The sequence below is a fragment of the Anomalospiza imberbis genome, chromosome 1 (assembly GCF_031753505.1).
Source record: "Anomalospiza imberbis isolate Cuckoo-Finch-1a 21T00152 chromosome 1, ASM3175350v1, whole genome shotgun sequence".
Classification (NCBI taxonomy): domain Eukaryota; kingdom Metazoa; phylum Chordata; class Aves; order Passeriformes; family Viduidae; genus Anomalospiza; species Anomalospiza imberbis.
Genome location: NC_089681.1, coordinates 62,838,693 through 62,910,781, shown reverse-complemented (window position 1 = coordinate 62,910,781; position 72,089 = coordinate 62,838,693).

The following is a 72,089-nucleotide window of genomic DNA, read 5'->3' as shown; positions in this document are numbered from 1 at the left end:
GACACAACTGACTAGAAACCCTTGTTGCACTTTAAATCCCATCTTCTGGAGCACTTAGTGTATCTTGTGCACAGAAGTAATGTCTAATGTTTTAGATTTGTAAATTAATTTTTCTTTTACTTTGTTGTAATGATTCATTCTCTCCCCTTTCCTGCCTACATGTGTTATCTCTAGGTTCCTGCACTGTAAACCAAGGAAAATCAAATATTCCAGGTTCAGAAGCTCCAGGGATAGGAATGATCAGCTGGGAATGGGGACAGAGACAGATAGACTTTCTTCACTCAGTTATGCTGCCAAAACCAATGGCTCAAGGCATTGTGTCTCATGGCATTGTACCTCAGGTATCCCTGGGTGCCTCAATGCACATTGCTCTTTCCAGCAAGGTTACAGTTGTTCCCCTGAACTTTTAGAATAATTTTATAATATCTAGTAGTTCCGTTTTATTTGACAACACTACTGCAGAGAAGCCACGGAAGACATAAAGCATTGAAATTAATTTTTTACAAAGTAGTTTAGTTTTGTTTTCTTTTCCAATGAAAACTCACAGGAACAGGTAAAAAGAGATAAAAAAGACAAGCATGTTTGAGCTTAGAAGATTCTGTGAAGTCCACAAGGAATCCACTAGGTAATTTCACTTGGGGAGTGTAACAATAAGTGAAGATGAACACTATTCAAATTGTAAAATAGATTTTAGCCTGAGATACTATAGACTTAATTGGCAGAGACATGAGTGAGGACTGGCAGAAGGAGGCAGTGGGTCATCAGTATCGCAGGGTTTAACTTTCAGGTGCTTCTTCACAAAGTTCCAAGTGTCTTTTATTAAACCCCAAAGTAATCTATACTGTCCAAAGGAAAATATGGTTAAAACATCCAGCATGAAATCCACAGCTACACAAAAGTTCAGTTTCGAGGAAGGGAATTTTTCTAAGTGCTGGTTATTTATCCAGGAATTTGGACAGTTTTACTCAAATTATACTCAGGGTAACTGTTCAGAGGATTTGGATTTTGATGATCCTTGTGGCCACCTTCCAACTCTGGATATTCTATGATTCTATGAAAATTATGAAGAGAACAATAGGAACAAGCGGCTGGAAATCAATAATTCTTATTTTAAATAACACTCTGAGGAACGCTTAAGATAAAAAGTGTCTTCAATACACACCCAAATGTCTCTCAATCTTGCTTGAAAAAGAGCAAAGTGGACCCGGCCTTTCCCTGTCCCTGAGGATTTAAGTGAGCTCCTGAGGAGTTGGCATTAGCAGTATATGGAAATATATTGGGAACAATAAAGTGAGACAAGAACAGCTAATCAGTGGTATACAGTACTGTACAAATCACCATCTTATAAGTGAGGCTGAAGGGCTCTCCCAGAGTAGATGATGGCTTATACAGCATGTTTCTTTAAAGTGTTTATATTGCCATAGTGAAGAGGTATATCTTTACTCTGGCAGACTGTACTGAAAGTCCATCAAAAGCGCTGGAGGGTTCATTGAGACTAAGTTGGAGGCTTGATGTTTTTAAAGGACTTAGACAATGGGGATACTGGAGCATACAGTCACCCCAGGACACCTTTGTAGCTCTAGTATATGTTTCTTTAGTCTTTGAAGCTCCTACTTCTTTGCAAAGCAGACTATAAGTCTTCCCCATAGTCAGAGAAAGAAGAGTTAGTAGAATCTTCAAGTGTTGTTCATTTGGGTCAGCTCCTAGCCAAAGCAATCCCAAAAGGCTTGGAGGAGTGACTGATAAAGAAAGAATTTTCTCTTTGTGTGAACACAAGCTTCCTGACCCTTCAAGATGCCTAATAAGAATTGCTGGATTAAATGTCTACCAGGAGATGGTGGCACAAGCAATTTGCTATGACAGAAAAGTTTCATCCAAAGCTCAGGATATAAAGATGCACAGAATTAGAGCAGTTTCTGAAAGATCACATTTGAAATGGACCATATTATGACTTAACTATCAAGAAAAGTAGTATCAAGAAAAATAATAAGGGCTTTTATGTTAGGCTATAAGTACCTCCAAATTTGCTGGAAGAACTTGGCTTCTTGCCTCATTCATTATGTCACAGAGAGTACAATAAGCACCAAAGGCACCGAAGTGTTCTAGGTTGGGTTGGTTTTGTCAGGGATTTTATTAATGTTAGTTAGACGTGTTCCTTGTACCCCTATTTTCCCTCACAGTGGTTTGATCCAGGTTGTTTACTCCAAGATTTCCCGCCACACAGATCCACAGTTACCTGTCAATCTTCTCACTCCTCCCAGAGTTTCTCCTTACATGGTTCTGTCAATTAGGGGTTGTTCACTCCTTGTGGGGTGTCAATCTTGTATCCACTCCCTGCTTCTTCACAGAAAGTTCTGTGCCAATCACCCCACCTTTGCATTTCTATTTGTCCCAAAATGCTGTACCCAGCTCTGTTATGTCACCATTGGTTGTGAAACCCTATCTCGGTTTAACCCCATAGGGCGAGGCAGGTTTCCACCCTGTCCGCCCACCCCCTATTTAATCTGATGCAATCTTTTGTTCGTGGCCATTTTGCTTTACAATGATCTGAGAGCCATTCACCCAGACCATGCATAGGGGAATAAAAGTTCTCAGTTTCACAGGCAGTGTCCTTCTCTCTTCCCTTCGCTTCCTCTCAGCATGAAGCTACCAAAGCTGCTTACCCACACCAGGACACTCCGCAACCCTGGAGTGCCCGTAAACGTAGCGGCTATGGCCTCACAAAGAAGTGAGAGCCAGCGCTTTAGCTGTGTGAGGTCGTAATGAGCAAACACTGCACCTCTGTGTGTCACAGTCTCTTTTACATGGCAAGAGGATTTCTAGGAAAGTTTTCTTAAAGCCTTCTTGTAGTCAACATTACAATGCAATTTTTCTCTATGTACTAATATTTTAAATAAAAAATAGTTATATTAAAAAAAAAATCCCAATACTACATTTCAAACAGATCAAGCTCCGATCTAGTCAATCTAATGGATTTTTGAAATTTTTTGATCAGTTTAATTCTTGGAATCTAACCTAGATCAGCAAGTATTTGCAGCTGGTTGTAAAGCAGCTATCAACTAGCTGCTATCAAACATAGCACTGTGGAGCAAGACAAAGAACAGTAAGTTTGAAACTATGCATCATGGCTGCTCAACGCACAGAACAATATTCACTTTGCTTTTCACTGCATGCCTATGCACTGCACAGAAAAGAAGAACATACAGATGGTCGTTCACACTTACATTCACTTCCCCATATGTAGCACATACAGTATAGTCTTCAGAAAGTTTCTGAACTTATTTAACATGTTGTTAGGCTTTTCCTGTGTGAATGTGTATTGATGAATGTAATAAATTCTGATAAGATACTGTTGTGCTATTAAACCATTAAGCCTTTGTCAGACTTAAATCTTTTCCAGACAGCAATTAGGCACACTTCAGAAGACTGAATAATTCAGAAAATGTTATCAAGAGTCAATATGGATTTTGCTACTCGGCTTTTTTAAGATTATGAGACTTCAACCATATGGATATGAGCTGTTCTGTGTCACACACTCCTGAGGATCAGAAGACAGACACCCAACCATTTTATTTACAAGCACAGACACAGCCCTTTGGGACAGTGTTAAATATAGAAAACAAAATATCATCCACTTCTAAAGTGGGTAGTCTGATTCCTCTTCATTTTACTCATTGGCAAGTGGCTGTTTCAGAATTCCTTTACTACCAGTGAGGAAGTGACTGAGAAGCTGCCTAGTGGTCAGCATGTAAGCCTCGTGTGCTTGCCTGCTTGTCCATGCAATTCTCACTCTGTAAAATCACTTTTCTGGTCTATCACAGACTGAAGAAAAGGACAAATCCTAACTTGGCTTTTAAGGAGAGATAGGCTCTTACCTGAGGTCTTGATTAATTTGTTAGAGGATGCTCTATTTTTATGTCAGGGATGCTCCAGAAAGTGATCCATGCAACATAATTCTATTGGTCAATAAAATGTAGAACACAAAGTTGTATGTGGCTATTGCTTGCTTAATTAAATATATAAGATACTGCATTATTTTGTCATTGGAACAGTGATCTAAGGTGAAATTCTACTCAATTACATGCTCTAATAAAATAAAGTAGCAACAATAAAAGAGAGCTTCTACTTAGATATACCAAACCAAAATCATGCAGAGTGGGAATAAAACAATGTTGATACCAGACTGGTAGATACTTAAATTTTGAACCACAGAAGTCACAGTTTTTTTCCCTGAATTCATTTAAATATTCTGAATGTCATAAACATAAGTCCACAGGACTTCAATAAAAAAAAAAAAAATAAAAAAAAAAAAATATATATATTCATATGAATTGTTTTCAGAAAGCAGTTGAAATGTTTTATAGGTACCACATAATATTACATTACTGGAAGACTATGTGTCTTTTGTAGCACTTATTTTTGGAACATAATATAATTTTATTAAAAACAATTACTTGCATGCATTCCATTCTTTGAAAAAAAAGAGTATTAATATTTTTAAAATCAGCATCTCAGGGTCATTGGATTTTGCTTTTGTTTTGAAGGCTGTTACAGTTTTATTGAAAGACTAAGTAATCGGCTCCAAATAATGTATCATCATATCAATCTTTCAGGGCACAAAAATACAGTTCTTACTGAAACTGCTCAAACTACAAAACTGAGTCTCTTGAACATGACAAAGGTGGAAAAGAGAATTTTAAGCATCTGTGTTTCCAATAGTAATTCTCAAGGAAAAAGTAGCACTCTGACTTGGAGAGTCTTAAAAACATTTTCATTAAGATAGGTGAATCCCTCCCTCCTGTTTGCCAAAGAATAGTACAGATAAAGCTCTGGGCATGCAAAAGGTATACCTGGAGGTATATAAAATAACTCAATCTTTTTTTTTACTTCTCACTTCTCATTTAATGATGATTTTTTTACATATATAAAGAAAAAACAATATGATATATGAAATACTACTCTATAGAAAAAATATATTTCTCAAAATAGAGGAGTTGTTTTTAAACAATTGATATGTGTAGCCATTATGATTCCTCAGATCTTTTCTTTCCTAAATTCCTAGTATATTTTGGGTCTGATTTTATTGGAAACAGTGTGGGGACATTTTGCATGACAAATTTTATTAAACTCCACGCTTTGAAAATGTTAGCATTTCTTGAAGTTTGGGAAAAAATATTCTCCTTCTCATAACTCTACAGAAAGTCGTCCATAATGATTATCTGAATGATTAAACAACGTATATTCAGGGAGTATGGATTTTGAAATATTATTCTCTATTATATTGGCAGCATTCTGTGATTTCAGTCACACAAGACAATAGCATGACTTGAAATTTGCCCAGGCTGTCTATATATTATGTTACTGTGAATAGATTTATATTTTAGGAAAGTATATACTCCTACTTACATTTAAAACAGAGACAAAACTCATATTGATTTCCATGAGAAACAAACTTGGATCAATGACTAAGATTTTCAATACCTGAATTTAAGTTCCTAAAACCAATATTCAGTCATATAAAGACATGGCCTGATTTTCAGAACTACAGAGTTCCAAAAGCCACTTGCTGAGATTTAAGGTTTTGTGAGATCAATTTTTTTTTTAATAAAACAGGTCATTTATTTGTGTATTTAGGGGTAGACTTTAAGAATGTAAATTTAGGCTCCTATTTTAAAAATTCTCGGCCTAAAAGTTTTGGAGATGTTTTGCTTCACACATTATTGACATAGTGGTTCAGGAGGTGAGATGAATATGGTAGCCTACATTGCAGCCCTAGTTCTCTACAATCTTTTTTTCAATTGTGTCTGCCAAATATATTTACTTGTGGTTGATTTTAGTGCAAGTTATTCGAATCATAATTCTACAATAAATTAGTAAAAATGATGGTGCATTTCCATATTAAAAAAAATATATTTCAATACTACCACTTCACCTATATCAGCTTTTATCCCTGCACATGCTCTGAAGAGTTTTGCTCCTCTAGTGTTCCCATAAATGTATATCATTGCTCACAGATTACATTCTTAACACATACACCTCATTCTTTATATTTAAATTAATATTAAAATTGAAAACCATATTGGTATTGATACATACAAAAAAAATTATAAGAATTTTATGGAAAATGTTTATCATTAATATATAACATTATATTCTGTAAAAGGTGTTCCTTCCTCTCTTTCAGATGGAAAATCTTAAAGAATCAAAAAGAAGTAGAACTGTATACAAATATAGACCAGAAACAGCTTAAAAATATAAAATTATGGGATAGTCTAGTGAAAGTGTGTGCATGTTTGGACAAATCACAGCATCACAGAATGAGCTGAGTTGGCAGGGATTCACAAGGATTGTCGAGTCCAACTCCTGGCCCTGCACAGGACACCCCACGTGTAACACCATGTGCCCTAGAGCACTGTCCAAATGGTTCTTGAACCCTGTCAGGCTGGTGCTGTGACTACTTCCCCGGGGAGCCTGTTCCAGTGCCCAACCACCCCCTGAGTGAAGAGCCTTTCCTGATATCCAACCTAAACCTCCCAGGCCTAACTTCAGGCCATTCCCTCGGGTCCTGTCACTCACTGGTCCTGTCACAGAGAAGAGATCAGTGCCTTCTGCTCCTCTTCCCCTCACAGGGAAGTTATAACTGCAAGAGTTATAGTCTCTCAGTCTCCTCCATGCTGGACAGACCAAGTGACCTCAGCTGTTCCTCATTTGGCTTCCCCTCAAGGCCCTTCACCATCTTCATTGCCTCATTTGGACACTCTATAATAGTTTAATAAGTCTAATAGTTCAGTAGTAATATCTTTCTTATATTGTGGTCCCCAAAACTGCCCCCAGCACTTGAGAAAAGGCTGTACTAGTGCAAAACTGGAGCAGGACAATCCCTTCCCTTGACTAGCTGGTGCCTCAGAAAACACTGCTGACTCATATTCAACTTTTGGTCAACCAAGATCCCTGGGTTCCTTTCAGCAGCATGGCTGTTATTATTAAATATAGAAATCTGCAATTTTAAATACTCAAATAAATGTGTTCCAGTTGCTGTCCTCAGTTTTTTAAATCTTTGCCTTCTGACTAGAAAATTTTCAAGCCAAATTTCTATGTAGTGATGAGTTCAGCCATCTTTAAATATGAGGAAGTGATGAGGGCAAGAATAAGTACCTGAGAACCTAAGAACCTGTGTCCTGAGACACAATATTTTGGAAAAAAAAAAAAAAAAAACAAAAAAAAAAAAAAAGGCTTTATTGTGAAAAACTGAGAAATGTGTAAATTAGCACAGAATTTTATACTTCATGATCCCTCACTTTTCATATTTTATTTGTAATAGCATTTTTAATGATGAGTTCTTTTTTGCAGAGAAAGAGTTTGCATGTGTAGTAAACTGGCTCTATTAATAAGAATGCACTGAATATTTGCAGCAAATACACAATTTTAATATGTATTATGATGTGTGATTTCTTAATAGCAAATGGAGAATGTGTATATGTATATTCATATAATGTATATTGAAGAGAAAAATGTGGACTTCCTTAGCTGAGAGATATTTCATACTTCAACTATCTGTATCCCATATTCAAGTTGAATTTCAACAATATTTCATATATGTCTTTTCATAGTCAGGTGGTAACTTTGCAGTTCTCTTATGACAGGAGGATTGCGGAAGTTTCTTTTCAGCAGAACTATTTAAAATCAGTGAAGAAGTGGGCTCTTCTGATTGCTCCATAAAATTGAAGTACAAATGTTTAAATGTAGAACAAGTCTATCAGCAGCACTTGGGTCTGAAAATACTTTTTGATTAAAAAAAAGTTCTTTAGAAAAATTTAATTCATGAAAAAAATTCATTATTAATTTATTTTTGGTTTCAGCTGCTGAAAATGTGAATTCAATCTTATAGGTTGGACTGGTGTGTTACTGATGGGACTATGGAGCCTCCATTCACAGAATCTGCCTGGACACAGCCCTGAGCCACCTGCTCCACGTTGACCCTTACGCCTCCAGAGGTCCTTTGCAATCTAAATTTTTCTGTGATTCTGCAACTAGTCTTTCTCTCTTCAATGCAAAAATGTAATTTACAACTAATTATAGAGAAATTTGCAAAGTTTATGTATTTTCTGAATATGCTGTAGATTATGGATCCAGCTATTTCTTTGATGCCTTTGCTCCATACAACCAGAAAAGAAATATCATCTCTGGTAATGCTTTGAAGGTTTTTCTCTTCTGAAGAGAAACTGCTTTATGAGACTCTCTGGACAAGCTTCTCTGAGGAGAGCAGAGACTAAATGAACAGCCTAAAGCGGCAATCAACTAAATCAACAAACTAATGGTAGCAATCAGTTCCCACAAGGACATTTCTTCTATAGCACAAAGGATACTTAGATATGTAAAGATAATGAAAAGGAAGACTCATCATTTAGCACAGACTCCTGAGTAATATTTTCACTGAAAAACAGCAGAGTCATTGCCATATGAGAATGGATTACACTGACTAAATATATTTACAATCCCTAAACTGATAGGCGTACTTAATATTCCGTTTCCTGTTTTCTACATCTCTGAAGCAAGACAAGATTTCTAGAGAGCTGGAAGTGCAGTTGCTCAAATATTATGCCATACTTTGGGCTCCAGCACAAAGTTACATTAACACAACTTAGCCAAACTTATGTATGACAGCTGACCTTTGGAAACCCTGTGTGTATTCCTAGACCACCAAAAATGTGAGATCTAACAATTTCATGTGGGTTTCTTTCAACAATTTTTAGCTAATAGGTTGCATCTCATATTTGCCACAGGTTGGTTGGGTATCTTGACAATTACAGTTATTATATATCTCTTAATTAAACTCATAGATATGTCTAAATTCTTAGAGTAGAGAACAAACAAAGACTAGGACTCAAGCAGGAGCCAGCCATAACCTTGAGCTCAATGTTTTGCAAAAATCACTTTGTTCCTACTTTATTTGTGTAACTTGAAATTGTGGCTAGTAGGACATCTTTTTTCCTGCCATTGGTGAATTTCAAAAGATGGTGCATTCCCTCACTTTTTAAACTGTCTGGAAGTTGTGTTTGTTTATGGCTACCTTCTTACAATTTGACTAGAGTAGCATTTCCTGCTTCAGATTTAAGGAGTGTTTGCTTCATCCACTTTCATGTGTGTCTCCCTATACAGAAAATGCTTCCATCCTGGTAGAGAGAATTTCCAAACATTCATGTTTGAAAAAAGAAAAAAACAAATGGAACCTATGCTAATGTTACAGAAGCATTTTCATATGTAGTCTAACCAACTCAATTGCTTTTCAGTCAATGAGTAAGTAAATCACTAGATGTATCACTAGGCTTCCAGGTATTGATTTGCTTGCTAACTTAACTCACAGTAAATGAAGGTTGGCCTTGAGCTGGAGATCAGGGACTATTTTTTTCTGTAAATCTCTAGAGTCAAGATCCATTCCTCAGCCATTAAAATATAAGTGTGAAATAAGCTAGTAACTAGTAAGAAAGTATAAAATAAACAAATACATACATGTAATGGAAGCATATGAAGAATAACATTGAGTCAACCCAAAATTTGTAACCCTGTAGGAGGCTTTGGATACTTGCATTCTTTTTGTGCCTCATATTGCAGTTTTTGCTGATGGAAAACTACCATCAACATTAGATCAAGCCTTATAATGGCACCACATTCAAAGTACTTAATTTGAGAGTCCTCTGGAGTCCCAATTCAGAGGTCACCCCTGCCATTTCAAAGGAGAATGCTCCAGGGAGGTCAAACAGAGACTCCGTTCCCAGCAACAAATATTTAATGCATTCTACTAGTTCGTATTTAATGCATAGCTCCAGCCTACAGAATTTTAAAATAAAACAAAACCATGCATTACACTTTTGGAAACAGAAAGTTATTCATGGTCTTTTCCCTGTAATTTTTCTGGTCTTCAGATGCTGGCAGCTGAGAAACATATACTGTTCCTTTCAGCTGCATAACTGTCCTTCTAGCGATTAATTACTTAGATACTTTGATATAAATAGGATGTAAAGAAATACCTAACAAAAGCCTAATGTATTTCCAGTGATGGAACCCTGTGCTATGCCTGAGATGAATATCCTTTTCAATTTTTTTTTGAAAGACAAGCAGATTATTCAAAATTATGGCAATCAGATACAGGCAGTGAAGAAAAATAGCGATATGCTGAACAGAAACCACTTAAATGCTGCAAGTCTTGATAATATAATATTTCCACAACTGTTTCTGTTTAAAACTAATAAAAATAAACATAAAACATTCCCTTCTCCTCCTATCAAATTCATTACTTTGAGCGACAAAATGACAAAATGATTAGCTGTTAATAAGGCCCTGGTTTAAAAGATTGACTGACATTGCATTACTCATTTAATTTCCGCTTCTCCTAGGTTTTTTTTTTTCCTTCCTCCAAGCACAGAGGGAATTAATATTATCACATCAAAGGACTTCCTCTAAATGGGGGAGAAAAATCATTTAAAAGGACAGAGGCTGTGATTATTCAAACTAGGTTATTTGCACCTTGTATATATAACGATATCATGGTACAACTTCATTTTGTTCAAATTGCTGTCAGTCACTAATAGAAGAAATTTGCTTCCGTTTTATCAGTGCTATTGTGTTCAGTCAGATTTGTGGGTGTAGGATGGGGAGTTCAGGCTGGGCATTAAACATGAAATCTGATAAGAAGGATATGAGGAATGGGGAGTAAGGAAGGTACAGAGGAAAGAAAGACTGATTGTGAATCCAACATTCACAATGCAAATGCCTCCCCACCCCACCTTCCTTCATGATTTTCTTCCCTCTCTCTGCATGTTGTTTTTATTTAAAGACACAGATACAACCACACACAAAAGTGCAAGCATGAGCCTCTGTGGAATATGAGATTTAGCAATACAACTCTGTGCTCTGGTGATTTTATTTCCTTTCACTTTGATTCCTGACAGACAAATTATTCTAGGGATGATTTAACACCTAAAGATGTATGTCATATTCCATAAAATAGTTGTATCAGTGGGAAAAATTATGAGTGGCACAACCCCTGGCCTAGCAACATCCAATGATCTATCAGCATTTAACTCTTGGCAGATTGAATTATTCCCCTCCCTAACTGTAACTGTGTTAGGGCTTGCATGACAAACAGTTCACTTGTCAAATATTTATCCTTTCTTCTAAAAAAAAAGAAAAAGAAAAAAAGAAAGGGGCGGGGAGGGGGCAGTGGGGCAGAGGGAGAGGGAAAATAAGAAAAAAAAAAGATTGACTAGGATAAGGAGGGGAATATAAGTGGTAAAGGACCAACCACAGCATGAAATATGAAACATAAATCACTGGGGTCAGGGAGAGCAGGGGAACTTGGTTACTAAGGCTCCAGATGGATTAAATAATGCACGTCCTGAGGGAGGGTGGGAAGGCAAGCACTAAAATAATAACAGAACAGAATGCTCCTGTGTCGAAAGGTTTGAAGACAAGCCCTGTTAATTCAGAAAACAGCAGAGTTAAATTAGCCCAGGTCCCTGTGAAAAGTAGTGTTACATATTGTGCAGAGAGATAAATTTTCACCCACTCTCTCCAATAAACTGGCCACTGACAGGTGACTGCTGTGCGTAGTTCATTAAAATGTCCAATTCATGAGAGAATTTCAAAATTTATAATGCTTCCTATAGACAACAGGGTCAAGTTCAATGAGAAAGGAAGAGAGCAAAGTAACTAAAGGAATTATTCACTAATTACTTTTTAAACACATTTGCAATTTTTTTTCAACAAGTATTAACTTGCTTTTAATGCCTCTGGGTTTATGGCTTTAAATCAGAGAGAGAGATCAGAGAGTTCAGCTCACATCTCTGTTTTCATTGTCCTCCTAATGGAAGATTTTTGAACATGTAAGACCATGTGCTAAAGCCCTCAGAGTAAATGATTTTAGAAGATATAGGATCAGACATTTAGCAGGGAATAGAAGAGTGATGACAATTTTAATTAGCTTTCATTTACCTGTAAACCAAGAATATACACTGAAGTTCAGTAATTATGAGTGGGGTGGATAATACTGTATATTACAAAAAATTACTGGACACCTATGAAGAAGACATAGCATATAAATAACTTTATTGTATTATCAGGGATGAAATATCTTTCCCTAATGGGATAAGTAAAGTTGAAATTCTTTGGAAAATTTCAACCGTAACCATTATCCTATTCCAGAAGTATTCTAAAATTTGAATGTGTTTTAGACAAGAAAATGCATATCCTATAAGACTTGGAGAAATGACAACAGTTGGAAAACAGTGCATGGCATTTGTTTCCTTTTGAAAATCTTCCTTGAAAATCACCAGGCCAAAGATTTATCTTTAGCCTGGTGAAAAATACACATTTCCACGGTAATCTGGGCATGCTCATCTACGCCAATGGATGATTAGGACTCTTCCTGAAATTGTAACTTTTGGCTGCTGCCGACAGGGTCAGGTTTGTTATCTGCAAAGCCTTCTAGCATAGACTTTAGTCTTGGTCTTAGTCCACACATAGGTGACAATTATCGCTCCCTGTTTCCCCATTAGCTCATCCTTGAATCCTGAGAAGACATAAAACCCAGAAAGCTTTTATTTCTGATTGTCACTACAAGAGGAATATAGTCTGGGACAATTTTGACTATGTCTGTCTTTGGACTGTCTTCTGAAGGAAAGTAGTGGTGGATTGTTAGAACACAAGGACTGATAGGGTGGCATGAGGAAGGGGACAACTGATTGATTCAAGTGGGTAGAAGAGTTCTTTTAGACAAAAGAACAGGGAAATGTTATTAATTGAAAATTATGAGGAATAACAGAGAAGCATGAATGACTCAACAGAAGGTTGGAGAAGGATCCCAGAGGAAAACTAAAAGGCATTCGCAGAAAATCTAAGAAAGACAAAGACAAAATATGCCTAAATTTAGATAAGGACAAAGGGGTTAAATGGGAACTGCTTCTAGCATCAAGGAAAAGATTTCCAGGCATTTCCAGGGAAAAGTGAGCATCATCAGCAGTCGTTATGTTTTATAATCACCTGAGCTTTGTTAATCAATTTGAAAATATAAAATAGACTGATGTGGCATTCAGAGTCATGGTTTTGTTGATGGGGAGGTGTTAGGTCATAGGTTAGACTAGATGATCTTAAAGGTCCTTTTCAACCTAGTTCATTCTGTGATTCTGTGATTCTGTAATATCATGTTCAGAAATCTACCTTAGGGACAGAAAAGCATCTTTCATTGTAGAAGTTGGAAGATATGTAGCAAAAGTGAAGGAAGGGAAGTTAAGGGAAGAAAGAATCAGAACAATCTCATGGTTAGGACTATGCAAAAAAATTGAAATGGATTTCAATTTGCAGATTAAGACAGATAAACGTAGGTGTCTACATGTGAACTAGGTACTGCAGCTCCCCTTGTACTCAGCTAAATGTAATATACTGAAGGGCTACACAGCTGAGCATACATGGGTATTACCTTCAGGGCGAACTGATTAACATAAAATTCTATTGAATCACACAGGCTGACCCTGTCAGGATTCAAATCCTGGTTTCAGAGACTGTGACTATAGAGGTTCTATATTTTCCTGGGCAATAAAAGAATTTTTCATGAGATCGCTATCTGTGTGTTCTTCTGGTTCTTGTTTGGATGATTAGAGGCCCAAGAACTTGTTTCATAAACAATGAGAATTCACAGCTACAAATGCAGCAAATAAAAATAATCTTTCCACCCACAAAATGCTATCTAATTAAAGTCTCTTTGGAAAAAAAAATTGTAATTCAGACAACAGGCCTCTCAAATTCAGAATCTAATTTGGAAGTACCATTATCATGAACTTCATTCCAATCCAGTTATTTTTGCAGGGCATAAATTCCCTTGTTTGTTAAGTATAAGTGAATGATCAGAACTATAGATAACCCATGAAGGATGTTCATTATTGCATCTCCAGAAGAGGCTCGAATAAATGCATATGTCCCAGACACTAAAAACTGAATGATGATGGGAAAAGAGTATAGTAAAAAGTTATTAGTAAGAAAATATTATCCATTTATGATGCAAATTTCCTGTAGAAAAAAAAAAAAGAAAAATGAATGTGATCATATTATTGATATCTTTATAATAATGTATACACTGACAGAGTAAATTAAGGTTGTATGAGCTGTTTTAATTCTGGGGTTTTCAAATTTCTGAATGCTTGACTTTGCAACCTTAATAGCTTCTCTTAATATATTTTATGTGCAATTATATAAAGTGCAGTGCTTTTTGATTTATTGCAAATGAATATTCTTTGTTTGCTAGTGTCATGTACATCATTAGTTCAAGTGGAAGAGCAGCTTTTAGATTATATGTCTTTAGAGTGTCATGCTATGACTTTCTAAGGTATATCTGATCATGCTAAAAGCTCATGAAAACTCAGGATGAGCAGAAAAGGATGGATGTGATTCAAATGACTAACTTTCTGGATATATTTGTAAATTTGTTCAAAACTCTTCAGGACTTTTTTTTTAGATATTAATTGCCATAAAAATACCATTAATTTTTATTTGATTAAAAGTTTTCAACATATTTTAAACCAGTTTCTGGAGGGCTTATTTTTCTTCTAGGAACATTAGAAAAACATCAGAAAAAATTGCCTGGTATAGTGTCCCAAAAGTTACCTAAATAATATATATATAGTCTCATTAGCCCCATATGAAACAAAGTTAAAAATATTATTGTCTTAAATGAAACAAGACCTTTTGATAATTGCTTAAAAATAACATTTTTGAGATGAATCCCTGTATAAAATCCCCCAGACCTTTTCATATGTAGATTCCCAGAGAGCAAGAAAAGAAACAAATTCTTAATTTTTCAGTAGTTTAATTTATCCCTTCGTTTACTGAATGTTACTGAAACTTTCTTATGTCTTTTTACATAATTACTTCACTCAGGCATGGTATTGTTCCTTGTGAGATTTACATCATGTTATTGTCATCACGCTCAATGGCATCCATCCTCATGGGGAAATTTTGCTTCAGAGAGTGCTTAGCCATGGCACTAGTCCTCATTGGCATGTCCTCTTCTTTTCTTATCAAGGGAATTTTTGTGCTATCATGGACAGATTCTCAGGAAAGGGAACACAGCCTCAAACTCTGCCATTGTTTGTTCTGTGTGTCCCAAATGAAGACAGAGGTGATGAATACCACCCCCATGACTATTCCAGTCCACCCTTTCTAAGGCATGGTTTTATGCTCTGAAAGGCAGTCTTTTATACAGCTAATGAAAATAATTCCATCTAGAAAAGGGCAGGGACTTGGGGACAGGACAATTTTTTATTCATCCTCCATAGCTACTTCACTTCAGCAAGAGGACTTTGCACGAATAGAATGAGGGAGGATTTTACCTGAGAAGAGATGACATTTACCTGGATGTACAAAAGTAAAAACCCTTTTTTTACAGATTTTATGTTATTTTAGGACTTAGATTACTTGCAACATTTTGAGGGACTTCATTCCAAATGGAACAAAAATGTGATATTACAAAAATTTTTCCATAATTAAAATTATCTCAAAAGTGTAATTGACAACATTGAAATATTTACTTTGATAAAGTTTTCTTTTTCATTTGAATAGTAAACATATAGACTAAATGTGCATATAAAATATACAGAGATAAATATCAGTACATACATTTTATAATATTAAAATAAATATAATAATCTATTTCTGTGAAATAGAGCAAAAAGCTTTAAATAGTGCTCACTTTATCTCATTGAACATCAAGAGAGAAAAATAATATTATTTATTTTCTATGTAAAAGCTGTGAAATTGACATATTTCCATAAATTATTTCACTTTAATGAATCTTCCTATTTTGCTAATAATCTGCTCAAACAGTATGCTGGCTCCAGTAATCCGTTCCTCAGAGAGACTATAACCTGTTTTCATGTTGATGTGGTTTTCAGAGATTCTGTAAAAGGGAGTTTCTCTTTTAAATGAGAGAAATTGAGAGACACTAAGAAAGCAAGTAGGGTCTGAGAAGAACTTACACAGGGAAGTCAAGAGACGATGTGCTGATTTCATGCTTCTTCAGGTAAGCAGCACTACACATAGTTTTCACACCTCTTTAGCTAAAGTACAGGAAACACTGTTAAGACCCATTATTAAGCATGACATAACTTTGGTTGCTGCCTACAGAAAGAGAGAAATTATTACTCATGGTTCTTTATTTTGCTGATTCATTTCTAATATATGGATAATGTTTTATCTATGGATAATATGTATAGAAACACATTTTTTGAAACTAAGAGTTTTCTGATTTTTCTCTAGCTATCTCAGTGTAGTGTGGTTTTTGCAGTGTGGTGCCAAGCAGTCTCAAAAGCGCTCAAAGATGAATACATATATATTTACTTTTGGTTGAATGCCATTTATTTATTATCACACCAATTTTAAGACCAATCAATTTTTTTCATAAGTAAACAAAACTCTCTAGGTTCACACATGTGTTTCTTGTGTACATCTGGAAACATTTCTATCTGTAGTGGGAATAAAAGTACTTTTGACAGTTCAAAAGTAGTCAAAATGAGAAAAAGATCCCAGCAGATCATATGATGGTGTTAACATCACTAAAGTTATTGCTTTGAATTATACTACTTTTCTATTAAGTAAAATAAAAGTAATAAAAAACTTCTTGAGGTTTTACTTTACTTTGTTGTTGATGATAAAATATCTGCAGCAGCAAATATCAAAATAACAGAAAGTAATAGAAAAGAGACAAAAGATTGCTACCACTTATTCATGCTCTTCAGTGATGCCATTCTGGTCACTTCATAAATCAGGGAAGAGAGATATAAAGAATTCATATTGTTACAGTTTTTTAAATTGTACAATGACAGTGCTATCATTCATATGTTTTGTTCTGAAACCACACAGAAAGGCTCTGATATTTGTGATGTTCACTTGACAGGTGGCGTCCCTCCACATCTTACACATCCAGCAGTGTCTTGTATGGCTGTGGAACTTTTCAGTGTTGCAAGCAGTAAATTGTCACAGGCAAAGGAGGTGGATAGTGTCAAATAAATCAAGCTTTGTGTTTCATGGAGATAAAGTTCTGGAGCCTTCTTGGTACTTCTCTTAAAAGAGTCACTTTTGGCATCCCTTGAATGGGCTCACCTCATCTCACTGCTCACCTGTCTCCTGATTCCACTCCTTGGAATTGCCAGGTTTGCTCAGAGTTAGTGCTAGATAGAGTGGGAACAGGTTGTTTTGGTTTTTTTTTGCAGGCCCTCTTTTCCACTTTAAGCATCTCTCTGATCACAGTGTGATGTACTAATGAAAGTAGAAGTGAGGTGAGTGATCAGTCTTGTCTGCCACAGGTTGCTACTCATCAAAGAAAACTATTTTCTTGAATGTTTTTCCATAGAAAGATAATACAGTTTCTGGAATTTCTTCCATCCTTCCAGCCACTGCACAAAAGGAGGAATTTTGTCAGTAATGTAAAAATGGTGAAAGACCCCTCATAGCTTTTCTCTTCCATAAATGCATGTCAGAGAAAGAAATGAAAGACAATTATTGTGTTTCACAGTAAGAGCTCAGATTCTATCACATCTTTTGAAGTCTGTAGTTTGCTGATGAAGCATGATCCATTTTAGAAGAATGCAGTTCTGTTGGACAGTCCAAGTTATTGGAAGAGTTGCACACTCTGATGAATTCAGAATTCTCTTGTCCTGTTTTCTATATAATTAACATAAATTTATATCAATCCTTGTTTGTCTGAGCTTTATTGAGTAATAACAGATTGCAGCTCTTTACATCTGCCTTGAAAGTACTCTAATCAGAAATTCACTGGAACACAACCTGCAGCAACTTTGGTTAAAATTACATATTTAGAAAAGAAAGGTTACTACACAGATAATTTTATGCACACTTGAACTGGTGAAACAAATGCTTATCCCAGGCATTTTCTTTTCAAATATAATTTCACAAATCTAATTTTTTTAAAAATACATGAAAATTCCTCAACAAATAATATCTACACTGGAAATAATATCTACACAGAACAATTAATTTGCAGTTTAAGCAATCCAGTTTCCTTAATTCTTTTATTTTAAATAATTGAAATCAGCAGTTTCTTCTGCCCATGAAACTAACAAATAGCTGGTTTATATATGGCTTTTTCTTCTGTAATAAAAAATGCATGTATTTCTATTATGAAAATAAGAAATAGGGATTTTTATGCAAAAAGATAATTAATAAAAGGAATTACATTTGTATAAATATGGTGTTTAGTTTGGTGCATCCTCAGTCAACTCCTCAATATCTTTCATCCAACATTATAAAACCACTTATGTTCAATACCGATAAATGTTCTACTTTGTAAAGCTACAGCTGAAATAACGTTTCAAAGCTGCACTTGGCAAAACAATAATAAATGCATTTTGATAAAATCTCAATTCTATTTTTTGAGGATTTATTTCTAAACTATTGGTACACTCTCCACCTTAGAAAAAAATTAAATGTGTTCTGGTAGGATCGTCATCTGAACAGCAGCTTGAAGGGTGTTTGATGTACCGCTGCTGTGTCTGAAAGACTCTGATCAGGACCTTGTTTGTCAGACTGCATGTTTGTCAACATTGATGTATCAAAGAGGTCAGGACAACAGCACTTCAGTATAAAGTGAGCAGGACAGGGTCAAATGGAATGCCTGAGCCCTGTACCCAGATCAGATGGGAAAAATGTGAAGTACATTTGAAAGGAGGCAATTGTTTCTCTCTCTTCACTGAATGCAGGTGTATGTTTGTTGACCTGGATGGTGCTTTTCTAGATTAAGAAAATAAGGTAACTCTAAGCAGTATTAAAACAGGAAAACATTTGGAGCAGAAGCAGAACATTTCAAAGTTTCAAAATCCTCTTTAGATCTTAAAACCTCATAAGAGAATGTGCAAATTGAGTGAGATTGGAAGGAACAGGAGCAGAGGCCAAAATCACACTCCTTCGCGCACAAAATATACCCAGCCTAGATAGTGTCCCCAAACACACTCATGAGCAAGCCTAGGATGTTGTAACCATCCCTCATTCAGGCATTAGCACTGCTGATTCTTCACCTCGCTGTCTCTAAGTGTCTTTTCAAATTTCGTCCTCCTTTTAGGCTGAGATTACACACACCAGTCAGAGATGGTGCCTTTGATCAGTTATCATCTGCTTTTACAGATGGAGGCAATGTGATTTGACAAAGGCTGCAGAGCAAATCAGAAGCAGAGTCAGAAACAAAATCTAGATCTAGATTTAAAATAGATCTGCTACCAGTAGACCAGCCGAGCAATAGACTTTGCATATTTATGCCATTTCAGCCAAACACTGAAAACAGTATTTGATTTTCCAGCCCGAGAAATGTAATTACAACAATATGTTATTGATTTGCAGGGTGCATTTTGATGTTGATACTAAACACTTTAGTAGAGAATGGATAATATGACTGGGTAGATGGACAGCTGCCATAAACCAAAAGGATGTGATGACATTTCTGCAAGAAAAACATCCCAGTGGATCAGAATTGATGTGCAGCAGTTTTAGCAGAAAGTAAAATGTTAGGACACTGAATTTGAAAGCACCCACCTAGTACACTGTCACTCTGCCATCTGTCAGAGCAAGTGGGGCATGTTGGATCAAAACAAAACATCTACAGCTAATCTCTACTGAAATTTTTAAAAATTATTCCAAGCAGTCATTCAGCTGCAATCCAAGGACAGATCTTCACTACTACCAAATTAAGAGACATTTTACCAGTGAGATTGAGATGGCTTTAGTTGGCTTGGCTGCAAAAGGACTCCTCAGAGCACTATAATCTATGCTGGTTCTCTGAGTGAAAAACAAAGTGAATGAAAGCCAGAGAAAGAATTTCTTTTAAAAACAGACGTGTATGCTTGCTGGGGACTGACACACTTTTATCACCATTAAGAGAGCTGTCCTCACATCAGCATTACTTGGTCAGGAAAAGAAATCTGACAATATAGTCAGTGTAGTACGTATCTGTTTATATTTAGCATCCCTTAGCAGAAAGTTGACAAGGTCTGCCCCAGAGGTTTATGATCTTGTGCTTACTGCCCCCACCTTTTTTTCCCCCCTTCTCTCTCTCCATAAGGAACATTCTTTCTGTTTTGCAATATAAAATGGCAAGACAGGGGCTTGGTTGCTTTTTTCCCTTCCCCTTAGGTTTTTCTGTTGAGGTCAACATTGCTTCAGAGTCCACCTATCACTTCTAATCCAGTTGTTTCAGTATTCATTATATCAATTCTTAGCACAAAAAATATCACCTTCCTTGACTCTATTTGTGAGTTCTACTGCTCATCATGAAGAAATTCAGAGCTGTTGAATGATGATAGGTTAGAATGAATAAAAAAGCGCCTGCAACAACAACAAAATAATAAAAAAGGGGAAAAAAAAGTGGAGAAGAAGGTTTCTGAAGAATGTGGGAAAGATAAATAGGACTGATACTTTGTTTCATTGTCAGTAGCACTCTGGGGTTATTTGAAGCACTTATTTATGCACTGTAAGCAGAACAATACTGAAGAAGAAATGATTAAATACCAGCTCTCTGAGCAATAGACATCTCATTGTGGCAGGCCTAGACTCACCACTGGGTGGTTTTGATAAAGGCAATATGAGTTGATAACTGATACAGTTTGCCAGGGAGTCATCTGGGGATGCTGACAGCTACTATGCTTTAATAAAATCATTAGAATGTAAATGTTTTTATTGCAAAATAAAGAGCCTCCAGCAAAGTTGACACTATCGCTGCTCCCTCCACTGAATGAAAGCACCGATTAGCATTCAAATGATATAATGATAGTCTGGTTATCTTTATTAAAATTTTTCAAATCGAGTCTTCATTTTGCATGATTGAGTTTTAAACAAATGCAATATTCAGTAGGCTGGTGAGACAGTCTGAACACTCTTGAAATAATTAAAGTGTGCCTTTTATTTTTTTAAACATGTGTTTCATAAGCAATGAATTGGATTTGCTATTTTAATATGACAATATCTAGTTAGCTTTGCATAAAATAGGGATGTTATAGCATAATTATTGAAAGAGTACAACTTTTAAACATATGTTTCATAAAGCTGAATTCAATTTTCTGAAATGTGACAATGCCAGTCAGCTACTGAAATAATATCAAAGGATGACTTGATTGTTTAGGTTAATTCTTGGACAATCTTTGCTATATCGTAATTGATGGTAAATTGTATGCTTTGTGGTATTCTTTTCAAAGGAAACACAGAACTCATTTCCCACAATGCTCATCAATTCACAGTTCAGACTTTACAACTTCAAGAAAATGAAGGGAATTCTAAGCAAGTAGTTCAGATCCTGAATTTCTGCAAGCATGATTTAATGTACACTAATAGAGGTTTTGAAGTATCCAAGAAGAGCCTGAGGAAAACTGAAGCATAAATTAACGATCTAAGTCCATTAAACTGTATTCTACATAGGATCAATCAATCATTAATAAATATTTAGAAATCCTATAGGACTTGATCTCTTTTTCATGAATTCTTTCAGTCTTGTCAACTTAGGCTAACATTTCTCCTGGATTAACCAACTCTATAAAACATATGTACTACAGATACCAATAAATATGCAGCATTGTAAGCAAAAATGTTTTAGCTGGTTCTTGGTTATAGAAAATCAAGAGAATCGATGAAAAAAATGTTCCTTAAAAAATGTGCCTGAGATAGCTGTAGTCTTGACTAAGAGAGCTTCAGAGGTGAATTCTAAAAAAAAAAAAAAAAAAAAAAAAAAAAAAAGAATAAACTCATGTTTAAAAAAAATCTGACAAACTCATGTATCCATTGTTTGAGGAAGAAATGGATCATGCATAGGACCTTTCTTAGTTCTTACCTAGTAATTTATTACAATGACTTTCTGCAATTGTCCTGGATGTTTCAGAAGATTCTAAAGAATCAGACATTTTACTATTTACATTTCACTGAAGGTGTGCCAGGGACTACCATCAAAAGAAGGAATATAAATACCCCTCTGGTAATAAAGCTAACATGTGCGAAAACAGGAATGTTAAAAACATATTCTTTTAACTCTTGTGCATTAGGAAGTACTGGCACATAAAGGTTTTGCTGGATCGGTCTGTGCCTCACAAATGGGACGGGACCCTGACTGGTTGCAGACAACAAATAATTGAGATGGTTTGGTGCAGGATTTTGGGTTTTTAAATATATTTGTGTAAGAGAAAGAAACTTACCAAAAAAATTAGAATTTGACACCTCTGTCAACGTGGTAATTTGACTAAATGGGACTAGCATGCCTTTAGGAGCAGCATCTAAGAGAGGACTACTGAGAGCTGCAGTAGCTGCTGTTGAGGAAAATCCATTCATTTTTGTACCCAAAAGATGTTGTTACTATCTAAACCACACAGGAAAGAGCATTCCTTTCCCTCTGCATCAGATTTCAGAACAGTCTGTAGAGCAGCCTGCATCATCTTAACAGCCTTGTGCCTGGGGATTAATCCCTCCTAGAGAGAAAACATCTCTCCTGTCCACTGCCAATGCAGTCAGTCTAGTCCAAATGAGGGATATCACAACAGTCTTTGGAACTAAGCTTCAACAACTGCTTTATAGTTATTATTTAGAATTTTATGAGATTACTGATCTGGAAGAAGACAATCTTTCCAGTTTATAAATAAGTTGTCTTTTAACCACAACTTGCAAAAGTGAGAGCAAGACAGTAGTAAATCTATGTAAAAGCCATTTCAATATAGATTTTGTTGAATGACCAAGGGAAGCCTTTCCACCAGCACCCACAAAATATTGCTATATGGAAATCCTCTAGTGGGGTTATATACTGTAACCACACAATCACTTTTGTTGGAGATGGGCATATAACATTTCTTTTCACTTATTTCAAAATTTTTCTAAAATAAACCAGATTTTTTTTTCAGGCAGAAATTTTCTCTTCACAGAGAATTTCAACTGCAAGCCTGATGCTTACACATATGATTTCTTTGCGGCAGGTAAAAATGCCTAATTTTGTTGTCATATGAAGATCCATAAAAGAGATCTAATCAGTGTGTTTGGTTATAATCAAAGTCTGAGGGAAGAAAAAGAAAAAGGTGGCATTCCACTTTTTGTTATCTGGCCCAGGTATTGCATTATCGATTCAGGGAGGAAATATGCTGAGCAAGTGGCCCTGGATGGAACTAAAAGAAACCCTTGGGACCATTTATAAGATAGAATTTGAGCTCAGTTAAAGAGCTATAGCACATGCTGTTCTTCTTATTGACAGGGAAGGAGTTTGCTTTTTTATAGTACAATCAACACAGTAACATGTACTTTAGAGACTTAGGAAAGACTACAATCCCTACATGTAAAAGCTGGACAGATATGACTGAGGTTCAAAGTAAATGAAGAGCAGAAAGGTAGATGTGGATTTGGGTGGACATATGCCTATACTAGATAGAAGATAAAAAGACAAAAGAAATCTGCATGGAAAAAAACATTGGATATGTCAACTGAGGATTAACTGAGTAAGAAAATCTTTTAGAACTGTGGGCAGTGAACTTTTAAGTGGATACTGAGGCTTTTTCAGATTGTGCTTGTTTGGTTTCAAAGATAGACTGGCTGAAAAATTGCTCCCTTTTGAATGTAGGAGAGTTTTTACAGGCATGCAGGCCTGAGCAGAAGAAAATTAAGCAGGTTAAATTGGTAAGAGGAAAAGAGAAAGGAAAAGAATGATAAAAAAAGAAAGAACAGAGAGGGAGAAAACCCAGAGAAAGGATTTCCAGGGAGAAGAATAAGTAGAGAAAGATGGAGAGTAAGAATACTGTACAGTGTAAAAACCCATGAAATTGCAAGAGTAATATAAAAATAGGGGAATATTTTAAAGTAGATAATAAAAGAAAATTAAGATTCAGTTATAGCCTTAGAAAGGGGTTGATCCATTGCTACATTTCATAGTATTATCAGTAGCACTATGACATAACTTGCATCCTGAATTTTCAGTCTTTTTTAATAGATGGCATCAACCTCATGGGGGACAACACGTAAAATGTGTATGTTTTTCAGATGCTAACACATGCTGGACAAAGTTCAGCAGCTGCTCTCACAAGTGCGTGTTGAAAATGTGACTGAACTGCTGGCATAGCGATCCAAGCGTCTTGAAAACAACTGCAGTATAGTCTTAACTGCCATCCTCTGCCTCCTCCCCATATTCTTCCTTCTGGCTCACAGAAGGCTGTCAGACACAAATTCTCTGAGCTTTAACTAACAGAATAAAATATCTGAAATAAATCACTTTTGACTGCTGAAAGTCTTTATTTACAGCTGCTCAGAGCTGCATCTGGAGAGTTTAGGTAGAGACTACAAGTGCCAGATGGTGGCCAGACTTACCCAATTAGCAATCTCTCTCATCCTGTGCCTGGGTCTGCAGAGTGACTCCTCACATCACAGTTGCCTGACTCAAGCCAGTACCTCTATGGTCTAAAATAGTAAATACTAAAATAGTAGCAATGTTGTCAGGTGAGCCAACACAGAGCTCTGTAGCTCTTTGCTATGTTTTTCTGGCTATTGAAATTAACGATGTAGCTCTTGAATAGCTCAACTTGTTGACAGGTAAGGCCCAATCCTGGACTGCTTTTTAAGGCAGTGGTACATTTAAAAGTGTAATGAGGTCTGTGCTGAGTGGACAAAAGTGGCAAATCAGGGAGAATGGGATAAAAGAAGGTTGACATTCTCAAGTATAGGTATTTATGTTCAGAAAAAAAAAATCAATAAAGAAGCTTATCAAAGCATATTCAAGTCCAAAAGAATCATCTGCTGAAATCTATGTGACATATCAAATGATTGAAAAATTATAATTTATAGTTGTAATTGTGCTAAAGCACATAATCTAGACTGATCTATGATTAAACTGCTACATACAGTTGGAAAAACAACTAAAAATCATAGGCTTTTCTGGTGCACAGTTTAGGAAAGGCAGAACTATGCAGATGGATTAAAAGCACAGATCCTCATGGGACTTTTGGAAAACAATTCCCTGTCCTACTTGAAGAAATGACTACTCTCATCCAAAAAGTCTAATTAAAATAGTTCTGTTACTCTGGTTATGCTTCTTCAGGTGATTAGGAAGACAGGGTGTTGTATTACAGCCTGAAGGTGGAAAGAGGTTGATGTTTGCATTTTGTTACATAGAGTTTCTTTTGCTCTTCTGACCTGCCCTTGGCACAGAACAGGGACCGAGGGAATGTTGCCTTTAAGCCTCTCAACACCCAGAGACTCTGAGATCACTTGAGAATCATTATATCCTCCTCTGCATCACAGTGACAATTCATCTCAAGAAGGGGAAGGAGAACAGGAGTGGGAAGGGTTTTGATGAATATATATGTAACCTGGGAAGGCAAAGTGCAGAACTTTATTACGTGTACTGCAAATCTCACAAGAGATATACAGCATGCTATAGGACTCAGGTTTCCAACTGTTTTGTGCTGCAAGAGTAATTAAAACTGACTGCTGATGAGGATTGGAGGTATTTGCCCTTCTCTGAAAAGCGTGCCACAATACCAGCCTATTATTATGCTCATATGAAAACCATATTCCTTCCTCCACACCACCTTTATGGCTGCTTCACTTACAGTTTTAGGGACTCAGGGCCCATAACTTTGCTTTGACCCTGAAAGACAAATAAATGCAAAATAAATCAATGTGAAACTCAGAGCATGCCAGCATGTTCCATAGCACCTCTTTGTAAAATTCACCAAATTTCAGCAGGTGTAGCATACCAGCATACAGCTGTACTAGTTCAGTAAAAAAATTATGACTAATTATACTGTTAGCTTTGATTTCTGATTGTTTTGTATGATAGTACTTTAAGTATTTAATGAGTAAATTTAAATGGGTCATCGAATGAAACAGTACAATTCACATAGCAGAAAGGCTGAATGAGTGTTTCATTCACTCCTTAGTTTTATTCTGCTTCTAGCTGCATTCCATAGTTTTCCTGAACACTGGATATTCCCTGTTTTTTCTGCTCTTCTCTAAATTGTTATTTTTCAGACATTGTATTTACTATTTTTCTTCCTTTGTGTGTAGAAGTAGTTTTGTAGCATTTATTGTTTTTTTAACATAAATTATATTTGTAAAAATTGTGACTCAGAGAGACAAAATTAGAACTCAAAGGATCAGTTTAGAAAATATAAATGTCTATAGAACTTGGTCTGAATCTGATGAAAATAAAAAAAAAATGGGTAGGTTTAAAAACACTTCTTAGTCAAAATTTTAGTCTCTGTAAAACTTGGCTATAACTTAATATGAAATTGCTTGTTAGGAGCAAACAGAGTTATTCACTGGCATCATATTATTGATAGGTAGTGCAGGGAGTTTATATTTAGGGAAGAGATGGGAATTAGATACCATCCTGAGGTCTACTTCTATTCCTGATTCTCTTCTGTTTTGATACACAGCTTTTTTGCTGTAGCCCAATTTTGCTACATGGTATTGTGTTGATATGCAAGCTATGTGTAGTCACTTGCCCAAATTGTTCCCTGACTCTTGCTTCTCCTTGCTCCCCATTTCCCTGGCCTGTGGGTAAGGGAATTACAACTTACTCCAGTGCCCTGCAACCTGAGATTTAAGTATTATGGCTGCTGACATAAAAGGGGATCTCATTCTCTTTTATTCCTCCCGGCATATGACCTCAATCTCTATCCTTTAGACAGCTGATTATCCAGATCCTCTGACTCTATTTTAATCCCTTCTCCTTCATTTCACTGAAACTGCTCATGAAGTAAACCAGGATTTTCTTTAAGTGAGGTGGAATTATCTCATTTTCTCAAATCACCAATGTATATTTAGCAAGACATTGGGCTGATGAAAACATAATTGTAATAAGCTGTGCTAAGGGCTCTGAATCTAGAGGTTTGTTTATACAATTTGCATTATAAATAAAAAATTGGGCTTTTTTCTTTTTTTAATGAGAGATATTTGAGGTTACTCATACACAGCCCTTAAAAGACATACAAAAAATTAGCAAGGGATTTATTTCGAGTAACTAGATCAAGGGTAGAATTTGTTCTTCACAAGAGAAAGAAATAACAGAGCTTGCAGAAAATTGATCAATGTGTCCAGACCCATATTGTGAATTTTTCTTTCACCTTTACACATAGAAATAAAGGGACCTATCTGTTTCAACTGGAGTTTTATATGTATGTTTTACCTGCACTGACTGAGTTATCTCTCTCCTTGTTGGCAAGGAGGTGGATAATCCCTTATCTAAAAGTGTTGCATTTTTGCAATGTGCTTTTTTGGGCAAATATCAGAAGTGACCACAGTCTCAAAACACAAGGAAGAACACAAATTGGAAGAAAAACACAGCATAATAGACCTTCTCATATTGTGCTCAAGGGGACTCCAGGGACCAGCCAATCCATACAAGAAGAATAGTGTGAGCTAGATGGGACCCAGTATGATTAATCACCTGAGCAATGCAGATTTAGCGCATTAGGTGAAAAGATAAATGTGTAAAACGCTGTGTCAGAACCCATGGAGTGGCCCACACGGTAATTCAGGGTCAGTAATTGAACTTCACTCTAATTATCCTGGGGAGATAATATTAACTTATAGTTGAGTGTGAAAGAGAGAGTCCATAATTCATCACTCGATGGGGCTGCTCATTGCATTGTGTTATTGAAATATGATGGCTCCATTTTTATCCTGTCATAATGACAACTGATGTGCTTATTTTCTTTCTCTGTGCCTCCAGGGGATGATGAAATAGTAAGCAAACATTCTTTCTGGTGAAAGAACAGCACTTTATCACACTGGCTTCAGCTCTAAAAAAGCACTTGCAATCTCAGAAACAATTTCTAGAATGAAGGCCAGGCATTTCTACTTGCATTCTGGTTGTAGTCAGCTAACCTAAAGAAAAGCCACTGCCTTTTTCTTTTTATGAGATGTAATTTTTCCTTTCTCAGTTACCTGTTTCAGTTTCTTAATTTTTTTTTTGAGAAGTTTCCTTTCCTTCTCTAGTTTTCCCAGGATATATTTGGCTTTCATTCATTTCACGCTGGCATTTCTGTTCCTTTCAAAAATATAAGTTTTCATCAGCAAAGATTTTTAAATCAGCCCCTAATTCAGTTTGACTTTATTCAGCATCTTAAAAGTATTCAAATGTTTCTGTGTCAGGAACTTCCTATCTTTTGCAAACTTTTTCTCCAAGCAAAGCAGATTCATAGAATCATAGAATGGTTTGTGTTGGAAGGGACCTTAAAGATCATCTAGTTCCAACCACCTTGCCATGAAGAGGGACATCTCCCACTAGACCGAGCTGTTCAAAACTCCATCCAATGTGGTTTTGAACACATCTGATGATGGGGAATCTACAACTTCTCTGGGTAACCTGTGGCAGTGTCTCACCACTCCCACAATGAACAATTTCTTCCTAATATCCAATATAAACCTACTCTTATTTTAAAGCTATGCTTTGTTGTTCTATCACTACGTGCCCTTGCAAAAGGTCCCTCTCAGGCTACCTTATAGGCCCTCTTTAGGTACTGGAAAGTCTCTGTGGAGTTTTTTCTTCTCTATGTTGACCAACCCCAATTCTGTCTGTCTGTCTTGATAGAAGAGGTTCACCTTTGATCATTTTGTGGCCCCACTTGGGCTCACTCCAACATGTCCATGCTCCTCTTGTGTTGAGAGCCCCAGAGCTGGATGCTGCACTCCAGATGGGATCTCACCAGAGCAGAGTAGAAGGGGAGAACCTCCTCCCTTAACCTTCTGGCAGCACTCCTTTTGATGCAGCCCAGGACATGTTTGGCTTTCTGGGCTGCAGGCACACATTGGTGGCTCTTGTCAAGCTTCTCATGAACTAACAGCCCCAAGTCATTTTCCTCAGGGCTGCTTTCAATCCATTCCACACCCAGCTTGCATTTGGGATTGCCCTGACCCAGGTGTAGAACTTTGCACTTGGACTTGTGGAACTTCATAAGGCTTACATGAATCCAGCTCTCCAGCTGTTCAAGATCTCTCTGGATGGCATCTCTTCCATGTCAATTGCACCACAATGTTTGGTGACATTGGCAAACTTTCAGAGGGTGCACTGAATTCCACTGTCCATGTCACCATCAAAGATGTTAAATGGCTCCAGTCCTAATACTGACCCTGAGGAAATTACTTGACACAGGTCTATACTTGGACATCCAACCATTGACCAAATAATCTTTGAGTGCAACTGCAGTGTTCTATTCTTTTCCCCCCGGGCCCCCGGGCAGCTCCAGTGCCTGGACTGGCACCGCCTCTCTCCGGGACCCGGGTTTCGCTGCTTTTCCCAGACGCGGCTCCATTCCGCAGTCTGGGCGGGGCTGGCCGTGGTTTCTGCTGCTGCAAGTGACTGACTTTGGCGAAGAAGCGAAGGAATGTCTAATTCACCCACGAGGGAGGCTGAAAGTCTTAATGGCCGCGGGATCTGCAGCGGCGAGGTCGCGACCTGCCTCCAGAGCTCGTGTGGGGGAATGTGGCCCCGAGTTTCGGGCGGCGCGGGGTTTTATCGGGGGCGGGGCGAGGACAGCAGAAGCCCTCCCGCCCAATGGGGACAGGTGCCGTGGCGATGACGAGGACCACCGGGACCAACGGGGACGCGACAGGAGCAGACCCCGGGCTCTGGGGCGAACGGGGTTGCAGGATCGGGATGACAGACACCAAAGTCTCCGGATGGGATGGGGAGTGGTTACAGGAGTGACGGGCTGAAGCTCCAACAGTGAGAGACTCGGAGCGAACTGCTTTGGGGGGGGAAACACGGGGGGTGCTTGGGGGTACACAGAGCTCGGCTACCTAACACAGACTAGAACCCCTAATTTACACCCAAATCTGGGATGCCACATGCAACCACACAGCCTATTCCTTATCTACCAAGTAGTCGATCTGTCAAATCCACATCTGCGTGGTTTAATGATGAAGATGTCATGAAGGGACAGTGTCAAATGCTTTCCACAAGTCCAGACAGACAATGTCAGTTGCTCTTCACTTGTTCACCAACTCTGTAACCCTGACATAGAAAGCCACCAAATTTTTCAGACACGATTTGCTCTTAATGAAATCATGCTGGCTTTCAAATCAAAAATCACCTCCTTATCTCCCATGTACCTTAGGATACTTTCCAGGAGCACCTGATCTATGAGCTTGCTGGGCACAGAGGTGTGACTGACTGGCCTGTAGTTCCCCAGGTCTTGTTTTTTTCCATTTTTTTAAATTGAGGTTATTTTCCCCCCTTTTTCCAGTCAGTAGGAACCTTACTGGACTGCGACGTCTCAAAAATGATGGACAGTGGTCTAGCCACTTCATCTGTCCATTCCCTCAGAACCCATGGATGCATCTCATCAGATTCAGAGAAGTTGTGGATGCCTCATCACTGAAAGTGTTCAAGACTAAATTGGATGGGGGTACAGTGAAGACCATGGCAGGGGGGTTGGAATAAGATGATCTTTAAGCTGCCTTCCAACCCAAGCTGTTCAATGATTCTACAAGTTGCACATCTTCAGGTTCCTTAATGGTCTCAAACCTTATCTTTTCCTGCAGTGAGTGTTTCTCATTCTCCCAGTCTCTATGTTTGCCTTCTGAGACTTGGGCAGTGTGGCTGAAGCACTTGCCTTTTATAGAAATTAATTTTTAGATGCACATGTTTTTCTTATAGTATTCATAAATAAATGCATTATACTTGACTATGCAAATGTGACTGTCAAGACTTTTGAGGTATTTCGTTTTTTTTTAAACAGAAAACTATCTTGTATATAAGCTGTACCTTTTGCATTTCTCTTCTATTTTAGTATCAAATTATTTTGAAAAAAATGTCTTTGGGCAATGTTTTCTGATACATAATATTTTATTATGTGTTTAGAATTCTTTACTTTATGGGTGTGCAAAATTTAAACCTCTACAGTGAGGATGAAAAAAACTACAAGTATATGTAAAAGAACATCTTAGTTCCCACAATGTATATTTTCTACTGTTGGATGATCTGAGTTCAGATCAAATATTTTAAAGAAAAAGCATTAAGTTTCCTTAAGGCTTTCCTAAGAATTCATATTAGCTTACACATCCAGATATAATGGAACCTTTTTGAAGCATGATATAATTTTGTGTAGCATTATGTTAAATAAAAATGGTTAGAGTATTGACTAAATTAAGCACTGATCTTTAATAGCAGCTATGTTCATCAGCTTAGATTCCTGCTGTCTTTCAGAATAAGTGGGTTTCTGTGTGTATCATCTATCTCTAATATTTTAGAAGTTCCATATTCAAGATAAAAAGTGAAAATAAAAGGTACAGCAATATATTCCATTAGTCTCACAACTTAATCTAGTTCATCTTTTTTAAATAAATTGCTACATTTATATTTATGGACTTTTGCACGTAAGTCATAATGTCAAGAAATCCATTTTTTCTTTAATAAAACTTATCCTAATGAGTGAAGGTTTGATTTATGGGCAGGTTGTTGTTACCTTGACTGCCTGAACCATTTCATTTACTGCAAGAGTTCCAAGACAGGTCATGATATTTACACTAGGTCAGAATAATAATGTCACCAGGATCACAGTCCCTGACAATAGCCTATTTGTCTCATTTAAATAATGAACACCATCAGTGAAAATTGCAGACTGAAATCATAACACACAACGGACAGTAACATGCAACTGTGCAGGATAGAAAGAACCAATATTGACACAAAACATTATTTAGTTATTCTAATTTGCTAGCCGTCTACATTTTTTTTCAAAACAGTCTCCATCAGTACACAGATGATCATGAAATAAAAAATATTTTTGTTGTGCTAATTCTCAAAATAGAGCATTCATTGTAATAATTACAAGGGTCAGTGTGGTGCTACCTTTCTCATGGTGTAGTAAATGTCATGGCAAACATTTACAGGATAAACTCTTCACATATATCAGAAATAATTTATAACGGTTGTTTTTTGATTGACAGAAAGCAGAAAACTAAGTCTTCTCAAGCCTTCAACAAGTACTTCCTGATCTACTTCAGGCATTCAGATCCAAGGTATTTCAAATCACTGTAAAATTCAAAAGTGTATAAGCACAACCAAATACCCTTGTCTACAATATAAGGACTGGAATAAAATATTGCCATGCCAAAACTCATATTGGACAAGGAATACAAAGGACACTTACCTTTGTGTTCAGTGTCCAACTCATGAAATTCAGTACTCAAAGTAGAAGCCTATTTTCCATCTACAAGAAATGGTACAAGGTAAGCACCTAAGACTGTGCATGTAAAGGCTGCATGGGGGCTAGGTAGGTGGTAAAAACAGATAATAAGATGCACAGACTTAATGTACCTCCTGTTCTGAGGTCAAAAGTCCTGCTTGCAACACCTGTCTTACGTACACCCATGGGTAGATGGCTCTCTGCAGCTACCTGCTGCTGTGAGCTTGGGGCTCCTGTCTGCAGCCCTTTCACAGAGCACCCTTAGCTGATGCATTCAGCCTAAGATCACCTGTGCTCCCCCATGTTGTGCATACACATGGTGCTGCATAACTAGCAATGCCTATGGTGTGACCTTTCTACACATGGCCACCTCTCCATTTGCTCCATTGCATGCTATGTGTGTCTTATAGATGCCACATACCAAAGTGATCTGGAAACAATGATGAGAGGAATGTTGCACACTGCCCAGAACCCAGCAATTACACATGGTCCTGAGCTGCATGCCTCCAGAAGCTGGGATTTATGACTCAATGGCTCTGCTTGACACAGGCATGTAAATTTTTCCTTGTGTGCAGATAACTGTATTTGTATTTTCTTGCTGAACATAGGTGGATAAGCAGCTGGTGATAGTTTGAGAGCGTTGAAACTCCAAATCCTCAGAATAGAGAGTTTTAACCTATCAAGGTTAAGGAATGAAATTTTCCAAAGCAGAATTGAGGTGAAAGAAGGAAAATTTACTAAGTACTCTAAACATTCCATCTAAGCTGGCCCACAGTGCACCAAGAACACAGAAAGAATTATACTGGAAATAATTTGTCAGAACATGTATATAATAGGAAACATTATAATATTTTTCAGTTAACTACTTAAACTGATATGGACCAAGCATGGTACCTAAAACATATGCAAGTCTTCTGAAAATTAATGTGTAAAGTATCCAAATATTATAATAAGATTACCATTCTTATTGCAAAAGTGACACTGCCTGTTAAAGCAGCTAGTATTTTAGTGTTGTATTGTGTAAGTAAAATTATCTATCCTGAGATTTTGAATGAGAGTTAATACTAACACATAAAATGAAACATAATAAAAGAGTTCTAATATCAACTTCAAATTAATAAATTTGTCTGCAAATTAATAAATTTGTCTGCAAATTTTCTCCAGAGATGTATTCCTTCCTAGTGCAAAAGGCAGCCTCCTCAAACTAAAAATATGCAACAAAAAAAATCACACATTTACTAGCCAGGTAAAAGGTTTTATCCTCATTCCTACCTCAGTCACTGAATTTGCACTTTTCTCAAAATAGTTTGTTTAATTAGAGCTTTTTGGATTTAATACTTTGTAGTGGGATGATTTCTGTCTTCCAGAGTTCTCTAATGGTAGACAAAAGAGGAGAGAAATTGAATCCAAGAAATATTCTTGGTATTACTCCAAGGAGCATTGTTTTATTACAGTTCTGTCTTGGGATAGCCTGCAACAGTTTGGTCAAATGTGGACAACACATAAATCTTGAAGCCTTAGATAGATCTGTGAAATAGTAGTTTCTGAATGGACAATTCCAAACAATAATGAAAAGGTATGTGGGGACCCTTCCATCCACCCTACGTCTGTGTAACTCAAGATGACACATCCATAACGTGCTACTTCTCATTTTCCTTGCTTTCTTTTTGAATAAAAGGGTAATTTTCACAGCATTTATTGAAATCGTGGATATTTCAAACCCGCATTTCATTTTTAACCAGCTATAAGGAGTTCCTTTAGATAATAAGTCAGTAATTCCTTCAGAAATCAATGGAAATGCTCAGAGCTATTATTATCTTGACAGCATATTGCAAGATTAGTAGAACAATTTCACTATGTTTATAACTACCTCATGCTGGCATTTGATTCCCATTTGTCTTTAAAATGAAAACAAAGAAAAGTAGTTGCACAATCACTCTCAATCTCTGTCTCTCAAGCACCAATCATTCTCTCAACTACACTATTATTTTCTTCAAAGCAATGAAAAAGTTCCTGTTAAAGAAATTTAAAAGTTCAAATGGATTTTAGGTAAATATAATTAAAAAATGTATGTGAAAAAAAGAGTAATTCATTTAGTACCATACTTACAAAAAAAAAAAAAAGTCGATTAACAATATATGGCTATATCATAATCTACTTTTAATGGCTAGGGAAAATACTCAGAAAGGTTAAAAAAGCATAAAAAATTCCTGACCTAAAAATTTCTCATCCTTTAATTAAAAACCCAAATATATATATATCTGTATATATATATATATATATATATATATATATGTATATATTTATATATACATACATACATATATACACACAGAATTATAGTTTTTATTTTTTGCATGTCTCTGTTGGCTGCTATTTATCTCTTTATTGTCTTTCAGATGGTTAGAGATGGTTTCATTATTTGCTTATGTGTTTTTTGGTTTTTGTGGGGTGTTTTTTGTCTGTTTGTTTTTTGACAAAGCTTGTATATAACTGATGTGTCCCTCTTGTTTTCCTTCCTTTTTTAAAATAAATTAATAACTCTTGAATTTTTCAGTCTCAAAAATATCTGTTTACTTTTCGTCATTTCACTTGAACATCATCAGAACCAAATTGGTTGAAAACATATATCTTATTTAAGTACTCCAATTTCTTCTTCCTTTGTTCTAAATGAAAAATTCTTTTTCTCTTTTTCTCATCCATTTTGTTAATAGTAAATAGTTGCTAATAATTTTAATGTCTTATGAAGATCCATAAGTCATTAAAATATTTGGCCTTCTAGGCATTATTTGTCAACACCTCTCCTTCTCCATGAAGAAGTTGACCAATGATATTCTTAGTGATTTTCCTTTTCTTTTAAATATACATATTCTGCACTATCAATACCATTTCTTGTAAGTTGCACCTCATTTGCTGTCTAGACATTTAGGATTTTGTTCCCTATGTGTTTGCTCAGTGTTTTTCAACTTATTCTCGGTGAGCTGACATATTCTTGCTTCCTGCACAGTTTCTCCATATATGAGATCTATAAAAAACAATCCAAGGAAGTTTCCCAACTGCCTATCTTTGCTTTAGTTATTTTGTATTTGTGCTTGTAAGAAAAGGCCACTTATATCACCTTTTTCTTACATTCACCTGCCATATTTGTCAGCCCTCTGAGTACATATGTCTTCCTGAGAGCCTGATGTTTTAGTATTTTTTCCATGTCATTTTACTTCTTAACCCTACCAGACCTTGAATACCATTAGTTTATTTTATTCACATTAAGATGGCCTTTCATCTTTACATTCTTTTCCAATATTTCCATGTTGGCTGGCATTAGCTCTAACTTTCAGTATCATTTCCCTACTTCCCCATTCCTTTTGAAAGCAAATTCTGTGTGCTGAATCATTTTGCTATTTCTTCACAGAAAACCTTATCCTGAACAACTTCACATTTTAAACTCTAGTAGATCTTTACCACATAACTCCATTGTTTCCTTCCCCCTCCTTTCTACTCAGAAATTTTCAACAAGCTTCTCTCTTTTTCTTCTGTCTTGGTAAGCACACACATCCTTCATCTTCAAAGAAACGCTCCTCCATTTTTCATTACCTGCTTTTCTTGTACAATCTATTCCTAGTTAATCTTAACATTCCAGTAATAGAAATTATCCTATCATGTATTTACTATACCAATTTATTCTCAAACTTGACCAACTGGTAAGAGTCGCAACACTTTTTTCCTTCCCATATTTCTTCCTTTAAAATACCTACAAGAGGGTATTTTGCAGACACCACCTTTCCTTTGCACAAACATATGAACAGGTTTTTTAAAGTAAATAATCATTTACTTGTGAACTTCCTCGCTATACCAACTTTCCACTTAGCAAAAATATTTCAAAAATGCTGTATCAATACCCAGCTACCCAAAAACACTGTGAAAAAATATTTTAAAATAAAGTGGATTGGATCACCTGGGTTTAGACTTTTAATAAACCTAACTTTATTTCCAGATGTAAAATTAAAAATTCTAGTAGATTCTTTGTGGAGATCAACAAGATCAACCTATCATTTATCCAGGCACCAGCTACATAATTGTCTGTAAAAAAATGTTATGGAAGAGGATAACAGAGAGTGCAAATAAATGTGTAACTGTGGAGCACCTGTTTCAGTTTTGTTCATTATTTTTCCTTTGGGTTCAATTAAAGTGCTTATTTCATCTTTTTGTGTTGTTAAAGAACCAAATTAAACTTGGGGTAAGCTATCACAGACCTTCAGGATGAAATAAACTGCAACTACATTATGTTCTATTTTTCATAGGGTTTATAATATTAGCAACATTTTTAGTAAAGATAGTAACAGACAGAGCTTAAAAACCAAACTTCTGCTGGAAAACCAGAACTGACATGACAAAGGACTGACATAATATCCAAGATACTGATTTTTATTGTATTTGATGTCTGTTCAGACATGTTTGACATGTCTGTTTTCACACCTCTTCTCTTCTATCAGCAGCTGTGCTCTGATGAGATATAAAGCCTTCAATTTCCAGCCTTTTTTTATTCTTCTCATCAAAGTGCAAAAATTCTCCCAACATAAAAGTAGCCTTCTCATCCACTTGAACTAGTACTCCAAATACCAGTTTTGACTAAATCTTCTAACAAAGTAATTAATGCTAAAGTAAACAGGTATCAAGAATGTCTGTGTGTAAAAGGAATGATCCCAATTCAGCCTTTTATTTACTTTACACTCATGTCTACTCAACCTTCTCAAACCTAGAAAGAAACTCTACAGCTTTGCATGGTGACTAAGCTTTTGTCTAATAGAATATTTGAAGCTAGGGAAAAATGAAAATTATATAACTGATATTATGTGCTTATAAAGTTTATAACTCAGTGAATGATGGCACAGGTTTAATTGATGCACTGTTGTAAGAATCTGTTGTAAATTAGAGGTGTTACCATTTGAATAAAATACTCAGTCATGTTGTCAGAACTTCCCAAATTGATTACTTGAACCAATTAAAACCTTCTGTACATTATCCTGCTGTGCAAAATTCCCAACATAAAGAAATTAAACTGGATTTCCCAGTGTTCCTCTCCATTGAAGGAAAAAGGCCATAGTAAAGGGAAGAATCAAACAAAATTCAATTAAGTCTTGAAAGACTTGGGTATTTTTCCTTAGGTTGTATGGCATAAGGATGGTTTTGGTTAGCCGGTTGGTTAGTATGAGGGGTTGCACACTAAGGACTGAACACTCAAAATGCAAAATAAGGCCAGTTTACTTCATTTTGCATAGAGCTTTTAAAGATGTGGTCTAGGGAATGTGTTTTATTATTTTATAAGTACCTGCCAATTCAAAATATATAAACCATTTGCTAGAGAGCAATTAAGCCAAAAATTCTCATATTTTAAGATATTAATTGTGAACATCATGGGAAAGGAAGCTGATATAGACAAATATTTATGGTGCAAATCAAACCCACCTTATTTACAATTCTTAAAACTGGAATTCAGATTTTACAGTTGTGATCAGATGTAGATATTTTTATTCTGAAGTTATTCTACACAGTACACAGGTACATTTCTAGTCATCTGTTTGTTACTTGAAAGGAAGTGGTTATATATTTCCAGTTGTTTTTCTTTTCTGTTTCTGTTGGCCTTTTACCTTGAAACAAGACAGGTCAAACAGAAAAATTATGAATAATTCAAAATGTTGAAAGAAGAAGACATTGAAAAGCCTAGAAAGGTCTGTTTCAGACGATTCAGGGCATTAGCTCTTTCCTCTCCTTTAGTAATTTGCAATTTTTTTCCCTGGAAAGAGGCAGAACCTTATGTGCCTTCCCATTCTAGGATGACAGTTACAAAAATATGACTTGATGAAGAAAATTTTGTGAAGATTTTTAGACTGAAGTTTTCCTGTTAATAGAGATTAACAAAGATGAAGAACAATTAACATTAATACAGTAATGCAGTGACATTTCCTCATATAACTAACATGGATGTTTTACACAGTTTGTTGTTTTGAGTGGGCAAAAATAATTTTATCCTTAGATGATTTTTAATATGTTTGCTGATATGCTTAAGTCTTGGAGAGAAGCAATCATTTCTAAATAAATTTAAGACATCACCTTAATAATTTTATTTAATTAGAGGGATTCCTTAGCTTGTTGGAATTCAATAGAGTGTTTGCTGAATTGACATCTGAAAAGAAGTAAATCACTTGTCAATAAAACAGTCTTCTCAAGACCGTCATGTATATGCACATTTGAAATAATCACTTAATGTTCTCTTGATGTTTAATTCCTTGTGTTTATAAGGATGAGGTAGGCCTAAAGTTACAGTTAAATGCTCTCCTACTCTTTAGATTCAGTCAGATTTGATTTGTTTTCTCCAATGTTGCAAATTTCTAATAAAATAATCTTTTAGCATAATCTCATTATTTTCAAGCTATATAATTTCAGTAAATACTCTGAGTGAACATAGTGTTGATAGGTCATGCTATAGTTTAAATAAATTTTCTCCCCTTATTTAAGATTCCCAGCCTAGCCTTAGCTGTTTTAAACAGAGGCAGAGCAATTTGGTGAATATCAATCAGTCTTACCAGGTTGGATTTGTCCTCTCCTATTAATAAGTTTAGTCCTTCAGGCATGACAATTCACATCAAGGGGTTTTGTACAGTGCTTAAGCTCCTTAGGTCATTTAGATGCTCTTTCTACTAGATCATCTTTTGACGTGTGCCTAGGGATAGCTTCTTTCCCTCACATCCCACTATTCAAGTGAGTATGGTTCACATCCAGCTTCTCCCCATACTGTTCTTAGAGGGATACTGGGGTGCATGTCTGGAAGAGGCCTAACTTCTAGCATGTCTCTAAAAATGCTGGAGATGACAGACAAGTAGATCTTTCTGCCCCCTGTGGAGAGCAGTTCAGCCTTTTCTTGACAAATTATGCTGGATTCTATAATTACAGAATTCTTTGTCTCACCAAAAGCCATGTCACCATTAGCTTGGTAAGATAATATGTACAGGAAAACCAGATATCTTATCCTGAAAGCTTAAAAAATACCCATCTAAGCACTTGAGGCTGAGGCAAAACAGGCGACAAATTGTTATGTTGCAGCACAGAACACAAAGGTTGACAGTTGCAATTAAAGTTGCAATTAATATTGCAATTGAAAACAAAAAGTGAAGAGAATATATTTATTTTTATTTGTTTTTTTTTTTTGCTAAAATGATGGGTTTTATCAAACCCATCAAGGCAACTGTCATTTTTATCAAGCAGCCTGCCTGAGCAAAAAGGAGCAGTCATGTACAAGTGAAATTCTAATCTTTCTTCTGCACTCCTTGTGTTTCTGTTCCATGGCAAAACTCTATTTGTTTACTGTATTTTTATCAATAGGATGTTTAAAGAGGGGCTGTAACACCAAAAACTGGAAAACTATCATTTACATGCTTGCAACTTTCAAAAAATTGAGTATATATGGCTAGCAACCTGCAGGGAAATATAATATTACTAATGCTACTACTACTACTATCAGAAATAGTAGAGTAACTATGAAGGATCATAAATAACATAAGATACTGTTTATTATTTTAGATTAAACACCCATTCATCTAGACAATAATAAAAATAATAACATTTATATATTCAGGTGATCTCCAATACTACCACATTCCCTTCAAGACAGAAGATAAATTAGAAATAAAATTCAGCTGTGTGATGTTTTTTATAGATTTATAATTTCAAAAGACCACTTTAAGAGTCAAGTGGACAGAAGAATGGCAAGGTTTCCAAAGCTACATGACAACTGCACTTGTTAGCAATACCCCTCTTTGGATGCACACTGGATAGTAGTCATTATGAAAAAATAGACAAACATCCTTCAATCTCTGCATAGTCAGTATTAATAGTTTGTGGGAATAAGATGGGACTGTGCAATGGACACAGACAGCAGTATCTTAGAACATTCTGAATGGAAGGGCAATGGAATTTGTGAGAACTGACCAACCATTTAACTTTAACTATCATACGAATAATTTCCATTTTAAAATTATGCCATGTGCATAGAAATTCCGCTGGTTATGTCTGACAGTAAAAACAGAAATTAAGCTCTTCAGGTTCTACCTGTTTTATGTATAGGACAAGGTTAAAATTTTGCAAAGAGAGTTTTCTAATTTGAGTGTTGCTATAGGGTATACTATGATTTCTCCTTACAATTGTAGACACAAAAAAGATAAATATAGCTGTAAAGTCTTCAGCATATCATTTTGCCATAGCTTTTTGACTAAAAAAGTGTATATTTCTATATTCTGGTAACCTACTAAAATAATTTAAAGTGGATTTATTTCAATGTGATTAGATTCTTAGAATGCAGATGTGTGGGTAAGTCTGTTTTCATGTGTACATGCATATGTACATGTGTGCGTGAAAACAAAGGAATTTCTTTTTTGTAATATAATATGTTTTCTTAATTATCATTTGTAATGAAAGTCAAGGCATAGTCCAGGATTTTTGAACTGTACTGGAGCAATCTGGAAGTCAAATTCTTACTGGTATCTGTGTACAGAAATCCCTGGTTCACACTGTGAGCAAAATAAAAAAAAAAAAAAAAAAAAAAAAAAATAAAAAAAAAAAAAAAAAAAAAGACAACTGCTAGCTCTGATCAGCTGTGCCATATTTTCTAAAAGCCCATGAACCAGAACAGTGGGTTAAAAGGAAGTTGACCTGACACATCCAGGTAGACTGATAAACTGAGCTGAAAACATTTCATCTTGCAGCAGATGCTAGGTGAAGCATATATGACAAATTGTAATGGCTGCAGGGTAATGGATCACCTGCAAGGGCTCAGTGTTTGCTCACTAACTCGCTCTCGCTCTCTCTCCTGCTTTTTCCCACATGCAGCAAGATACTTTCCCTTCGCAAATCCCAGGGCTGCAGGGAAAAATCACATCCTTGGGCAAGTCATTCAGCACCCCCTACAAAGCAAGAACACTGTTTTTACACACACACACCTTTATAGCAGGACAGGCTGTGCACTCAGAGTCACAGTTGGTTTACCATAAATTCTCACTTCGGGACGGTGCCTGTCTGGCACTGCTGATCGTGCCTCTAAAGAAGGCAATAACTGCAGAGTTATTAGGCCCAAAGAAAAAAAATTACTGGTATACCATCATTGGATTTCACTAGGTTACCAAAGATGTCTTTCTCAATAGTCATAAGAAAAACTCTGTATTCCTAAAATATTGTGCTGTTTGATTAGACTGTATCACCAGAGCAACACTCAGCTGAGGTTCCAGCTCAAGGCCGAACTGCTCATATACTTTAGCATATAAACAGATAAGCCAGACAGCAATATAAATAGCACACTCTCTTGTTGCTCGCTCCCTGTCTGTCAAACTGCCTGCCTTGCAACCCAGCTCCTTTTGGGTGGAAGCTGCTGAGTGTGACAGAGGAATGTTTGACATGGGGCTCCAGCCACCAAAAGAAGAACATCATATACACGCAACTGAGAAATACTGGACAGGGTTTGCTTAGAGAGCCCGGAACTCTCTGTCATTTTCACTTTATATGTACAGCTAACCTCTGTGTCTTGTTATACCAAAGAACATAACCTTGAGTGCTGCAGTTTGCTGAATTTCCCCATAATGGAAAGTACAGGTTTTCTGCTCCCAAACCTGAAAAATTTAACTCAAAATTTTTAGCAAAGTAGTTAAACTGAAGTAGTTTAGTAGGCAGACATGCCAAATGAGGCATCTGGCATCTAGCTCATCCAGTTACATAAGGTGGTGTTTTAGAATAACAGATGCATGTGAAATCAAGGCAAGCAAAGATTAGGATCAGCAGCAGTAGCCACACACAAGTTTCCTACTTTTTTTTTTCTGAGTTAGGAAAGCAAAAATAGGTAAGAAAAGTTAAAAGTTTTAGGATATTGACATAGTTTCTCCTAAATGATCAATCTTCCACATCTGCAATATTTTCTGGTTTCTGTTCTTTTAAAAACTTGGCTCCGGGTTTGTATGAAAGTTGTCCATGGAAACATTTCTCAGACAAAACAGGTTAAAAACTAGGTATTTTCTTTTATTTATAAAACCAGCTCCCTTATTCATGAGCAAAATATCTGCATCTCTCATAGATGTTCTAATACATTCTGGGAATATTCTCTGTTTTCCCTTCACTTCATTTACTTTCTTGATCTTGATTCTAAGTGGCTATTGTATAGAATATATTTTACCTCTTATTTCATCCAAACAAGGTCAAACAAATATATTTTTTTATTTATAAAGCATCTCAGTCTAAATTCACTTTGTTGTAAATTGTAAATGAGGCCATTTGTGGAGCTGGTATGTTGAATGCAGTGTTAGTCACCATGAAACTAAATGACACAACAGACATCCTCTGTTGACTTTCCCCACCTAGAAGTTTTTAATGTGATGTACATAAAGTACATGCCTGGCCTCTCAGTTCTACCTATTCAGAAAATCCATCAAAATTAGTGGCATAACTGTGCTATAAAAGTGGTTTCAGTGAGACAAAATTATTCCCAGAATTTATAGTGGATAAGTGAGGAAGAAAATTATTTTTCCAACAAAATGATTTTGTACCAGCCAAAAATGAATGCACAGTAGCAACTGGAGATTCAGAAGAAGAATTCAGGCTATCACTCATTGAGACTACCCTCTTTATCATCTCATACCGCCAAGCTGGAAAAAGATCTACTTCTCCACTTCTGGTCTTTTCACATTATAGATTGTAAATTTCTACGTTAATTGCATCTGCAAAGAAAGGAAGAAGCAAAACCCACCCAAAACAGCCACAAGGACAAAATAGATTTTCAATAGTCAGATTTCTTTCAGTTTGGACATTACTGGACTTCAACTCATAGTAAATAATTATTCTAGTTAGTCAAAACTGACATTAGTTGGAGAAAATTCAGTTTATATTTGGACAATTAAAACAAGTCAAATAGTTGAAATAAATAATTGAAATAAATATTAAAATAATTCAGATAATTAAAATAATTGAAATAAATCAAAATATATAGGTTGAGTTTTGGTAACCAGAAGATTAACAAGAAAAGCAACAATTTTTGGCTGCAGTTTAAGTTGATGCTGATTCATAGGATTGACACTAGAACAACTATTTTATTTTACTTTGGACCCTAAGATCATGTAGACACTTCATACCAACTTCTGCAGGATATGAAATGACAGTGATAAGCTGAAATGTTTATCTTGCCTAACTGCTAGCCACTGACAGTGTCAGCACCAGCATCTCTGTGTAGCAGTCTGGCTCAAAGTAATGCCTTGTGCTCCAAGGGTTTCCAGCCTTTGACTTTGAAGAAGAGAATACCCATCCTTAGACATTGTGCTGTTCTGTGCGATGTGTAAGGTACTGATATTCCTGTCAGACAGCTTTCAGTACCTGAGTACAGAAAGGGAGAAGGCTTTGTGGTATTCTTGGCTTTGTGGCTTTGTGGTAGAGTTGTACTCTGGATTCCAAGAAAATTGGCTCAATACCTTTGTTTTAAGATGAAAAAGTTTTTGCTGTGAAAAAGAGTATGAGGATGCTCTAGCCAACTTCTTTGTCAAATTATTATTGTTTGGTGGAAGCAAGGTTTCTTGTGAAATATCTTGTTAAAATATGTACGTGTTTTGTCAGCGAATAGAATTTCTCATGTCTTTCCTAGGTATTTCCTTTTTATTCTGTTTTCTTTACATCCTTTCTTTCTTGTTCAAACGTTCCTTTTTAAGTCATCTTCATAATTTTTCAGTGAATCCCTTTCTTCTTCCTATTAATTGATCAATATTTGCCTTTTAGATGGTGATGAAAAGTCATGTCATTTCTATAATTCTAATTTACTATGTGATGTTGTGGTGGGTTGATCTTGACTGGCTGGCAGGTGTCCATCAAGCAACTCTCTCAAAGCCTTAGCAGGACAGGAGGAGGAAATATGATGAAAAACTCCCATGTTAGGGAAAGGGAATTCAATCATGAATTAACATCACAGGAAAACAGACTCAGGGAACAATAACTTCACTTATTGACAATTAATAATGGAGCAGGATAGTGAGAAATAGGCACAAAACTAAAACCATCTTCACTACATTCCCTTTCTGCTCAGATACATCTTCCTAATTCTTCAGCCTCCCTTCTTTCCTGCCCCAAGAAGTGCAGAGTAGATGCAGAATGGGGGCTATGGTCAGTCTTTACTGCTTCTTCTCTCACTGTTTGTCTGAACCAGTGTGGAGTCTTTTCCATGGGGTACAGTTCTTCACAGATTTCTCCACTGTGGGCCCTTCCCACAGGCTGCAGTTCTTCAAGAACTGCTCCACTGTGGATTCTTTCTGTGGAGTGCAGCCGTTTAATCAGACTGCCCCTCCTTGGGCTCCCTTTCATGGGGCATGGCTCCTTCTAGGAGACTTCTCCTGCATAAGCCTTCCCTGAGCTGCAGCTTTCTCCAGGGCTAATTGACTACTCTGGTGTGGGATCTTCCACAAACTGTACTGCCAATAACTGCTCTAGTGTGGTTGTTGCCATTGGTAGCAGGGCAGCAACATGCTTCACCATGCTTCACCATGGTGAAGGAACTCCTACTCCAGGGGAACACTGAGTGTACCCTCAGTCACTCTGCAGATTACATCAAGTGGGCAGGAGAGTTGATCGGGAGGGTTGGAAGACTCTACAGAGGAATCTGAACAGGCTGGATCAATGGTCCAAGGCCAATTGTACAAAGTTCAATAATATCAACTGCTAAGCCCTGCCCTTGGGTCATTACAACCCTGTGCATCTCTACAGGCTGGGGGCAGAGTGGCTAGAAAAAGGCTCATCAGAAAAGGACAGCCAGCTGAACATGAGCCAGCTCGTGCTCAGGTGGCCAAGAAGGCCAATGACATTCTGGCCTGTATCAAAAACAGCATGGGCAGAAAGACCAGGACTTGGCGAGTACAACTTCTAAGTTAGCAACACTGGTAGCATGAGTAAGACAAAGAAAGATTAAAATTATCCTTAGGTAGAAAACAGGCAGATGAGCTGAGAACTCAGATCTCAGAGCCTAAGCTGTTTAATATTAAAGGTATCAGTAAAAACTCCTTTAGCAGTAGCAAAATAAGGCTTATATTTTCTATCCAATAAAAAGATTTTTTCATACAACAAAGTTGTAAAGAAATGGAAAAAAGTACTCATTTCTTATTGAAGTACTAATTGGAAGAAGTTTCAAGAACCAGGGGTGAAATGAACATTCCTTCTTGAAAAAGTAATTCCAGCTGACTGGAATGCTTATTCATTTATTAATCAAATAATTTAGAGAAAATCTAGAGGGAAAATTGATCTATTACACATAATTTTTAGAAAACACAAGAAATCTGCAGGTAAGTTTTAGTGAGTATGGTGGAAGTAGGAGCAATCAGCAGACTTTTATCAGAAGGTTATTTGAAATCAGGATTAACACTCTTCATATCGCAGTCACACCACATGCACATGACATTTAATATGTGCTGTTGGCAGTTAGATAACCTCACAAGTGGGAGTTGAAGAGCCCATCTATGTTTAGGCTTTCTCACATAGTATGCATTTAAATTGAGATTCCTGCTGTACATGGTTGCTCTGTCTCTCTCTCAGAGAAAAATGGATAGCCAGTGTTTCATAACATGAGTATTCTGTCAGATATGACCGATAAACTTTTTTTTTCCTCCAAAATGAAAACTAAAAATCAACACTAATGTCTCCAGCACCATTAGACAGCTGATTCAATAGTCCCAAAGTCCAACTAAACACGTGTTTCTCATTAATAGGATAAATCTGTGGAGACCAATAAAAATGGTGTTGAAGACCTAGATCTTCTCACATATCCAATATATGCTTCCTGTACAAAAGTCAGGTGATTAAAGATCAAGTTCTTGGTTTGTCATAGCTTTTTCTGTGGCACATATCCTAGAAATTGGCATATTATCAGTCTGATATTCTTTATCCATTCTACAGTCTAGTCACTGGTTGAAAAAATTTGAAGCATTTTCAAAAGCATGATCAGCAGACACTAGTAGCTTAGCAATATTCTTCCTACATTATTAAAACTTTTTTTTTCTTACTGTTAATGAACAGTGATGTATCCAGAAATGTTAATGGACCTTAATGTATCCATGAAGGTTGATTACAATCAGAACAAGTCTGCAGGACAGAATTAGTCTTGTTTCACAGCCTAACACAATGAGAGTTGTTTCATTATGATTAGTGTGGTTTTGTGAGCAGTAATAATAATATTATTATTATCATCAACAACAACATCATCATCATCAACATCATCATAATCATTCGATGTCGCTGTTGAGCAAGAAATTACACAGATTCACCAGAAGGCTGGTTTGCACAACAGCAACTTTAATACAAAAAAACCCTCCTCTTTTATAGACAGCTTCAACTTATTCTACTTGATTGGCTAATTAACAAAAACATCTTTCTCACAAACAGTCCTTGAGAAGAACAGAAAAACAGAGTAGGAAAACACCATCTGCAGGTTGTTTATACTAACAAGTTATCATAATTTCTCTACAACTCCCTAAAAAGTCTCATAAGTCCACTGTGAGAAAACGAATCTCGTATTCCGCTCTCTGACCAGGCTGTCACATCCACAATCCATGGCCTTTGATGTATGCACTTTTTTAATACCCCTTTCATTTTTTCTGCCATGAAGGAGGAAATAGCAAGATACAAGGAGAAACATCTCATGTTATCATTAGTCCAAAAATCCTGGGAGATGTATATTTGGGTCCATAAAAGAAAAGTAAACTGGATAAGAAACACTACCTAATTTCATGCTCTAACTAAAAGCGTGTCTTAATTTCAGCATGAGATTGCTACCGATTTCGTAACAGTGAACTTAAAATATCTGCATATCTCTGCATGTATATCTCTATATGTATAATTTCAGCTTTTATTTATCAGGGAACACTGAAGTTGTTTTATTTACCACTGTAAACATTGGTTAAGTATTTTAGTAAAACCTTAATCTGAGATTTTTCTCCTGATTTGTATTTCTTCTTATTTTGCTACCCTCATTTATTATTTGTTCTTATAGTAGGTTCAGGCACAAGAGGGACAATTAGCTGATGAGTCATAGCAAAATATGGCACTATGCAAAAATCATGACACTATGATTCAAATTATCTGAAGAATTTCTGTGATTTTTCCATCCACTGGGATTCCACTACACCTATGAACAACCTTGCTGCTATAGAATGATGACATAAATTTCTAATGCAATTTGTCCAAAGCATCACGTTAGATTATAAATTGTAATATATTTTGCTATACAATGATTTGTTCCTATGAACAAAGCACTGCTGTTCAAGATTCACAGAAGTCTAGATGGAATTTCTCTTAACTGGCCAAGAAAATTTCCCTTTTTTCCTGAATGAGTCTTTTCCACTGTAATGTGAAGTGCTAATCCCACACAAATAAATGGATAGTCAAGTCTGGCTGTCCATAAAAAATGGTATGAGTATGCAATATTAAAGGACTAAGGTATGACGTAGTTCAGGGTTTTCTCTATTTCTTAAATGCTGCCAACTAAAGAATAAATTTCAGTAACATAATTCCTATTTTTTTCCATACACTTTGAGTTATAAATTATATTTAAGGCTGTGGAAGAATTTAAAAAAAAAAAAAAAAAGAAAAGAAAAAAGAGAGAATCTCTTCACTGGAGAAGCAGAAAAAAGTAGCGATAGAGAAGTAACAGGGTGGATTTATAATTATTGCTTTTGGTATTGTTCATCACTTCTTAAATACTGTTGGTAAAAAAAAATTCCTATGTGGTGTTAAAAAATAAAATTATGAAGTATACTGTCTGAACCCTACTGCTGCCAGGACACCTTCTTTCAGGTCATACATAATGTATATCTTCCAGTAGAATTGTTTAGAAGGCAGAGATGTGAAAAAGAAATGTGAATGAAATGCACATACATGTCTGTGAACACAAGGTAATATACAAGGGTATTGAATGATAAAAATCTGAAAGTTGAAAGTACCACAATTAAGTTCAATCCAATAGAATTCCACATGCTTATTGATTAATGCACAAGCCTATTCACAGATATTAGGCCTGTGAAAAGTAACAAAAAGTTATCATATTCCCTATTTACCCTGTTGAGTTTGAACTTGAGTACTTTTATGCTGTTGCAGTTTAGATATATTGATTTTTTTTTTTTAATCAAGTTGCTATTGCTCAACAAGTTCAAATCATTGTGCATAAGACTAAAGGGATTCATTAAAAAAGTCTGAATCTAAAAATCAATCTTGTAATTTTGTTCCTCCTTACCAGTATGCTAGAAATAAATGTTTGCAACATTCCCTTGCAAAAGAAATTAACAAAATGAAAAATATATTTTTCCAGTTTAATACCACCTTTTGAGAAATTTGACATCACTTGTTTCAAAATACTAAAAAAATGTCCATTTTCAGTTTGTATTATCTGCAATACAGTGCTTTCTAAACTTCTTTGTGCAGAATTATAGAAAGTGATATATATGGAGTAATAATACATGAGCAAAGGAGGGGAGAAGAAAGCAAGCTATAAACAATATCCTCAGAAGGAAATATGAGCAAAAACTGTTGGACATTCTTGAGAACCTTCCAAAACCAGGGTTAAAGTTATATTGTGTGGGTTTTAAAATATCTGTTATAATTGCCATCACCTTTCTTATTTCCTGCTCCCTTAAAGAGAGACTTTATAAGCTAGATTATTGCCATTTCAATTTGTGCTTGGTTTTTAAGTGTATAGAATTTCCAGGTTTACAGAGCAGGCACTTGAAGTATGGAAGTTACGTGTTTTCTGTATGATATAGTAGAAAAATTCATAAGGTGGCAATCTTGGGATCACTAAAGTTGACATTTTTTATGTTGGTTTAGGTAAGAGCAACACACATTCTTGTGTATAGCATTAAAAAAAAAAAAATTAAGATACTACAAGGCTATTGGGCCATTCAGAAACATATAGGAAGGTGCAACAAATTCCTTTTATGCTTTCTGCATAAACTTGCACTCCAGAGTCATTAACAATGTGAGTGATGGGCTGAAGCTTGCCACAGTTGCTTTGCAGCCAGCATCTCTTCATTTACAAAATGAATTTGCCTCCCATGAGTTATTTCAGTGTGGCTGAATGCATCCGGATGTAAACTGAGTATATTTTAATTAGTACATCAACATGCTAGCAAGCAAGTCTCAAGATGTGAATCAGAGATCCAATTTGAATAGGCATCTGGTTTCTGATAGTGTTGAAATAATCAGTGTGCAAAAGATCAGCAGAAGGAAAAGGAAGTTACAAGGAGTAACAAGGAAGCTGCATCCTTGACCTTCATTTAAATAGCTGTACTTGGGATGCCATTGTAAGTATCCCTGGCTGAATTACCAGCTGCTGTGAATCAAACTGACTCCACTGATTTTCAAAGGCGATAGATCTGTTTACATTATCTGACATCCTCATTGACATAATCCAAAAGTGCAGAGTGAGTCAATCTGACATAATGTAGTATCACAAATCAGAGGCTTAGCACGGTGCTGAGGTCCCTCTAAAATCAGTATCCAAACTCCAACTGAAGTTAGGAAGTATAAGCTTTCAACCTCAATCTTTAATTGAATCACTATCATGAGAACTACCAAGGCCAAATTTGAAGACTCTCTGTAGTGTTTCAATTTTGACTTTCAAACATTTTATTAGACAGAAGCACAGACATCTACATTAAAGTTTCAGATGCCCAAATACAGGTGAACTGAGCAATTTTCCCCTTGTTAAAAACAAAACAAACAAACAAAACCAATACAAAACAAAAATAAAAACAAATAACCCCCCCGCCCCAAAAAAGCCTTTGTTTTGCTAAAGAAAAATCAGTGAATTTTCTCCTCTACTTTTTTATCCTGTTCACCTCTGTATGCCTATTTTTGCACATGAGCCTGATGCCTTTTCTTCTCAGTAGTTGCTTTTTCTTTATTTTCTATTTCTTTCAGTCTCTGAATCAAAGTGATTCCAATTAATATTAAAACTTGAAAACTTTCCTATAGCCAAATAAAAATAGACACACTGAAAACTGGATTTTAAGGAACTAATGAATTAATTCAGTATAAATCAGACTCATTAGTTCATCTTAATCTGATTGCCCATTAAATTAGGCTGAAGTTTAATGAATTTTATCTGACATATTTACAACTAGGCATCAGACAATTTTAGCTCCTCTGTTTTAAAACTCACTGGAACTGATGTAAATTTGAAATTGAACTAAATTAATCAATCAGTCCCCAAGAGTGGTGTAGAGGCACCTACGTGAGTGTAAAATCACTATGAGTGAGATGTGTCTGTTAACTGTAGACAACTACTGTATAGACTTTCACATCTCAGCTGGTTATCTAGACCCTGTGTAATCAGTAAAGAGAGGCACTTCAAGGCCATGACTCATTTGGCTTATTTTAGATGGCTGCTGTAGAAGAACTGTGCCCTAGAAGACTTCCTTTTGAGCTACCAGTCACAAAGAAAATCCATGCAAACAGCTCAAATACAGATGCATCCTTAGTAGGCATTGAAATGCAAGCATAAATCAGGTGTGATTTTACTGTCTTTACTGTGTTGAGCTGTGCTTTTCAGTGTTTATTGCAGACTTTCCTTTCTGGGTAATGCTTAGTTTGACTCAGATTACCAAAATTAGGCCTAATAAATCCAGGTGAATTTTCCAATGTTTTCCCCAGCTAGACCCTGTTTAGGTGTACCTAAGCAATTTAGAGAACAGAGAAAATGCATTTATGTAAATGAAGCTGGATAAAAGATGCTATTTTCCTTGCTTTCTGAGATACTTATTAAGTTGAATTTTCTACTTTGCATGTATATATAAATACTTGTAAAAGCATTTTATGATAGTGTCCACAAAATTGTGATTGACAACCACCTAAAAACATATTAGAGGGAATGAACAGAAATACAAAATATTTTAGAGCAATTACTAAATTATACTCTGGTTTTTAATCTTACCCCTGCAAAATGACATAGGTAAAACCTTCTCACATGCACAGTCAATTGAAAAAGAAATAATTACCTGTAACCTTTGTTGTTCTTTCACTTTTGGGATTCACATCACAAAACTAGTGTTATAAGGCTTCTGAGTGAAAAATAAAAATCTTCAAAATTATTCCTACACTTTTAACCATTAAAGTAAAAGAAACATAAAAGCAATTCAGGACCCGGAATGCTGTGCTTCATCCTACAGTACCCCAGTAGCTCAATTAAGACTATATCAGATCAGTTACTTGTCTGCTACTCAGCTCAGGTTTATGTTCATCTAAGTGGTCAGATCTTAATCAAATAGTGGTGATATCTAAGGGTAGAAATAAAGCAGTCCTTTTGGGTTTTTTTTTTTTTTTCTTTTTTTTTTTCCTGTATCACAGTCTTTGTTATCTGATTCAAACATCATTTGGAAAATTTTCATTTGTTGCTGAAAAGCTTGTAAGTAAGATCGAGAAAGAAAGAACTCCATCAGCTGATAGCATGAATATGAAATTGAGAAAGTGCCACCACAGCACTAGATTCACTGTGACCCTAGATAACTATAGAAAGGAAAGATCAAAACATTAACTTATGTTCCTCTTAAGAGGTAGCTTCTCTTGGATTTGAGGCTAAAACTTACTCTTGTACTTAGAATCAGATTACATCTGTCAAATTTTACATCATTTAGGCAAAAGTATTTTTTTAATGTTGGACAACAGTGAAAGTAAAATAATTTCCCTTGATAATTTAGACATTCTTGAAGATACACTTCACCATAGATAGATTGGAGACAGTGCTGGATGGCTTGAGCTTGGTCCTAATTGTATAATTAAGCCTGAAGCTCTGACAGACTTGTGTTCTCTTTCACTACATATTCTACAGTTCAGCAAAGTACAAAGGATTTGGTTTTATTTTAATCTTCTTATGAAGACTTTTCAAATGTGCAAGGCCAATATTAATGCTATTCATATTTTTATAAATAAGATAATCCATACATGAACTTTAAAATAAAGGAATTTTATCGGTTCTGAACTTTTGAAATGCTTTGATTTAGATTTTCAATGTCAACAATGGCTAAGTGATAGTGTAGGCTCTCCAGAGATGCCAGATAATAAGATACAAACTATATTTATTTATTATTTTTTGATAATTTCTTCAGATCATGTGCAACACATAAAAGTGCACCAAAAATACCTTCTTGGTAAAGAATGGCACAAATTATGGAAGATTTTCAATAGAAAATAACAACAACAACAAAATCAGTAGATGATAGATCTAGCTGGATGACTTTACCTGCCTCATTCCAGAAAGATATGTGTACAATACTTTACTGTGCACAGCGGAAGAAAAGGGAAGAAGGATTCTCTTTGTAAATATTATATTGGGAAGGCAGATTTAGTTTTAATTTTGAATGACAAGTCAAGAATGTTGTTTAATGCAAATCCTTTCCAAAAGAGAACATACAAGACACAATATATTATTTATCATTCATTTTCTGTACTTCATTATATATATGTGCTATAGGGATTTCATGCCATTGTTTGGTCTAAAAAGATGAGAAAATACACTTTCAGGGATGAACCCAGTTTCTATAAAAGAGCACATCTTGAAACCAGTAATTTAACTATTCCATTAGCTACTGAAAAAAGGAAAAATATTTTCCCTCTTGTTTTCTGGTTTTTTTTTTTTTAATTTTAAGTTTGTGCAGATCCTAGGACAATGTGGTCCTAATTTAGTACTAGCACCCTAGAAGTCTGCAATAATACAAATAAATGTTTATTGTGTCATCATTTGGCAGGGAGAAATTTATTTTATTTCTCAAAAAGGTAACAAAACTCACTAACTAGTAGTAAAAGAGAAAGAAGAATCTATTTCTTAGCACTGTTTTGTGCTACCAGAATAGGTATCAGGTATTAGAGCATATCATGCTCATAATATCACAATGAGGACTCAGTATCAATTTTGCTTAAGAAAAAAAGAGAAAAGAAAAAGAAAGGAAAATAAAAGTCCAACTAGAGGTAATTCTAATAATAAAATTTTGTACTGAAAATGCCAATTCCACTACAGGTCCCAGAATTCAGGGGCTGGGTTGCCCATGAGTTCATTCAACAATATTCAAAAATATTCAGTTTGACTTTTTATAGTAAAATATTGTGTCAATTTCTAATTTTTTTTTACATGTACCACACTCCACTTGATACATTTTGGAAAGAAAAGCATTATATTATGAATAAACAACAAAAATAACAGAAGACAGAGTACAGTCAAAACAGTCCACTATTCTATCAGAATCAGAGTGGTAGAGAAAAGTGACTGAGACAGAAGCGTCAGTTTTCATCACTTTTTGGTTATATGGTAGTGTGAAAAAGTGAATTAAAATTTCATGTAATCCCTTGAAATATTTTTACATGGATAAGGTAATAGAAAATGTAGTTCTGAAAGAGTGCATTTATGTGCACCTCATTTTGATTTTCTTATACAAACATTTGAATATTTATTTCACATATGTGCAGTCTAAGTGGCTGCAGTTATTTGATAAAGAACTTTTTTCTTCACAATGTAAGATAATGTTTTAAATCATCTATTTATTTTTAAATCAAAATTTATAATGGACTACAAAGCTTAGTTCTGAAGGATAATAATTTTTTTTTAACAACAAAAAAATTATTTCAGATTTTTTAAAAATTTAAACAACGGAAAAAAATGGAAGCAGTAAAACTTTCCTTTTTGTCTTTTTACCAAGTCATGTGCTTGAATTTAAAATCAAAATTAACTTGTTCTTCCAAGTGGATTTTAAAAAATAATTTTGTATTCCATTCATTTCACCTAGTATGAGTAAATATGGCAGAACCTGATATGAATGATTTACTCTTCCCATTTCAATGGTTTTCATAAGTATTAGAAAACATGAAAGATTCAGTAGAAACTGATAATAGGACCAGCAGATCATTTTGCATGTATGACTGGAATTCCTTAAGAAAAATGTCAAGTGACAGTTTAAAATGATCAGCCAAGTATTTCACACCAATGCATATTATGATAAAAGCACTTCCTTACTTCACTAGAAAAGTTATGGGAGTTTAGCTGCTCAAAGTATTTTGTACCACTGTACTTGTTCTTTATCAGACAAGTTCTGCTATGGGGCAAATTGTCCTTTAAAAAAGACTCACCTGAATGCCAAAAAGATCTTTATGCTTAAATCCAGCTCACCTTCCTGTAATATGAATATTAAAATTTAACTCCACATAGTTATAATTTAATACTCCAATTAATTATTTAGCTAAGCTGAAAAGGAAAAAATGAAATAAAGAGGGTATTCAGCATACTCAAGGTTTGTATGTTACACTGAATTTCAAAAGTCAATGGATTTTTCTGGTAGAAATTGGTCTCATTACAAGGTCATTGGTACTCTAAAAAGTTATTAGTTATTTACGTGTATTTTCACTTTTTAAAATTAACCAGGATTTATTTGCGTTTAAAGGTTGGTTATCTTTGTGGTCCCCCTTTTTCCACACACTGCTTTATGTTTTCTGTTTCATTTTTGGGTGTTTATACTAGCTGCACCAAAAATCCAGTATTTGTACAAATTTTATCTAAACAGTTCTAAATTGCTGGATTGAAAAATCCACATAGACATGCAAACTTCTCCTTTCACTATGATAGAACAGGACAAACATATTTTTATGACACCTTTTTTCACCAGTTGTTTCCTTTTAACCAGTCAGAAAACTAGTGAAAAAACAACCAACCTTTTTTTCCATAAAAAAGTATTGAAATCTAAAATTCTAACTTAATGATAAAAAATTGCTGAAGGAATGATATAAAGCTTAGTCAAAAATACATCCTTTACTAGAATTCACTCTACTTATGGGAGATTTATATTGGACATTTGGAAAAATTTCTTCACCAAAAGGATTGTTAAGCATCAGCACAGGCTGCCCAGGGAAGTGATTGAGCCACCATCCCCAGAGGTACTTGAAAGACATGCAGGTGTGCCACTGAGGGACGTGGTTTAGTGGTGGACTGGGCAGTGCTGGGTTAACAGTTGGACTCGAATTTCTTAAGGGTCTTTTGCGACTTTAATGATTATGTGATTCATCACAGCACATGAAGAGCAAAGCCGTGCATTTCTGTGATGATATAACCCACAAACTCATGTCAGAGTGAATTTGGATGCGTTTGAAATGGCTTGTGCTACAAAGTTGCTTGAGCTACACAGGAAGGGCAGATTAACAGTGATTGATGACTGACCTTCCATGTTGGACTGCCTTGAATGTTTATGATGGAAGGCTTTTGAAGGCCAGTGTTTCATTGCTAAAATCCTGGCCTTTCAAATGTCTCATGAGGAAGAAGGGAAGCTTTATTGTGCCTTACCAACCAGATAAATTTAGCAGTCTGCATCAACAAAGATGTTTACACTGTATTAATACATATAATCTAAACTTACAACATAAAATCAGTACTTAAGCCACATGCTTTGTTAATTAATTTCTACTTTATTCCTTACACAGTCAAATGACTTTAGCCCATCAAGATACAGTACTGGTTCTGGAAATGATGCAATGAAAGCTTCCCATTCATTCTCTCTTTTCTTGTCATTCCTTTGTATTCCTGTAAAATGTTAATGTGATAATTTCACCAGCACCATTTCCTAAGCAGTAAAGAGTATCCTGAGACAGTTGCAGAGTTCATCTGGTCTAAACAGTTTGCATAGCCTGAACTCCACAGTCACACTGGGACTTCACACGGTTAAGCTTGTTGGTTTACATTGGCTCTAACTTGATCACCACTGAATTCTGCCTTCTTATATTTTACAGTGGTGAGTTTCTGGGTAGGATTCACTGTGACCCCACTGGAATTTTTTATCATTGCAGTCAAAGAAAAACCTATGGCTTAAAAAGGTGAGTTGTGACTGCTGTTGGGATGTAGAAAGAGTTTTAGATATCTCAGATCCTACAAATAGAAAATATTTTTTTAATCCTCTTTCCTGAGTAAGAGACTATGTCATGCTGCCTGTTAAGTTTCAGGAATAGATGGGACCCTCTGGCTCCTCTGAATGAATGTGGAATATGAGAAGAGGGAAAAGTGGTTGGATTAGATTTGGGCTGAGTAAATGTTGATCTTTCCTCACCTGCTCTGCACAAGTTTTCACCTCACCGAACATTTTTATTAAATTTTAATCAAAAACACAGAAAAGGTTGTTGATTGTAGAAATGTCTAACCTTGCTCTAAGCTCCTCTGCTAAGTCAGTCTATAGATGTTAACAGTGCCACATTGACATTGAGTTCAATGTTGTTTTACAGACTAGGTGTCCTACAAATTATCACAAAACACATGAGCATAAAAAAATTCCATGGCTACATAAATGTGACAGACCAGAGACCCCAAGTCTCTATGAGATACTTGAGATTGATTTGTGTTTAGAAGGTTCCCTCTGCATTTGTTGTTCCTGATGCTAGTCTTCTGTGAGTTCACAATTTAGTTATGGGGGGGATCTTGTGCTGAGACCCCAACTTATAAGTCTGTCAGGTACATGTTTGGGGGACTATAAAATTGCATCCATAGGATCTTTGATCACAAATAGATGGTCTGCCTCTTTTTTGGAAGTCATACACGATCAAAGAAACCCTTTATTTAGAGATGGAAATGCTGCTGTCAAGCTCATAAAATACACACAAATGACAATTTTTTTACAGTCCTGTATTGTACTTCAAAAGAGTGCCTTTTTTTTTAAAGGTCATGACCATTTTGATATCAGATACTGTTATTTGTTGAGTGGAAAGTCTGCAATCTTTTATTCTTCTGACTTAAACATCATATGAATATGTGTATTAAAGCAAAGATGAATCTCTCAGAATGAGGAAATGAATTTTTTAACAGATGTTAAAAGGCTAATAAGTCCACAACCCTTAGCACCCAGTCCAAATACCAGATTTTTATATTGCAATAAAAATTTACCAGATTTCTGAAAGTATGTGATCTCTTGAAAAGAAAAATCATAAGAAACTTGGATCAGATGTCTATTATTTTAAAAACTTTACAATCCACCAAAGACTGCTTTTGGCAGGGAAGTAGGAAATGAGTTGGAAAGCATTAATAAACTTTCAGGATACTTAAAAACACCAGCTTATGGTACTTGATCTATAAGTGAACTCTAGATTACTTCCATTTTTTTTTTTTTTTTTGAAACCATAAGCTTAGAAAAAAAGAGAGTTTATCTAAGTATAAGAAAGAAAACAGAATGCAGGGAAAGAAAGCTTAGCTTGGACAAAAGCTACAAAAGACAGAAAATGAAGTACTTGATTTTTTTTCTTTTTTGCATGGAATTTGAGGAATATTTTCAGAGTTCTACAGAAGGAAACAGAAAATTGTGGTAGGATTCCATTTTAATTTCATTTACATGTTACTGAAATCCATTTTGCAATAAATTTATAACAAAGTATCAGTCTGGTGCAGAAACACAAGAAAGATATGTCAACTAGTTGGTAACAATAAAACAGGGTACATATACTTTGGGGATCAAAGAATAGATTCCAAAACACATTTGTTCCACTGGCATGACAGGCACTGATTTTTTCCAGTCTTAAGCCAGATCTACTTTGCTCCTCCATAAAAACGTTAAGTGGTTCAAATTCAGTGCAATGCTATGTAGAGTGAGGAAACCCCAGCTCAAATACCCAGCCTCTGAAAAGCACTATTTCCAAAAATGGTAGGAAATTTTTGAGATCAGTCTAAGACTTTAAAAACTTTTAGATTTCCAGAATTCTTGCTTCTTATTGGTAAAGGCCTGAAAACTGTTTCTGTATTTTTCTGGAGGGGGTTTTCTTTCTTTTTCTTTTTTTGTTTGTTTAGTTTTTTTGTTTTTTGTTTTGTTTTTAAGGCCCCAAACAAGATTTGAAAAGTCTCTCTCCTTTTATTTAACATAAACTTGTCAAGACTCAGCTGGTTTTCTTGAAAGCTTTTTCTGAGGATTGGAAAGCGTGTTTTGTGTGAACTCAAGCACCTTAATTGAAAGGTGTCTATGAGTGTACTGAAGCCTTAATAATGCTGTGTTTTATCCAGAATGTTAATTAGATGTTGTGCTAGATGTGTATTAACAAGAAATAAAAGAAAAACAGTTTTAAACAGTATGTCTATAAATCTTCTACCTTTCAACTTTCCTTCCTGTGATCTTTTTACCAGTTCTTCAGTCACATTAGAATTGTATAGGATTGAAAATATTTACATTCATCATTAAAACAAATGACAAATAATTTTCTTAAGAAAAATGCTCCTGTCTGACTATGAATGACAATAATAAACAAGGATGAGATCAGGACAGCAGCTTGTTTTCCTTATGCTGATTGTCCTTAATGCTAAATAAGACTGTTCTCTGTGACTATATTAAAGCAGCAGGCAAAGCAGGTTTGAATAGATAAACTATGTGCACTAGAAGAACTTGGGTATAAACCTTTAAAAGGCTAAAATAAACCACTTTTCTGTGTATGTTGATACAGTAGATATTAGCCTGCCTAGATAATTAGATGCATATGACTACTTTCTGCACTGACTAGAATGAACTCAGAAACAACATTCCTAAAGAATTTGAAAAAAGCTTTCAGTAAATGCTGCAAAAAAGCACCTCTGGTAGAGCACCTGTAGTAGAATGGGAATTCATTCCGCTAAAAGGAATGATTTGCTGAACTAATAATTAACTATATTTGCAACATAGAAAGAGAAAGAACAATTGAGTGTGAAAAGCTTTAGGAGATGCAGATGGTTACCATTCAAAGAACACCTCAAGTCTACTGCTTCCTGCGAAGCTAAGAAGACTCAGAGGAAATACCAAGTATTTTTTTTCTACTGCTCTTCAAACATGCTGATAAGAAGCTTATGGTCAGCAAGGAGACAGTTTGGTTAAAAAGTTCCTTTTCAAATACAAGGTGCTTACTCAGGCTTTAAAATTTTGAACTAATATAGGGAAAAGAAAAATAATTTTAACACAAACAAATGTTATTAAAATATTATATACCTGAAAGTACATCTATGGAGTGCAGAGCAGTTTTGTGTTTGTTCTCTCTGATTATTGATATTGCTATGGCAAACCACTATCACAAAATTCTCAAGAGCTAGCAGTGCTGTGGGATTATAAACTGAAATATGACTGCCTTATATTTTCCAGAGTAGAGTCCTGTATGATTAGCACCATTGAAGACAATGGAGGAGCAGACTCCTAATGGAAAAATTGACAGTGACACACGTAATTGGATAATATGGTGCAAAATTCTTCAGGACAGACAGGCAGGCAGACAGACAGGGAGGGAGTGAGAGACTTTTTGAGAGCCACTGCTACTGGAAAAAATACCAGTGGTTTAATATGGATAATAATTATACCTAAGATCTCTGCTTGCTATCATAATAGCGTAAGTCTTATTTTTTCTTGTGCTGCTTTGTGAAAACCTGACTTTCCAAGGCCATGCATTCCTTGGGCATCACTTAGCAGAAGGCCAAAAATATATTACTTTTTTTTTTAAAGAAGTTCCATTTTTCTTCAGAATGATAACTGAGTCCAGAGGTGACCCTTTTACACAATTGCAGTTATTCAGGTCTAAAAAGCCAGCAAATTCACATGTAACTATATCTCCCAGCTTCAACAGTAGGGCAGACTGTCAGCTCCCTCATCTGTCAGCACTTGTTCAGGCTGGTAAATGAAGACTGGTGCATACTAGCAGTATCTATTTGCTACAGGATATGCACTCAAGAAAGTCACGAAAAGGAGTTTCAAGCAAAGGCCAAAACCAATCAGTCATTTTCTCCTGTTAGTGATAAGAAAAGCAACATAAAAGAGAGGTGCTTGTCCCAAAGGTGGTATCAGTAGCAAACTGTCACCAAATAAAAATAGTTAAAGTCCTAATGACTGTACTAATTCAATACAAATAGGCAGGTTCCAGTTAGCTTAGCATTTCCTCTTGCTAAGCCTCAGGGAGGAAAAACAGAGGTCCTACTGTTCAGAAGACAAATCGTGTGCAACTTGCTTTGGGTGAAAAAAGATATGCTGCAATGGTGGGACAATCAGTGCCATATTGCTTCCTTGGAGATGAAGTCCTTGAAAACCATGCTGCATCTCATTAAATTAGCAAAAATCTTCCTGCCATTTTGCTTCTCTGTGTTGTGAAGACTCAGCCACAGCTACAGTCCCTCCCATGCTGAATGTACATTTAATAAACCTTGAGGCCGTGGAAAGCTGGGCCATCACCCAGGAAGACTGGGAGAGGACAGCCAGGCAGAAAGGGTGCAATGCAGAGAAGCTCTGCTTGAAGTGGTCTGTCCCAGAGGTGGAACTGGCTGCTCTTTGAAAGCTTGCCTCCCCCATTGCCCAGCACCAGAAGTTGAATCTTTGCACATGGAATTGAGAAGTAACTGTTAAGACCTATCACTCTGACCTGATACAATTTTATTACAGACTTCTGTGATTCAAAAAAAGCCACAGAATGCCAAGGACAGAGGAAAATGTGGTTAAAACTCTTCAAATCAGGAGCAGATTGTAGCAAATGACTGACTAAGGCTCCACTGATGCTGCCCCATCTGACATGTATGATCTCAATCACATTATGTGCTGCTGTATGTCTCTTCACATCTAGAGTGAAGCTGTCTCTGGCTCTGTTAATTGATTGTGCTTTTCCAGTGCCCTATACAATGCTTGATTCAACTTAATCAGATAGCTGAAAAGGAAAGCTGTTTTGATAGTTCTTTTCAAGCCCTTACAGTGTTATGTTCTAATATTTTAGAAACTTTTTGCATACATAAAATATAAAAAGGAGTGCCTTGATTTTATGACTTTTGTTTACATATTTTCAAGAAAATATACTAGTCAGAAACTGAAACAATTTAAAATGTTTCACTATTATCCCCCAGTTTCAAAATAATTATAGCTTTCTATCATAATTTTAAATTAGAAATTAATGAGTGTTCCCATATTAAAGTGTTTATCATATAAGTATTGTTTACATTTTACATTGGTTATCTGTATCTGAAAACATAGTTTGATAAAATATATAGAGAGGGAAGAGTGCTGTAACCCTTCCTTTTTAATACAAAAGATAAAGAAAGCCCTTTCTATGTAGTCAAACTTCCCTTCTCATAACACTTCTTCTAACACTACCTTTTTCTAGCACTATCTTTGGGATATTAAAAGAAAAAATCAACACCAAAAACATTCAAGAGATGCTTTCAGTAGTGGGTGCTCTATTGAACTTCCATTCCTCTTTCATTTTTCCCTGTCAGCTTCTTGCACTGATGTCAGTAATTTACCTTAGATTTGACTTGCTTCTCATACTGCCTTTCTGAACCCTTACACAAAAGATGTTCAGAAAGAGACTGTGCTATAGTGATTTCATTCAACCTAGATGTTTGATTTCCACAGCTCCTTCAGATACAGCTTGCAAACTTCCACTCTTCAGACAGCTCAGAGAAAGGATACTTTTCCTTTACAGCCTGCTGCCACTGTCATTCTGGATATAAATGCTTCCTGTTGTGTTTCCCCTTTCAACTTACAGCACTCAGATAGCTCATAAACTCTGGACTTTTTTGTCTTCCCCAGGCTCTCTCCTCACAGGTAACTTTCTGGTGAACTTATTGCCCTGCTCTGAGATCTTAGCCACCTGAGTATGGCGGGTAGCTCTAAAGAGGGAGTGACTGTATTTCTCAGGATCTAGATTCACTTGTGACAGAAATAAGCATCATCATGAGCATGTTGTGCTACAGATATTATACCTCCCCATTTTTCTGTGGTATCATTCTTCATTCAAGATAAGCAATAATATGTCTGAAGCTGTCTAGCTACAGTCTAGAGTAACCACATCAGAAAACAAAACCTGAGACAGAGTTTTTTAAGGACCATTTCCCCCCCTCCATTTTCTCTTTTCCAGACAAATAGTAGTGCTCTGTCAAACCGGCAGATGTCTTCAGGATCTGCACCTTTCTCTGGTGAAGGCACAGAAGATAATAGTGTTTTTTCAAGTTGGCAAATTCTTGAGTGTTTTAGAGATTTATGAAACACTTCACAGTGTAGGCAATTTCCCTTTTAGAGGTTTGTGAGCAAGTCAAGTGAACAACAAGATATTGTGGTCCATGTCTTATCCTTTACATAGCGCAGCTAAATGACAACATTGAATAAACTTTTAAGATTTGAAAAAAAAATGTCCTCTCAGATCTATAGTAAAATTGATAAATTACTAAAGTAGTAACAGTTCCTACGTTATCTTAAGTCTGATTCTGTCTTCTTTTATTATCAAGAAATGGATCTCATTCCTTCTACAATGGAATGAAGATCACCTACTATTGTGTTCTGACATTTTATGTGGACGAGTCTAGGGACAGCTCAGGCCATCTCATAAATTTTCTCACTGGTAAGCTAAATAGACTGCTGGAGTATATGTAGGATATTTTCCAGCTTTTATGGCATGACTAAACCCTCTCTCAATACTTTCTAGTTTGTCAGCATTCTTAATTTGTTGTGGATGCAAGCAGTAGGTTCAGAGTTGCAGTAGGCACAGAATCACAGAGTCACACAGCTGGTAAGGCTGAAAGGGACCACAATGGGTTATTGGGTCCTATTGTTTGGTACCTGCACAGTAAAGGAGTTCTTCTCATATTTAGGTGGAATTTCCTGTGCATCTGTTTCTGCCCTTTGCCTCTTGTCCTGTTGCTTGGCACCACCAAGAAGAGCCTGGATCCACCCTCTTGTCACCCTCCCTTCAGATACTTGTAGACATGGACAGCTCATTGTCCACCAGGACTCCCAAATCCTTCTCCACAGAGGTGTTTTCCTGCAGTTCAGCCCCCAGCCTGTCCTGGTGCAGAGGGTTATTCCCCCCCAGGTGCAGGACCCTGCATTTACCTTTGCTGAATTTCAGACAGTTCCTCTCTGCCCATCTTTCCAGCCTGTTGAGATCTCTCTGAAGGGCTGCACAGCCCTCTGGAGTATCACCACTCCTCCACAAATAATTATTGGGATGTGAGTGAACAACGAGTAGATCATGAGTCAACAGTGTGCCCAGGGGGCCAAGAAGACCAATGGTATCCTGGGGTACACCAGAAAGAGCATTGCTAGCGTGAAAAGGGAGGTGATCCTGCCCCTCTACTCAGCCCTAGTGAGGTCATGTCAAGAGTGCTGTGACCAGTTCTGGAGGGCAACAAATATGGTTAGGGGACTGGAGCATCTCTACTATGAGGACATATTGAGGGAGCTGGGCCTGTTCAGCCTCTAGAAAAGACAACAGAGAGGGGACCTCATCAATGTGTACAAGTATCTGAAGGGAGGGTGTTGAGAGCATGGATCCAGGCTCTCCTCAGTGCTGTCCAGCAGTAGGACAAGAAGCAATGGACAGGTGGCACAGAAGTTCCACCTGAATATGAATAAGAATTTCTTTACTGTGGGGATGACCATGCACTGGAACAGGTGTGCCCAGAGAAGCTGTTGAGTCTCCCTCAGTGGAGATATTCAAGAACCATCTGGACACAATCCTGTGCCACGTGCTCTGCTTGAGGTGAGAGGTTGGACCAGATGATCTGCTGTGGTCCCTCCCAGCCTGACCCACACTGCAATTCTGTGATTTCAAATGCACTGGGTTTAGATAAAACAATTGCATGAGCTTGTTTTAGTCATCTAAATGACCAGTCTGTTATATATAACTAGTCTGTTATAATCCATCATGATACCTAATTCCTCTTTTTTGAGAAGACCAGAGTAGGATATTAAAAAAAGATGTATCTTGCAGATACAGTTGGGCCAAAAGCTTAGAAGTGTCTTAACCTGTGAACCAATGAGAGCTCAGAGACTTTTACTCATTAATGCCCACATCAGCACACAGTATATTGAATTTCACAAATCAGGTTTAAAAATATTTTAGAAAACAAAGGTTAATTTTATAAACATATTTGTGCCCTTTTATTTCCAAATAATCTTATACTGATAAAATTGATTGAATTAATATTCATTGATCTCCTTTTTTCTTTCCTTTTCATAATTTATTATTGTTTGTGGGGTTGCCATATTTTTATGGCTGCTGTCATTTATCCTTTAGGCTATTGATGCTTGTTTTCAGTTTTGACCCAGCTGAACTTTTGCTGATAGCATTTTAGACATCTAGTTAAAAAATTATTAAATACTTTGCAATAACTATTTAGTCTTTTCCAACTGAGTTTTGTCTCCCAGTTGATTTGTCTCATAATTGTTTTTTCCTTTGTTAAACTGGCCCTTTTAAGCATCAAATTTATATCTTATTGGTAGGTCTTTTATTCCTTTTGCGTACTATAGTGAAATCAAGTTGCAGTCATTTGCACCCAAGAAACCACTAATTTTTAGTCCCGTGATCAGGTCCTCTTTATCTGTCAAAATGAGGTAAGACAAAATTCCTCTGTGTAAGATGAAACACTCTCTGAGTTTATAAATTGTCATCTGTAATTTTTAGAAATCTCTAGGATGTTTCAGTACTGGCAGCCTGAAAAAAACCCAGCATGTGCTGGGCAGATTGAACTCCTCCCCCATTCCTTCCCTTTTCCTGTTAAAATACTTTTTTCTTCCTACACATAGCAAGGTACTTGAGAGAAATCCACATCATGCAGGAGAAATAAAAAGGAAAAGGAAAAATTAGATAGGTCAATTAATTATCCTTTAAATACAGAATCAGAAAAGGGCATGGTAGAGATGTGATCAGCTCTGGTCCTAGATTTTTTTCCCTGGGTGACCTTCTTCCTTTGCTTCCTACTGAAATGTCCATAGAAAAATAGCATCCCCATTTAGACAGGTGTAGCACACAGGGGTTTTCTGTGTGTGTCCCAAGGGTGGAAGGAACAACAGGCAGCATGCCAACACAGAAGCTGATCCAAACCATCAAAGCATCTGTCTCTGAAAAGCACATAAATAATACATTTGTTCTGAATGTATATGTGTGATAGTTTATTATATTGTCACATTGATTCATGATTCAAAATTGTTTGCCTTAAGATGATATAATTTACATCAGAGCTGGATGTTTTTCAGTGAAATTATCAGTAATAAGGAGAAAAAGGATTTTAACAAAATTCTGGTAACTTGGGGCTGAGACTTGATTCCAAATACTCCCTTTTTTATTCACAAAAAACTTCAATTTCACTCTCTTTGTTGTCTGCATTATTGCCTTTACCTTTCTATCTGACATCACTCTACCTTCCAAACTTGATTTCTGTGTACACCGAACAAATTAGAAGCTTGGGCAGGGGCAGGAGGGACAGTTTGTTTGTTTTTGCATTAGTTTTATTCAGATATCTAAAGAAATTAAAAAAACAGGAAATCACAGCTTAAAATAAAGAGAATAAACATAATATAACCCTAAGGAATTTAAGTTGTTTAACTCCATCTGTGGCTACTTAAAGATGTATAACTGTAGCACTGGTAATCACATTAATGAGATGCTGAAAATTTGTGAATGATGAAAGTGATGAAGATTGAAAGAATAGAAAACTGAAAATAATACTTGGCATTGAATAAGTAGATGAAGAGAATTAAGTGCCTAGAATTCCTTAAATTCCATTCATAGAAGTGGGATTCATGAGATATCTACCATTTTGGAAGCACTTTGGAAAAAAAAAATCAGCTAACATGCAGCTGGCAGGAGCAAATTAAGTAAAGACAATTTAATTGTTATCACAATTTTATGTCCATTCCCTGAGGATCACTAAAATAAAACCAAAAATACAGTCAAAATTGCAAAACTACATTGGTCCAGTCTGCAAAAAAGATTGTTTTGAAGTAAGCCTTTTAAATGTCCAATGAGCCTTTTAAATGTCCAATCATCTTTTGCTGAAAGATGGAGGCACATACTAAATATACCAAATATATACTATGAAAGTAATGTAGCTGCAGACATTTTATCAAACCTTTTAATTAGAAATAGAATCAGAGAAATTGTGGGATAGGATTTTTCTTTATAACAAGAATCATAATTTGGTATTTATGAATGTATTTTAAGAACAAAATTATGAAAATGATAGTTGTGTTTGATAAATTAAACAGTTCTACAGTAATAGCTACATAATTTTAAAAAATATCAGGAAACCTGTACCCTATTGACATAGTCAAAGAAAAAACAATATTAATTTCCCTTTCTTTTATTAAATTTTTAGTTCTTGAACTATGGACACATATCATTTTACTGTTTATCAAAGATCACATGAAATTGTGTATGAAACTACATGCATCATACTGGCTTTAAATTTGCAATTAGAATGGTATGTTTAAGTTGAAAAGTAATATCTGAATCATAAGATTAAATGGAGAAACAATAAACAGGTGAAAACTTGCTAAGCAAATTATTAAATTAGTATCAAATTGTACATTCCTTGACTATTGCAAAGGACAGTAAGTAAAGCAATTGATAAGGGTAGAATTAAATAAAACCTCCCTTGTGTATACAAATTTGGCATAAGAAGAGGAGCATAGCTAAAAATGAGAAAAATCTAAAGAAAACAAAACAAAAACAACAAAAAAAGACAAGATTGAGAAATTTTTCCTTCTAGAGAAATTGTGAAAAGGTATTTAAATAAATAATAATAAAAAATAATAAAAACTTTTGTGGTTTTGCATTACTGCAATTACTGTTCCATCTCTTTGTAGAAAAGGCCATTAAAAAGCTGTAGTTCTTGAAATGAAATTTTAAATAGAGAAGATCCTCTAAGACTTCAATTGCAAAAGAATTGCATCAGTAGCATTTTTTTAGACTTGAGACATAAGCTGCACAGGTTTCTTACCATGTTATAACTGAGACATATGTCCTGACCTCCAAGTCCTTTTTTTGAGGAGTTCCATGACAACTCTGACAGCAGACCTGTGTTCCACTCAAATGCAGGAAGTCTCACTATGAAGGTTTATTGGAAGCAGACTTGACTACAAATACTATTAATGCAACATTTTTATTTCAGTTCCTCTAAAACAGTTGAGCCTCTCCCAGTCTTGCTGGCATTTGGACTATTATGCATTGCTGAGGAAGGAATAATGTTTACATTTACAAAGGAATCTGCTACCAGAATTTTGCAGTGCTATCAGAAATTACAGTATTATTTTATATTACGATGAAAAAAAATTGAAGAGTTTTGTGTTTGACAATAAAGTTACTGTGTAAAAGAAAGAGCTGAATCATGCTTGTTCAACTATTGCTACTTGCCTCAAATTCCTCAGATTTCAATGTTACCAGTTTCTTCTCTAAGCTGTGAGAGATCAGTATTACAGCAGTGTGGATTTTCTAGAGAATTCTTTCAAGACCTTTTAAGACTGCCCATTTCTTCTCTTACACCTTTCCCTTGCTTGTTCAATTCCAAATATTTTTCTTGACCTTTTGGCCTGCAGCTTCTTGCCACAAACTGCAGAGAAAACCTAGACCTCTGGCTCCTGTTAACCATAGACATGATGTAATCCTGCTTACATTACTTCACTATTTTTTTCACTATATGCATGTATATACATATTCTTCTTAACTAGTCATCTGGGGAAGGATGTGAGGTCATTTTGTGAGCTTGGACCAGAATGGAATTTAAGGGTCGTTTTTATAAGCAAGTGGGCAGCTGCAGTTAACTCCATATGAGGAACTAATCTCTTGACATTTTCTGAATTTTAAACCCTTGGGGTGCAGTTTTTAATATCTATCTATATGCATATTTACAAGTTTCTAAAACATAAACAAAAATATAAAGTCAAAGATAAGACAGTACAGAAGTACTTAGCTATTGCAAGACTTTTGGGCTTCCAAACACATCCATCAACCCCACGGGCTCTACAAATCTGCCTGGATCAGAATGTTATGACACTATTAACATAATCTTTCATACCAGAAACTACTCTTGACTGTTATAAAATCAAGAAATAGGGTTAAACTTTCAGAAGATTTTTTTTTTAATTAGTGGATTTCAAAGAGAATTTCCAAAGTTTTAAATTACTTTCATTTTAATGTTCCAAAAAAGTGATAAGCCATAGTAGCAGCCTACTTAGCCATTTTTTATGACTATGGATCTTTATTACATTCCTGTCATTCACACAATTGCAGTACATGGAGAAGGCAATTGGTTTCATCTTATTTCTCAAGTGGCAGGAAAGAAGGTTGAGAAGTCATCTTGCAATACAGTTAATATGGCCCTTCTCTGCTTCTAATCCCAATGAGGCACAGTCTGAGACCATTCATTTGCATATGCAATTCAGTGCCTGGACAAGTAATACTATAACTGTCCAAGTACTGTGCATGTGACACAGCTCACAAATATTGTTTCCAGGACATTGACCTTGTACCTCTATATATAGTCAATACTCACACAGATAACTATTATATAATTTCATTAAGCAAACACACATTTTTTTGTGTCTCTGTATGCAGTTGAATTTATGTTAGTGATAAGAACTGCAGTACTTCCTTTTTCATTCTTCAGTATCTTGCTTTACAGTCCAAGGGTCTATCAGAAGACAATATTTTCTTCAGAGATTTTTTGCCCTCTAGCAAGTTTTTTGACATCTGTAGTGGAGCTATGAGATTCTTTAAATAAGGAGCTCAAATAAGCTTGTTACAAAACATTTTGACTTAAACAAAAATTACTGATGAGAAAATAAATTAATTTTAACCCCTACACATTTAATATACTTATGCATTACAGCTATAGCTGAAATTACCTGTTGTTACCAGTCAAAATCTCTACTTGTGTATGGAATCCAACTTTTTTTTAAAACCCTTATATTAATTATAAACTCTGTGTAAGAAGTCCTAGGAGCTTTCGTTGTATCTTTTATTTAAATTTCCTCACAGACATATTTTCTTTATGATAATTTTCAAGAATGTCTTAGTGAGGATATTACATTTTACAAAGCTGTTTTAGCATGAGCCTAGGCAGAAATGATACACTTTACTCACGCAAATTAAAAGAAGAAAGTAGAAATTTGCAAGTAGTCTTAATTTCACTGCACTTTTAAGTAAGAACCTCAGGAGTAAACAAGTTGTTTCAGTAGAGCTGGCCTATATTGAAAAGGCTCCATATGCTAATTTTAGAGGTGCTCAAAGTAACCAGACATAATTTCAACAAGTCTGTCATTAGCCCTGATTTGTTTCTCTTGGTTTCAACTGCCTCTATTAATTTCTCAACCTGTCAACTTTTATATAAAACAAGTTTTGTCATAAGAAAATATATTTTTACCCTCCTTTTTCTCCATATCCTTTGGTTTGTGGCAGTAAGGAGATTTTTCCCCCCTAAATCTTCTGAATTCTGTATTGAAGTACATGACAGGTACTGAGTCAAAACCTATTATTTTTAGTATAAACACTTTGGTTGTATACTTCTTAATCAACAGTGTTTTAAAAGAAAATAAACTTTTAACAGAAAAAATTATAAACTGATTCTGTCTCTATGTCCTTTCTTACAAGACTGAAATAAACTTTTTTTGTTTTTTGAGATCCACTCTACTTTCTGAAATACCCTCAGCTTTCCCTCATTTGTACATATTTTTCATATATACAGAGACATATGTAGAAATTATTATTATGCTGTACATTTTCTGTCTCAGAAAGTGTCAAGGAGCTGAAATGCTTTTTCATTGTTTAACCTATACTGCTCATTCTCCTTTTCCGGTGCTAATTGTACTTTCTCTATATATTGAATTGATAACATGCAGCGTTATTCTGAGTTTTTGACACAGATAAAAAGCTGTTTGTGGGAAAAAAAAAACCAAACCAACTAAAATGTTAGGAAGCAATATATCTTTGGAAGCTTACACAGAATGGAGGGTGTTTTGAGAGCACAACTGAGGCTTCCCAGAAAATTCTGCTCCTGTTATTTTGAGCTTCCTGTATTGCTTCATGACAGGACCTCTGAAGACATCACTGTTCTGCACTTTACTTCTGCTTAATCATCTACAGATCATTTTCTCATTATTACTTTAACTTCCACAAAATTCATCCTAACCTCTCAACAGAAAAAAAAAAAAAGAGTTATAAGGGACAGTGAGAAATTCAGAATCTACATGTTTAAGAAAGGAAATATGAAATTAAAAGAAAAGATTGTTAAATATGTTCACCTCATGTCTGAAAAACTCTACTCCTCCAAAGGAGTATGGTAAAAAATGCAAATATAATAATAAAAATATAATAAATATATATTATAAAATAAATATATACATAAAATATGTATGCATAGATTCATATTATATGATAAATATAAAAATATAATATTAGCCAGAGAAATCTGGGTTTAAAAATTCAAAAAAAAATTAGCATAGTTTATTGGCAGTAAAACCTTTTCCATCTGTACCATAAATACATATATCCTCAAGATTAAGCTCCTTTGTAGTACTTGTGTTTAATAAAAGATAAACTCTTTTAGTATCAAAATTAAATCCAGGCATGCATTAAAAAAAAATTGGATAAAACACAAAATTAACTACACGAAACTTCAGCTATAATACCATATAGAACTTCAAAAACAACAGTGGATGGAAATTATGTAATATTTGACATTTAAATTCTTGAGAAAGAGGAATTTTGAAAGACTTGGTCTAATGATGAATTAATGAAATTAAATAATCCTTGTCTTCAAAATACGTCACTTACTGACTTCAAAGTCATAAACTTGGTACAGCTCATTTTTATACAATAGACTGAAGAAAAAAAATTATCAAATTAAATAAATAATTGAGTGACTAAATAAATCTGCAAATATTTTTAAATTGAGGTTTTCTTTGCCTTCTAAAAAGAGGGAGGGAAGGAAGGGACTAAAATTTGGTGAAGTGTAATTTTTAAGGCTTAAATCAATACATAAAACAATCTAATAAATTTTAGATAGCTTGTCCTTCACTACTGATTTCTACCATAAAGTTCTAGAAGTTATAAAACATGACCTTTCCTTATTCAAATATAGATATATTTTAAATCTGAATATTAGACATTGCAAAATAAAATTAGATATTGCAAAATAATCTGATCATCATTGTATAAAAGTGATACTGCAGAAGAGTATGAGGATAATGTTAACAACTTAATGTTATGTAAATCATATGCTGGTGATGTGGAAGAAATATGCATTTCTCATTGTTAGTTCCTGAAACATGGAAATATTATAGCCACACGTAAGATAACATGATGTTTTTCTGGCTTGTGCTCTGTAGGAGCAAGGGTGTTCTACAAGATTTGTGAAAATGGTGACAGTCATTCTTGAATGTTACTTGATGATCTAATCTAAGTGGAAAGCTGTTCCTTTTGGAGTCTGAATTTCTTTTGACTTTCCTGACTACATTCCCACACTTTCAGGACTTTACAAAAAACCCAGGCAATCACAAATCAGGTTATTTTTCTTCCACGAGTATTCCAAGTGATTCAAGTATTGCATATGAAGATACACTCTCACAATTTTACCCCAGAATTCCAAATATCAAAGTGCCTTCTCACATAGATGTTACCTCCTTTACATGATCTCCACCTGTACATGTTGGGAGTTTCTTTTTGTTGTGTTTTGTTTTGTTTATTAATTCAAAGAATTAATGTAATCTTAGTTAATATAATTCTTAGGATATCTGTGGGCTAGAACTACAGGTTAAACCCTTAATCTTGCTAAGAGAAACCCATGGTTCTGTGACTTCCAACTGCACTGAGTTGTCTCCACACTGGAGATTTCTGTTGCGGGTCCTACAGAAGCACTTTTAAAGGTGACAGTGCATATTCCTCTCATCAAAAAAAGACACAAAGAAGTTTTGCAATATTAGAAAAAGCAGTTGGCAGCAGCTCATTTCTGCCAAGGAGTGTTGCAAAGAGCAGCCGCGAAGGAGGAGGTCTAATGCCTTTGATTGTTTTAATGCCTGGAAGAAGCTCCAGTTCTTCCATGAGCAAAGAAAAAATGTTGACATTTAT